The sequence below is a fragment of the Phoenix dactylifera genome, chromosome 9 (genome assembly GCF_051530095.1).
Source record: "Phoenix dactylifera cultivar Ajwa chromosome 9, Ajwa_hap1_PhDact_Kaust_v1.1, whole genome shotgun sequence".
NCBI lineage: Eukaryota > Viridiplantae > Streptophyta > Magnoliopsida > Arecales > Arecaceae > Phoenix > Phoenix dactylifera.
Genome location: NC_143198.1, coordinates 21,018,514 through 21,090,602, shown reverse-complemented (window position 1 = coordinate 21,090,602; position 72,089 = coordinate 21,018,514). Strand labels below are relative to the sequence as shown.

Below are 72,089 nucleotides of genomic sequence, written 5' to 3'. Positions count from 1 at the left end.
CGGGCTGGGCTTGGAAACTTTTAAAAATGGCCCGGCCCAACCCGTGTTTTATATATAAAACACCATATATATATAAAGGTAAGTCTTAACTCTTTAAGTTAAGACTTAAGACTTAAGAAACCCTAAACCCCCCCTTTCCTCGCTAAGAGCTTGAGAGCCGCTCCCCTTTCCGCCGGTTTCCCTGTAGTCGCCGCCTCGTCTCGATGCCGTCGCCTCTTCAACAACCGACCAGTGGCTCTTCGCGTCCTCCTCCACCGGCCAGCAACTCTTCGCGGCTCCGGTCACCGACTCACCGGTAAGACTTGGTTTTTATTTTTTTCAGATTAGTGAGCCTTTTTCTCCTCCTCCTCCTCTTCGAGCTCGGTTCCGGATGGATTTCGCCCGAGCTCGGAAATAGAGGCTTTCACTCCTCTTCCTCTCCAAGGCTTGATAGGCTTATGTCAATGACAAGCGAAAGTTCACCTATTCCTGTGGCGGATAATGAGCACGAGGATTGTTATGTCAAGGATAGTAAAGCAAAATCAAAGGTGTGGATGCACATGGTCAAGCTTCCAACAGAAGATAAGGACATATTAAAAGCACAATGCAAGTATTGCAAGGAGATTTTTTCAACTGCTTCTAAGAATGGTACTTCTCATATATGGCGCCACTTAAAAAGATGTTCTAAACGTTTTCATCATAACATAAGGAATTACACTATTTTAACTGAAACCACAACTTCTGGAAGCACACCATATGCTTAACACTAACTAGTCGAAAATTTCTTATGACCGACCTACCCTGGAGATCAAGTTTCATTCGAGGTAGATATGAAAGTCCGATAAGGTAAGTTGGGAAGTCGGTCGTAAACTTCCTCCTTCCCTCTCCTCTTCCTCCGAACTCTCGACAGAATAGAAAAGAGGGCCACAGACGTGTAGACACCTCAACAAACTCATGTGGACACTCCTCAGCTCGAGGATATCAGTCTGCTTATGTTTTCGGCTATTTAAGAATGACTTAATTTGTCAATGTACTTATTGAAGACTCTGTGTACCCCCAGGGTAAGTATGCTGTCCCAGTTTTGCATTCGAAAAATCCTAAGTTTGATCCGGAAGAAATTTGTAGAGCCATTTGTATGTTTATTGTTGCTGGTGCACATCCATTTACAACTTGTGAGGAACCTTGTTTTAAATATATGGTATATGTTATGTGTCCTCAATACAAAACCATGAGCATGCATACTATTAGGAGAGATGCATTGAAATATTACATGGATGAAATGAATGTTGTGAAAGAGGAGTTTGTGAGGCCCAATAGACCCACATCGGAAAGACTCGTTTCAGAGCCTGGGCATATGAGGCGGGTGTCTTCTAATCCTGCAGACACGTTTTGGGTGGAAAACAAAACCGAGGAGGGGTGAAGGACGCTTGCGTGAAGCTCCAGAACCGAACAATATCTGGCAGGGGAGCTCCGTGTTTTCCCCTCATGTGGCCCCCACGTGGGCACTGGGTGCCTCACATGCTCCGCGGAGGCGGGGGCGTGACATTTGGTATCAGAGCTGAGGATGGCCCTTGTCCGATATTGGGAAGGGTGTGAGGCCCAATAGTCCCACATCGGAAAGACTCGTTCTATAGCCTGGGCATATGAGGTGGGTGTCTCCTAATCCTGTAGACGCGTTTTGGGAGAAAAACAAAACCGGGGAGGGATGAAGGATGCTTGCGTGAAGCCCCGGAACCGGACAATATCTGGCAGGGGAGCCCCGCGGTCCCCCCTCATGTGGCCGCCACGTGGGCACTGGGTGCCTCACATACTCCGCAGAAGCGGGGGCATGATATTTGGTATCAGAGCCAAGGACGGCTTTTGTCCGATGGTGGAAAGGGTGTGAGGCCCAATAGTCCCACATCGGAAAGACTCGTTCTAGAGCCTGGGCATATAAGGCGGGTGTCTCCTAATTCTGCAGACGCGTTTTGGGAGGAAAACAAAACCGGGAAGGGGTGAAGGACGCTTGCGTGAAGCTCCGGAACCGGACAATATCTGGCAGGGGAGCCCCGTGGTCCCTCCTCATGTGGTCCCCATGTGGGCACTAGGTGCCTCGCGTGCCCCGAGGAGGTGGGGGCGTGACATTTGGTACCAGAGCCGAGACAGCTCTTGTTCGATGGTGGGAATGGTGTGAGGCCCAATAGTCCCACATCGGAAAGACTCGTTCTAGAGCCTGGGCATATGAGGCAGGTGTCTCCTAATCATGCAGATGCATTTATGGAGGAAAACAAAACCGGGGAGGGATGAAGGACGCTTGCGTGAAGCCTCAGAACCGGACAATATTTGGCAGGGGAGCCCTGCGGTCCCTCCTCATGTGGCCCCCATGTGGGCACTGGGTGCCTCACGTGCCCCGAGGGGGCGGGGGCGTGACAGAGTTAGCACAAGCACCAGGGAGAATCTGTTTGACTTCTGATAATTGAAAAAATGATAACACACAAGATTAATATATTTGCATCACAGCACATTGGATGGACAATAGTTGGAAGTTGCAAAAAAGAATAATTAGATTTGCAGCGTTAACCCCCCCCCCCCTGATGGGCTTTCTATTACTGATGAGGTCGCTTTATGCTTGGCTCAATGAAAAATTGATAGTAAGGTTTTTACCTTGACATTGGATAATGCATCTTATAATAATACCATGGCTACTTCTCTCAAGATTCGTCTTCTTGCAAATAAATCTCTCTTGCATGGTGTTAATTTTTTCCAAATTCGTTGTTGCTGCCATATTATAAATCTTATTGTGCAAGCTGGTCTGAATCTCATTGATGGTGTTGTTTGTAAGATTAGAAATGTGGCCAAGCATTTGAAAAATTCAATTCCAAAGAAGAAGAAGTTTTATGAAATTGCTGAAAAAAGTTTTCATTGGAATACTAGAAAAAGATTGCGTTCTGATTGTTGTATTAGATGTAATTCTACTTTTTTAATGCTGGACCGTGTTCTTTATTTTAAGGCTGTTTTAGATCACTGGGGACATCGTGATAGAGAATTTAGAATCTTTGCACTTTCTGAAGAAGAGTGGGAAAAAGTTGCTATTCTTCATAAGTTTTTGAAAGTGTTTTATGATGTGACTAATCAGTTTTCTGCTAGTAAGCATCCAACAGCGAACATTTATTTTAGGAGGGTGTGGGAGATTCATAGAAAATTGATAGAGACTGCTAATGGCCCATATGATTTTATGGTTGATATGGTTAGAGAGATGCAAGTTAAATTTAACAAGTATTGGTTTGAGTATAGTTTGATCTTATTGATCCTTAGTGATTATTTAAATATTTTTTTAAGTCCTGTTGCCCTACTCGTTTGTTTGTTTTGTTGGCAGCATCTCTACTTCAGAAAGACAAAAGATTAGATAATGCTCAACAGGATAAGTCAACTTTGTCTCTCTCTCTCTCTTACTGTCATCCATGCATTTAATTTAGCGGGAATTAAATAGAGAAAGCAAAGAACTGATTAATTTAAACATTCATACATGTTGTCTAGATATAATATCAAAAAAATCCATGATAGAGCAGTGGACAAATTAGATACCAGGACACATTAAACTCCAGTTCTTATGTTAAAATCTTTTAGACACTATTATTTAGTGGGTAAATATCACGAAAAAATTTATGAACTTAACCTACCCATATTTTTATGCTTCTCTATATGAATAAATTATTTTTCCATGATTAACATTTACTCATGAAATAGAGGAAAATTCTTACCTACCTATAAGAATTGTAAGTTATTGTTTTCTCAAGTAGAAAAATAACCTTATTATTTTATTCCTAAAATATCCCTAACCTTATAATAATATAATAATATGACAAGATGATATAATATATGTTATATTATTATAATATAATATAATATAATATATAATGCAATAGTATTATCATATAATAATATGCTATTATATTATTATTCTAGTATAATATATTATTTTAATTATAATATGATATATTATTAAAATATCATTATATGATAATATATAATATAATATAATATAATATAATATTTATATAGTAAAGAATATTACGGAAAATATGGATAGTTTTGAGAAACTAATCCGGAAAATAGTAATATAAAAGAGTATAAGTAACAGAATCTGAAACTATTTTCCAATACATAAAAATATGAATAAATTATTTTTTATCTAAATTTAATTTAAAGAATATTTATTTAGAAAAATATAGATTTATGTGAGAGGAAACTATTTCACAAGACATCTGGCCCATGCTAATATATATATATATATATATATATATATATATATATATATATATATATAATATAATATAATATAATATTAAAATAAAGGCTTGCATCACAGGCGTGCAGCTGTTGGTGTTTCTAGATATACTCATGTTTCTAGCTATTGACTTTTGAATCATGACAAATCCACTTACTGAATATATATATATATATATATATATATATATATATATATATATATATATATATATATATATATATATATAATATTAAAATAAAGGTTTGCATCACAGGCATGCAGCTGTTGGTGTTTCTAGATATACTCATGTTTCTAGCTATTGACTTCTGAATCATGACAAATCCACTTACTGAAATTGGTTGCAGGGCACAATCATGGAGAGATCTGTGCAACATTTTTGCTGTTGCTTCTCTGTATTGAACCGGAGGCTCTCCATTGGCAGATCCCTCCGTTCGCCATCAATATAAGATATTTATTTTTGACTACTTCAGCCTGATGCCCGCCACTCCGTCATGGATTTTTTTTTAACATCATATATAGACAACCTGTACGATTGAAGTAGAAGGCAAGTCTGTAGAAAGCAACTTGCTTAATCTATTTTACTCCGGCTGAATGTGTGGATGACAATAAGACGGAAAGCAAGTCTATTTCCTAGAGAAAATCTCTCTCTCTCTCTCTCTCTCGCTCGCTCTCTCTTCTCCCCCAAATTTGATCGATATGGAGGCACTACTATCAGTTGGAGGATCCATCGCTTCCACCGTGCTGGACAACTTGGTCGGCCAGGTGACCTCCGATGCCATCCAGCAGTTCGCGCGGCACTCGGGGCTTCAGGATGACCTCAAGAGGCTGCGCACTACCTTGCTACGGACACGCTTCATCCTTACAAGCGCCGAGAAGAGGCGCACCAAAGACGACAACCTTGCCCAAATCCTCCAAGAATTCAAAGACGCCGCCTACGATGCCGAAGACTTGCTGGACGAATTCGAATACCAACTCCTGCAGCAAAAGGCTGAAAGCCAAGAGAATCAGAGAGGTAACTTCTTATCTTCTTCTCTTACACTTGCCAGAAATGTGTTCCATCAAGACGGTGATGCTATGGCTAAAGTGAGGGAGGTTATGGGGAGGTTAGATAGCATTGCTGATGATATGGAAAAAATCATCAGACTCCTGGATATAGATGATGAAGGGAAAGAATATCAGAGATCGGCGAGACGAGAGACGAGCTCATTCTTAACTGAAACCGAAGTGTTCGGGCGAGAAAAAGAAAAAGAAAAGGTGATAAAGCTGCTATTAAAGTCGGGATATGCAACTGAACCCGGTGATGATCGTGTCCGTGTTTGTTTAAAGAGACAAAAGAAAGACAGTATTTCTGTTTTGCCAGTGGTCGGTATTGGAGGGATCGGAAAAACTACGCTTGCTCAGCTCATTTACAATGATCAGAAGGTGAATGGTTATTTTGATTTAAAGATTTGGGTTTGCGTGTCTGATAATTTTGATGTGAAAAGGCTAACTAAAGAGATAATAGAGTCTGTTACCCGGGAGAGACTCTGTGATCACCAAAATTTGAATTGTCTCCAAGAGATCCTCAAGGAGAAGATAATGTCAAAGAGATTCCTGCTCGTCCTTGATGACATCTGGAATGATGGCCACAACGAATGGGATCGTCTGTTTGCGCCATTAAGGTCCGGGCTGCAGGAAAGCAAGATTTTGGTAACAACTAGATCTCAAAAGGTTGCAGAGATGATGGGCACAATGGAGGCAGTCTTCTTAGAGGGTTTAGCAAATGATGCCTATTGGGAATTTTTCAGTAGACATGCATTTGGTTCTCAGAATCCCAAAGAATATCCTGAGTTGGAAGCTATTGGTAGGAAGATTGCTGACAGGCTGAAGGGATCTCCACTTGCAGCAAAGACACTAGGAGGCCTATTGAATTTAGACTGGGATGAGAGGCACTGGAGAACCATCATGAACAGTGAAATATGGGAACTAAAACAACGTGAAGATGACATTATACCAGTCCTACAGTTGAGCTATCAGTACCTGCCTGGATATCTGAAGCAGTGTGTTGCATATTGTTCTATATTTCCTAAAGATTACGCATACACAAAAGACGGGCTAGTCCAAGTCTGGATGGCACAAGGCTTTATTGTACCTCAAGAAAATGTGCGGATTGAAGAGGTAGGGATTGAGTTCTTCCATGATTTGTTTGACAGATCTTTCTTTCAGCATAAATGGGAGGATGTATATGTGATGCATGATTTGATACACGATCTGGTTCAATCTGTCTCAGTCGATGAACATCTAAGAATAGAAGATGGCAAGTGGCAAGAAATCCCTAGCAGGCTTCGACACCTATCAATATGTGCTGAGAATCTGGAGCCAAGTACGCTAATGGACTTTGCCAATTATAAGAATCTACGCACCCTTGTCTTTGAGAATTTGTATGATGCAAACTTTGATTCTATGCTTGATTGCTTGTTCAGAGTGTCAACAAAGATCCGTGTGTTGAAATTAGAGAATTGTGGGATCAAAGAATTGCCTGAAAGTATTGGCAATTTAAAACATCTTCGATACCTTGATATCTCTATCAACAAAATTCGAAGGTTGCCTGAATCACTGTGTAACCTTTACAATCTTCAGGTGTTAAATATATCTGGCTGCCCAATTGAAAATTTTCCTACACGCATGACCAACCTAGTTAAATTAAGGCAGCTTAAAGCAGATGAGGAGACAATTTGTATGTTGGCTGATATCAGCAAGTTAACATATCTCCAAGAGTTGCGGGTATTCAAAGTTGTAAAGCAGAGAGGGCACAAGATTGAAGAATTAAAGGACATGATACAGCTTCATGGAAGAATTTGCATTAAAAATCTTGAGAGCATCGAAAGTGAGGAAGAGGCCAGTCAGGCTAAGCTGAATAATAAACAGTACCTTGATGAATTGGCCTTGGTATGGAATATTGATAGAAGCACCAGCTCAGGGAACCATGTTGAGGTACTTGAAGGCCTCAAACCACATTCCAATCTCCGAAGGCTGGAAATCAGAAACTATGGCGGTGTCCGATTTCCAAGTTGGCTGGAGCCACAATCGCTCAAAAATTTGAAAGCTATTTGCCTAGAAAATATCCAAAGCTGCGGGCAACTTCCATCTCTTGGACAGCTGCCATCCCTCGAGATTCTGCGCATCAAAAATATGCATGAGGTGAAGCAAGTTGGTCATGAATTCTATGGCTCTCCAGAGGTCAAAGGATTCCTATTACTGAAAGAGCTGAAGATTTCAGACATGTTGGAATGGGAAGAATGGTTCAGCGCAGAAGGTATCCAAGTATTTCCTCGACTGCTTAAGCTCCATATCCAGAACTGTCCCAAGCTAAGGGGTTTACCCTGCCTCCCTCCCTCGCTCAGAGAATTATACCTTTGGAATGTGGGAATAAATATGCTCCCAGAATCAAGGGACGGAGACCATGGTTTTACCGATGAGAGCAGTATGACACAGCACAGCAGAAACAGCAGCAGGACCTCTTCAATTACTCACATGCGTATCTGCCGGTGTCCAAACCTGGTAAATCTGGAGCGATGGCTGTCGTCACACCACCTGCCAGCTATCAGGGACTTGACGATTGCTGACTGTCAAAAGGTTGTGCGGTTGCCAATGGAAAGGTTTAAAGACTTTCTCTCCCTCGAGAATTTGAGAATCAAGGACTGTCCCTTGCTCCCGTCCCCAGTGCAATTGATCCTTCCCTCTTCTATCCGATGGCTTGCATTGGATTCATGTGGTCATCTGGATGAGTCACTACCCGGCTGCCTGCACAATCTCACCTCTCTTACCTCATTGAAGTTAAACCGCTGCCCACACATAACATCTCTTCCAGGAGAAGTGCTCGGCCACATGATTGCTCTCAGAAATTTGACTATTCGGGACTGCGGAGAACTGAGGTCGCTAGGGGACTTTCGAGCTCTCAAATCATTTGAAAATTTGACGGTAAGTGGATGTCCTCGGCTCACGGTATTGGCTAATGAGGAAGAGCAGGGCGAGGGTTTTGCACGTCTTCGCTTCCTGCACATCGACGACACTGCCCTGGTCAAGGTGCTGTTCTCCACAATCACCCCGCCCTCACTTGAAATACTCCAAATCTGGGGCTCAACTGAACTCATATTATTCGCTGGAGAGGAGCAATTATGGTTGCAAGGACTGAAATCTCTCAGATGGGTATTTCTTGTAAATTGCAACAATCTTCAGTCCCTGCCAACAGAGTTGCATAGCCTTTCCACCCTCCGACGTTTGACGATATCAAATTGCCGTGAGATCCGCTCGCTGCCAGAGAAGGGCCTGCCTTCATCCCTAGAAGATTTACATTTCAATAATTGTCATCCGGTGTTGACAGAGCAATTGCAAAGGCACAGGAAAATGATGAAAAAGTCGCATGATGTGGTTTGGTAGCCTACTGAGACAGGTACAGCCCATCACACCGCCCTCTTTATCGACTTTCTGTTTCCTATTTTGTAGGGAAAACTGCATTATTTAGAGCACCGAAGAATATTTCTATTTACTGGATTTTTTTTTGAAAAAGTATTTACTGAAAAATGTTTCAGGGTCTCCGTCCATTGCTGCCGCACCAGCTCTCCACGTTACTCTTTTTGTGCAAACAGATGGCCGTTACTCTTTTGTACTTAGCCAGCGGTAGCAAATGGATTGCTTCTTAAAAAGCTTAAAATGGATTGTTTGTATTTATGATGAACTGCAGTGCTTGTAAATGTATGTAGATTAATGATTTACAGCAGAAGTGAGTGAGAATGTTCCATCTCCACGAGTACGCATTTTTATTGATGAAAAACGAGTCTTTTTTGAGACTGAGACTTATCTTGAACTGTATCTATCATATGGTTTATATTAATAAACATAATGTCTATGGTAGGCTTAGCCCTCCTTTCTCTCAAAAACAACAACAATAACAGTTCGAGTAGCCCCCGGTTTAGCCTCTTGGTGGACATACCTGCAAACTGTTTAAATATTAATTTCATCAAGATTGGTGAGAGGTCAGGCTATTGAGGAGGACTGCCAAGAGCAAGAATTATACAGACCACAAATTGAAGACGGTCATAGGCTGGATTGAACAACTAAATTGGGAGGTTGGTTCAGCATATTGCATGCAAATATTGGTGGAAGGTTGCATGGTGCTTTTTTAGAAGGTACATAAAAAGACAAAATATAAAAATTGGTGGAAGGTTGTACTGTGCTCTTTCAGAAAGTACATAAAAAGGGCAAAATATTGGAAAAACAGATACAGGTTTTGTTGAACATATAAGCCTCAATTATATATTATGCAAGAGCTTGGATGAGGTTGCCAAGTGCCCAACTGCCAACAGCCCATAATTCTCCTATAAATACCTCCTTCTAGTAAAACTTATCGTAAATTATAGAAAAATTTGCACGATTACATTCTTGCAAAATCGACCCTTTTAAAATATTATTTTCATTTGCATCCACTGTACATAATCTTGGAAACTTTTACCCTCCATTTAATTGGCCCGACTAGATCAATACGAACTAATTTAGTTCTCGAGAAGAATTTCTCCTCACTCGAATATTTTTCTATGAAACTAATGCTCACTTATATGATACATGAAAAAGTGGCTTTGCATGTTTGGTTGACCATAAAAAATTGACATATTCTAGAGTGACTTATATTTGGTTAGGCAAAGTATATGTAGTGGTGCAAAATGCCTATTATACCTTTTATAAAAAGAAAAAAAACTTACGCTATTCTCACTAAAAGCTTAAAGGAACTTTTGGAAAAAAAAAATTATATCTTAATTCTCAGCTGGTGGAAATTGGACTTTTCCATAGCCTATGTTGATTTTTCTTTCTAATGAAATGCGAAAATTTTATTTCCAGGGTGGAAGGTACTTTCTTATCTCTCTCCTCTAAAAACTCCAACCAAATATTAAGCATCTCTTTATTTTCCCATTAACCATAGTCTCCTTCGCCCCCTCTTCCTCTTCCCATTGCCTAAATGAGTTCTACACGACCTCTCTTGTGAGCTCCATAATTAAAGTGGTCATGCATTTGATGTTCCTTTGATTTTCTCCTGGCAGGTCTATACATACCTCTCTTCCCCACCACAAAGCCTTGTGTTCCCCACCCAATGATGGCCTCGCCCAAATTAGCTCGACAAATAAGAATTCTTAACGTTGGTGGAAGGTCAAAAATCCAGAAAGACGAATTGTTTTTCACCTCAAAAGAAAAGAAAGTGGATTCGTTATAACTCAACTATCAAAGTAAAAACTCGTCCATTCTCCTTCACTTCGTCCATCATGACATCTTTCGAAGCCCAACCTTCAGTGACCACCTTCTTCCCTCGGGGAGACAAGATACTTCTCTTGTTCCCTCAGTTTCAACCCATGCACTACTTCGCTATCACATTCTCTGCTTGCCTTCAACCCCTTTCTCCTGCTCTTCACCCTAAACTCTATCATGCTACAACCCCGACAGCGTCTATCACTCCGTCTATCTTGCTCACCAACTTCCTTTACAACCCAAACCTCTCCACGATCCTCATCCTATTCCACAACATTGTCCACCCCGACAACCTCGCCATCGTCGACTTCATTTGCCTTGCCCACCTCGACATGAAGAAGGGCGATTCGTCCACATCTCCGCCAATCCCAACTCTAGAGCCAATGTGAACAAAGAGGCCATGGACAACAAACGCGACATGAAGGGCTTCAACACCCTGCTCAACTCATGGAGCTAAAATCGAGCAATTTATGAAACCATCCCAAGAGATGTCATGTATCGATCCAGTTGAATGATAAAACACGAAGTAAAAGCATCCAGAAACACATACAAAAGACACGGACAAAAATGACACTCCTAAAATGGCATCTTATACGAATTTTTCCATAATTTATTGCAAAAATAATGTTAATCTCATTCTTCAATTTATGCATCAGGAGACAAAATAATAGACTATAAGTATCAACCGATACTCTGAAAATACAAAACAAGACGGGGAGAAAATTCCACTCACTCATCTTCTAGGTTGAAGAAATCAAGGAGATCTATAAATTACACCTTGGTCTATAATAAACATTAAAAGTTACAGAAAAAAGAAAAAAGTAAACATTTTATCTATCCACAATAGTAAATCATATAGATAATGAAATGAAATGCAAAAAAGAACTCACCTAGAAACAGACATCTGGCCTTGTCCAGAAGTTTTGTTTGCAGCTGAAAATGTTCATCTTAGACACTATCTCGAATGAGATTGAAACAGACAACTTTAACCAAAAAAAAAACAAAATTTTAGATCTATTAATGGGGCATTGCTACTATTACATATAAACAAGGATGGACAACTGAAATATATTGATTAATGAATAAACACACAGGAATTACAGAAATTTTTAACATATATACCTGCCTAGTCCTAAGCCATAAATTAAAGTGTTGTCAGCTACCTACTTGTTAGAGGGAACTGATATGCCGAGTTACATGAGTATGGTACTGATATATGATTCCAGACCATTCAACAGCCATTTTACGTCATCCTCAAATTAAAAAAAAAAAGTTGATTTATGTCAACCAGAAGACTGCAAATCAAATGGCTCTATAAACCGAGTAGACCTCCGTCTTCTCTTCCCCTCAGGAGTACACCTGATAACACTGCCCTTCCCAAGCTTAGGAGAGAACCTGCCCCTGATGCAATGATTTTAAAGGTGAGGTGGCTTCTGAGGTGGAAGAATTTGCTTTTATGCACCCTTTCCTCAAAGGGAAATTAGCTCTTTTCCTTGTTGAACAGTTCCCCATTTCTTCTCTTCTGGCACGGCAAAGGAGCTTCACATAGAAGGGATTTGCAGCAGTGTGACACACAAACTCATCACTTGCTGGAGCTATTTGTAGATCAACATTCCCATTGTTCACCTGAAATCAAAAGTTTGTGGTAAATACATAGAGTTTCTCAATTTCTGATCACAAGAACAAGTATGCCATATATGCTTGCAAGCAGAAAAAAGTAAATACCAGCTGCAGAAGTGCAGAAAATGTCCTTGCAACATCATGCATGGGTTGGCCCATCACAACATCGGTGAAGGACATGCTTCCTCCACTGTCCACTTCGAAGGAAAGCTTGTCCAAGATTCTCTCGCCATATAAGTGAATGTCAAAAGGAGGGTGTGTATCCTGTCAAAACAATTCCCAATCAATGAAAAAAATAAGGAAATCACAAATCTCACATAACCAGAAGAATTCTTTGGCTAATATAGATCAGGATTGGAAGAGAATGGAAGCAATCTCCTGCTACCCACTTGCTCTTCCAAGGTGTGTTCAATCCATTCTTTCCATGTTGAAACTCGTATGGCCAACTCTGTTTGCTTCTCTGTTTCAGCTATGCTAGCAAGAAGGGCATCCTGAATGAAGAGTGTAATACCCAGAAAAAAAAAAAAAAAAAGAGGGGTGGACGGGCCGGCCCGAAAAGACCGGGCCCATCCACCATATACGGGCACGATCGTTGGAGAAGAAACACAAGAAAAAAAAAGGAGGGGGGGGGGGGGGGGCAGCGGCGGCGTTGGAGGCGATCGCCGGGGGAGACCGAGCGCTGGAGCCGAGAACCGGCCGACCGTGGAGGAAGCTTTAAAGCTCTTCCTTCCTTCAAGAAGATCCCCACAAATCAAGTGAAGAAGCTTGGGGATCCGAGGGTCTTGCTCCTCTGATTTTCCGCCGGAAAGGTCGCCGGAACACCCCCACCGGACCGGGGTAAGCATGGTTCCTTCCTTTGTGTTTTATTTCCTGGATTTGGGGCGGCGTGGGTGAAGTTTTTGGCCGGTGAGATCGCCGGAGAAGAGTTCGAAACAGGGAACCCCTGTTTCGGCTTCTCTTTTTCGGATCTTGTAGCCGCCGCCAGCCGCCGGGTTGGCCGGATCCATGGAAGCTGGTTGAATCGGGACTGTGGGAGGTTTTGGTGAGGAATTTCTAGGGTTAACTGAAGATGGGAAGTGTGGATCCGAGGCTTTCTCCCTCGTGATCCCATCCCCTTTCCCTCTTCCTCTCGTCGGTTGGCCGCCGACCGGTGACGACAGTGAGAGCCACTGTGGCTGCCGTCGGGTGGGGGAGCCGAGCCACCATTAGAGTGGTCTGCCGTTGATGATGGAGGAGGGGGGAAGGGAGGAAAGAGGTCATGTCGGTTCTTGGGAGAAGAAGAGGAAGGGACCACCTCTTTTTCTCTCTCTTGGCCGGCCACCATCGCCGGCGACTGCAACAGTGGCGGCCGGCGATGGTTCGGCCAGTGGTGTTGTCGGGTTGGGGAAGGAGAGGGCACATCTATCATGGCTATTGGCCTTGGATCAAAAAGATTTGAGGGAGGGAGATGTATTCCCAACCATGAAGAGAGAGGAATCATCCCTTTATGTTGGTCTCTTCATCGGGACCGGCCATCGTCGCCGGCATGGCTGCGGCCACGGCTGGCGACGACATAGGCCGATGGTGCAAGGTGGGAGTCGGGCCACCCCGACTGCCCTAGATCTGGAGGGATTGAGATGTTTGGGGACCTGATGATGGACCCCATAGTAGATGTGAATTATGGTTTAGAATATTTAAATATTAAATAATTTAGTTTGTGATTTATAATTGATGTTGTAGGGGAAGAGTTAGCGGTGCCAGGAGGTTTTGATCAGGGGACTCGGCACCCCAGCTCGTAGGTTGTGATCCAGATCTGTATTTGAGTCAGTCTACAATTTCAGTAAGAATCCTTGTACGCCAATCCTACATGATATAAATATTTTTACATTATATATGTTTGATATGCTATGTAACAACCCAGGACCTCACCTAAAATGGCTAGCCGGAAGGTATTATTTGGGTTCCTTGATCCTGTATAAGTACCCAAGATCTACCCAGCGAATAACCGATGTGGGACTAAACACACGCCTGCACGGATCTTCACATACTCCCCTCGTTCAAGCCCTGACGTCCTCCTCAGGCTAAGGGTTTATATCTATTCAAATCTAATCACAAACACCACGACTGACCCGTGGTCAGCCCCAATGGATCCGTGCTGCAGTGTCCCCTCGTCTACATAGGTTATGGGCCGGATCCGCTCTGATACCATTTGTAACAACCCAGGATCTTATCCAAAATGGCTAGCCGGAAGTTATTATTTGGGTTCCTTAATCTTGTATAAGTATCCAAGATCTACCCAGCGAATAACCGATGTGGAACTAAACACATGCCCGCACGGATCCTCACATAACAAATAAAGATTAATAGTCCCTCCAAGCTTTGAATAGCTTTCAACTTGTTCCCTTCATTCTGATTTCTTATGTGGGCACGTCGATCAACTATGTTTTAGCAAATATAATCTTGGAAGATTCGTTAACCATACAAATTGATGGTTATCATCACAATATACCTTCCAAAGACCACTAATTCTTTTTGAGGAGACCAAGGACCATTAATTCAAAGCTTCATTTGTGTCATATGAGCCATCAACAATGTAACTTCAGAAGTTGCATGAACAATTGCTCGGTACTCAAACTTTCAGGTCATTAGGTCCTCCCTTTGAAGGCACAGTAACCTCTAGTTGATATTCTATCAATTCAAGTTTTCTCTCGCGGTTTCCCGCACAGAGATCCTACATAAATCATCCATAAAAAAAAGGCATTGTTCACATCTAAAATGGAGCCCATATAAGGATGATAACTCAAACAAAGTAGAGCTTTTTCAGCAAAGAAAAGTAGTAAAAATATTTCACGCCATGTATTCATATAGAATCTTCTGCTTCTAGGCAAGTTTTCAGACTTCCCACAAAATTCTAAGATAAATCTAGCAATGCATATCCAAACCAACAGCTTGCTTTTCTTGTTTCATTGAAATGGAGGATTTAATAACTCTTCTTGCATCATTGTCTTCTACCCTTCCAACGGAAAGCATCAAGAAAAGATTTTGGGGTAAAAGAGTACAATGCAAGAACAAATTGACACCAGTTAGTTGATTTATGGAATGAAACAAATGAGGCATGCAAGTTTATTTGCCTTTATGCTGAGCATTAGGAACATAAAAATCTTTGGACCGATTGAACCATAAGTCAATTATGGAGTTAATTAGCAAGAAAATTTTTAATACCACAGAGTTTCCTTCCAAATCAATAAGGGAACATTTGTTTAATGATTTTTGGATATTAGAGAAACAGATGATCTACCAGCCATATGTCAACCCTTGAATCCACTATTCATATTGCCATATGGGAATAAGGTCAGCCTGGTTGGAATAATCAATATATTCCAAGAAGATTAAGTAGGGGGAAGTCTTATTAAACTAGCTCGTATTGGACCAGTAGAGGACAAATCAAAGTTTGTTGAACCATGCCAAACCGCTTAGTTCGTGGCGTACCGAACCGGACCGGTCAATTGCCGGCATGGTCATTACCTCAGTTCAAATCAGAGGGAGTGGAAGAAGAAGGAGAGAGAGAGAAAGAGGACAAGAGATAGAAAGGAGGGAGGGGTAGAGAGAGGTTGAGATAGAGAAGGAAGCCCGCAAGAGGAAAAGACCAACGAGGGCTCCCCCGTTTCAAAACGAAATAAAGGAGCCCTTAGTTGATTTGCCAGTTTCGAAATGAAGGCAGCAACTGGTTGGAGCTAACAAACCAATTGCCAATTTTATTTCAAAAACAGGAAATTGAAAAGGGCCCTGTTGTTTTGTTTCAAAACAAGGGAGGCCTCATCAGCCTCTCTCTGCACCTCCCTCTCTATATCCCTCCCTCCCTCTTCTCTATTTTCCTCTCTCCTTCTCCCTCTCCCCCTCCCTCTCTAGCTCTCCTTTGTTGGTACATCCTATAACAACACGATATGAATGCATACTGTACCGTGCCAATTGCTGACCAATACAGGTCCGAGTACTGGTTTGGCGAACCTAGCATCAAATCATCTCATTCATCAACAAATGCAATCAATAAACGCATTTTGCAAATGGTTATTAGCAAGGTTCGCCGTACCGATTTCACCGACGTACCGATGGGCATCGGTACCGATACGGTTCTGACACAGTACCAAACCGATACTGTACCGGCAAAGACCAAAAGAAAAAAAAATCCCACGCGGATGCGCGCGCGTCCGCGTTAAATGCCACTCGGTGGCATTGAATATCCCGCATGGGGCAGCTCGCCCGCGCGGGGCGCGCTGCACCGCGCTTGGGCCGGTACGAACCGGCCTGGTTCGCACCGGTATCGGCTTGTACCGGTGGGAACCGGCACCGGTACAAAAGAGGTTGGAACCGAAATCCAACGCCGTACCTCAACATACCATGGTTATTAGAATGTAAAGCTACAATAGCACTTGCTATCCCATATATGCTGTGATGCACCTTTAGAATCAAGTATGGTCAAGAAATGAAGATTGGATGGCATATTAGAAATTATAATGCAACTCGTGTCCACAATACAGCATGCGCATGCAGATAGAAAGATAGATAACTAGATAGATATTTTTGTCTTTTACCAAATGTGAGTGGTACAAATCTTCAAGGGTTGCATGAGAATCTAGATCATCCTGTGATAGACCTTCAACACGATCAAATGTCACAGCATCATCATTTTGCTGCATATGATTATCGCATACATCATATAAAGCATAAGCTTAATAATTGATAAAGCATCAAGCAGAAAGCGGAGCTGCTATATGCAAACCTTCCCATGGCAAAATTGTACTTCAGTGTCCATATTGCACATAGTATTTAGCAGATCATGTTCTGCTTGATCAGAATCGATAGGGTGATTTTCTCCTCCATTATCATCATTTTCATACTCAAAACCACCAAAGCTGTCATATGTTTCTTGTTCTCCAAAAGTAAGTGATCTTCTTAGCTGCAATATGAAACTCGATCATAACTTAAGGAAGAGTGAAGATAGGAAAAGATCAGTTAAATGAAAATTTTAAGAAACTTCCTGCAAAAACCTTTTCAAATAGGGGTGGTGACTGAGGTGCAGGCAGCCTTTCCTGTAAACGAGATTTTACTTCAAATGCTTCTGCAAACTCTTGGCTGATAACACCATCCAAGTTTGCAATAGGAAACTGAGAAGTTAAAGTATTTCTCCTGACATTACGAATCGCCTGCCTTCTAAAACCCTTAACTATTCAAGACAGGAGAAAAAGAATATCATTATATAACAGAAAAATAAAAAAGAAAGATATCTTGGTGGGAAAAAAAAGAAACTAACATACCTTTTCTGAATGGTTTTATTTTCAAGTTCCCAGGCTCATGAGGATTTAGAGGCTTCCATGGATCATTATTATCATCATCAGAAATCAGAATCATCCATAACATTTGAACATCCTAAATTTGGTTCCTCTACACGGCACATCAGGATGATCAGGGTCAACATGCAGTCCAGACCAATGATTATCATCGTTATTTCAAATGCACAGTTGCCCTCTGTATTTTGATTTAGATTGATGCCTTGGTTCTTCCCAATACTTGATCTATAAGCAGTTGCCTGAGAACATCCCGATGGAGAAGTTAGAATACTGTGGCGAGATTTGGACCTGACCAAGCTGCCTCTATGGGGTGCAATGTTTTCTTCACCAACAACATTTGTTTTTAAAGAATCATAGATAGCTCCCGCATCACAGGGGTCCAGCAGAAGAAAATCTCCAACAAAATCACAGGTTGCAAACTATGGGAAAACATGATTAAACAACAGCATCAGAAAATAAGACAAAATTGTTCAAGTAATGGCAAAATTCACATGGTTAACATAATATTACCAGATATGATTCTAATTCGCTAGGATCACAACTAGTATCTAAACAATCTCCTTCTAGTACAAGCAAATTGGCAGGAGGCTTCAGAAAATACTTTGAAGTGTCATCTTTATTGAACCTGTAAGAGCCACATTTTGAGCCGGGCCGGCCCGCTAACCACAGCACCGGCCCGACCCATGTGAAGGGGAGGGAGACTCCCGAACGGTGTCTTCTCCCTCCCCTGCATCAATCCCTTCCCGAATCCACCGCAAGAGGAGAAAAGAAAAAAAAAAGGAAAAAAAGGGGAATCAAATCTTACCTAAATTGAACCAATCCTCTTCTATAAAAGACCCCTTTTCCCTCTTCCTAGGGCAGTGTTGGGGGAAAAACATGTCGCCACGCTTGCCCGAGCAGACCCGCCGAGCAGGGGCCGGTCGAGCAGGTCCCCTCCGAGCGGGGGCCGACCGAGCAGATCCCCTCCGACTGTAGACAGTCGAGCAGACCCCCTTCGACCTGGAAGCACCCGAACAGCTCTACCAACCCAAAAATGCCCAACCTGCGCACTGAGGTCACATCCCCCCGCAGCGCGACCGAAAGACTACGTGTTGCTTTCATCAACAATTAATGTGTATGGGTCCTGCAGGTATCCTGTTCACTCAACCATCAAAGCGTATGGCACTTGCAGGCCCTCAGCCTACTCAACAATTAAAGCGTATGACTTCCGTTGCCTACGGACATCAAGCCTCTTACGGCAACCTGCTTGATTATGAATGATGGCACGACTCCACGACGACTCAAGAGCTTTGGCCTAATCTCCAACAGTAACAACATTGATTCACACAATCGAGCATTAATTTCTACTGCATGCCCAATTGTACGACAGATCGTTTGCCCCGTCACATCACAGGTAACCCAACCCCCTCTATAACAGGGGAATTTCTCCATCTTAGGGGGGGGGATTGAGATTCTGACTATTGATTTCTACCTTCGCTCATATACTTGCCCCTTCTGACTTAAGCATCGGAGGGCCAGCGCCGGAAAAGTCAGGCCACCGGCTTCTTGCAGGTCCCCCGGAGGACCCCGCACATCGCCGGATCGCCGCCGTTTGCCAAGCCCTCCCGGAGCTCCTCCTCCTCAGCCGACGGCCGCCCCCGGGTCCAATTTCCAGCAATAGTTGGCGCTAGAGGAAGGGACCGAGTCGCGACCATGAAGTTGAGAAGCAAGGGAGCTTCTAATGCCTCCCGACGTCCTCCACCTAGCCCTGGACACTCTGTCCAAAACTCACCCCCTCCGGCCGATTCGACTTTCCAAGTTCGACCGGAACAGTTTGATGCTCTGGTGCAGCAAGTTCAGGCCTTGGCCGCTGTTGTCCAAGGCCTGCAGCCTAGGGGCGTCCCGACAGCACCGTTCCCTCAAGCTCCGGTTCAGCCGACACCCCTGTAAGTGAAGTGCCCCCCCAAGGCCAAGATCTCCACGCCCAGGCATCCCCCTGGAGAGAACCCCCGGTGAGGGGTCCTGGTGACTGGCCGCAACCATCAGAAGCCGAGTCAGTCCCAGGGCCACCTATGCCAGAGCGGACCACCGCGGCGATCCCCCAGAGCGATGAGCTCGACAAGAAGGTCGAGAAGCTGGAGCGCCAGATCGAGGCGCTCCACGGCAGAAGGATGGGATGCGATGGCGACTTCGAGTTTACCACGAGGTCCCCCTTCTCCCAACAAATCGAGGATGAGCCGGTCCCGCTGAGGTTTAAGATGCCCCAGATGGAGCCTTACAACGGCAAGACCGACCCCCTCGACCACCTGGAAAGCTATCGGGCCTTAATAACCCTGCAGGGAAACTCGGAGGCCATGCTTTGCAAAGCCTTTCCAGCAACACTCCGGGGAGCAGCTCGGCTTTGGTTTACCGGGCTGAAGCTTAGTACCGTCTCTTCTTTTGAGCATCTCGGTAGGCAATTCCCCACCAATTTCACTGCTAGCCGACCCCAGCGGCGGACCTCAGACTCCCTTCTTGACATAAGACAAAAGGAGGGAGAATCCCTCAGGGAATATTTGGACCGCTTCACCATCGCAACATGGGAGGTCCGGGAGCTTGACCAGTCAATTGCCATGTTGGCACTGAAGACTGGGGTCCGGTCTTACAGATTTCTCTTCTCCATCGAGAAGAATTTTCCTGTTGACCTCACTGAGATGCTGGTTCGGGCGCGGAAGTATGCGAAAGCCGAGGAAGTCATCGCTTCTAGACGGAGCGGGGCCGAGCAGACCTCCAAAAAGCAGAAAAGGCATCGTGAGGAGCACGACCGTCCCAGAAGCCCGTCTCCGCGCCGTGACAAGAACCCGCCCCGTCTGAAGAGTCCACCCCGGTTGCAGGGACCGCTTCGACCAAGGTCTTCACCTCGGCCGAGATCTCCACCGCGGTCCCGCATACCCAACGGGAGGTACGAAAACTACACTCCCCTTACTGCTCCTCGGACTGAGATTCTCATGGAGATCGAGGGCCCAAATTATTTCCGGCCTCCGCCCCCGAGGCGGGATCCCGGGGCCTGGCGCAATCCCCGGAAGTACTGCCGCTTCCACCGAGACCACTGCCATGATACGGAAAACTGCTTCCAGCTCCGGAACGAGATCGAGGCACTCATCCGCCGAGGAGTGCTCAACCGGTTCGTACGGACCAGCGTGAAGAGTAAAGGCCAGCGGAGGATACCGCACAGCCCGAAGATCCAAATGCCACCAGACCCATCGCCGGCACCATTAACACCATCCGAGGCGGAACCTTGGTCGGAGGAGCTGCAGAGGAAGGAACCACCCCGAAGCGCCTGCGCGCCTCCGAAACTATCTCGTTCTCGGATGAGGACTTGGAGGGAGTTGAAACCCCCCATGACGATGCTGTGGTCATCTCTATGGTTGTGAACAAGTTTGATGTAAAACGTGTCCTAGTTGATAATGGAAGCTCGGCGAATGTTTTGTATTTTGATGCCTATTATAGAATGGGGATGATAGAGAAGCAATTACGGAGGATGAACGCCCCGCTGGTCGGATTTACTGGGAACTCGGTTCCGGTGGAGGGCGAGATTGATCTCCTGGTCACGGTCGGGCTCGCTTCCCGAGAAAGTACCGTGAGGATGGATTTCCTCGTAGTGCGTCTGCCCTCGGCCTATAACGCCATCCTCGGACGACCAGGGCTCAACGCTCTTCGAGCCGTGGTCTCAACCTGCCACCTGCTTATGCGGTTCCCCACCAGCCAAGGAGTCGGCGAAGTTCGTGGAGACCAGGCGGTGGCAAGGCGATGCTACATGGCGACCCACGAGGCGAAGCAACCAGCCAAAGTATCGGTTCCGACACCAGATGGCAAGCTCTTGGACGAAACTTTAGAGGCACGGGTCGGCCCTCAGAAGAAGTGGGTAGAGTCTGGTGAGCTGCTCATCCAAATCCCTTTACGAGAAAATTTTTCCGAGCTAACCGTGCAGATCGGCTCCAACCTTGATGCTCGCGAGAGAGATCGCCTTATCAGCTTCCTGCGGAACAACATGAACGTCTTCGCCTGGTCGTCCGCCGATATGCCGGGGATAGATCCGGAGGTCGCGATCCACCGACTCCAAGTGAAGCCAACCTGTAAGCCTGTGCGACAGAAGAAGCGAAGTGCTGCTCCAGAGCGACAACGAGCAGCGGCCGAGGAAGTCGACAAGTTCCTCGAGGTCGGCTTCATCCGGGAGATGTCTTATCCGGAGTGGCTCGCCAATGTGGTCCTTGTCAGAAAGGCTAGCGGAAAGTGGCGCATGTGTGTGGACTACACCGACCTGAACAAGGCCTGCCCAAAAGATAGCTTCCCACTCCCTAGCATCGACCAGCTTGCGGATTCCACCTCGGGACACGAACTACTGTCTTTCATGGACGCATTCTCAGGATACAACTAGATCCGGATGGCGCCAGAGGATGAAGAGAAGACAGCCTTCATCACCGACGGGGGCACCTACTGCTACAAAGTTATGCCTTTCGGCCTAAAGAATGCTGGAGCGACCTATCAGCGGCTAGTCAGCCAAATTTTTAAAGATCAAATAGGTCGAAACATGGAGGTCTATGTTGATGACATGTTGGTGAAAAGCCGAATGGCGCAAGATCATGTGACCGACCTCAACGAGGCACTCTCTACACTCCGAAGGTACCGGATGAAGCTCAATCTTGCCAAATGTGCGTTCGGAGTCACCTCGGGCAAGTTTCTTGGCTTTGTAATTACACAGCGGAGAATCGAGGCCAATCCCGAGAAGATTCGAGCGCTCCAAGAGATGACGCCCCCGAGGACAGTCAAAGAAGTGCAACAGCTTACAGGCCGAGTTGCAGCTCTTGAAAGTTTCGTCTTCCGATCGGCCGAGCGCTGCCTTCCATTCTTTGCGGCTCTCAAGAAGCCAAAGAACTTTTTGTGGTCGGCAGAGTGTCAGCAAGCCTTCAAAGAGCTCAAGTGCCTTCTCGCCTCTCCTCCATTGCTTACAAAGCCTCAGCAGGGCGAGCTCCTCTACCTATACTTAGCCGTTTCTCCCATAGCAGTGAGCTCGGTCCTGGTTCGAGAGGAGAGCAAGCTTCAAAAGCCGGTATACTACACCAGCCGGGTTTTGAGGGATGCTGAGACCCGATACTCCAAGCTGGAAAAGACCGTCTTCACCCTAGTCGTCTCAGCTCGAAGGCTCCGGCCTTATTTTCAAGCTCACACGGTGGCCATGTTGACCGACCAGCCAATAAAGCAGATCCTGCAGCGATCAGATCGCGCTGGTCGAGTTACAAAGTGGGCCATCGAGCTCGGAGAGTTCGACCTCGAGTACCGACCCATACCGGCGATCAAAGCGCAGGCACTCGCCGATTTTATAGTCGAGTGCACTGTGCCAGACGAGGCCGAGCTCGAACCCGCGCTAGCGGAGTAGACCCCGAGGTCGATGTGGACTCTGCATGTCGATGGTTCTTCGAACTCGGAGGGTAGCGGAGCGGGCCTCATTCTCACCAGTCCAGATAGAGTGGTCGCCGAGCAGGCTTTACACCTCGAGTTTTCCGCCTCTAACAATATGGCGGAATACGAAGCGCTCATAGCCGGGCTTAAGCTGGCTAGAGAGCTGAAGGTCGAGAACTTGAAGGCTTTTAGCGACTCCCAATTGGTTGTAAGCCAAATTTTGGAGGACTTCGAAGCAAGAGAACCGACAATGCAAAAATATCTCCAGAAGGTGCGGCACCTCACTTCAACTCTGGTTCCTTCCACATCCAACATATTGCTAGGTCGGAGAATCTCAGCGCCGACCAATTATCAAAATTGGCGTCCTCCCGCATGAGCGAGCTCCCAAAAGCGGCGGCACTGGAGTACCTCCAGATCCCCAGCTTGACGTTGAGCCAAGCTGGATGGATGAGCTTGTTAGCTACCTACAGAATGGAGTTCTCCCCAACGATGAGCGTGAGGCTCGTCGAGTCAAGCGCCTAGCCTCGAGATACATACTGTATGAAGGCAAGCTCTACAGGAGATCTTTTACCTCTCCCTTCCTCAGATGTCTCCGCCCGTCGGAGGCGGATTACGCAATGGCATCTGCGGAAACCATTTGGGAAGCCGAGCACTGGCATGCAAAATCTTGCGCCAAGGATACTATTGGCCGACACTCCAGAAGGATGCACTGGATTTTGTTCAGAGATGCAACCGGTGCCAGAGGAATGCCAACATCCAGCGCCGACTCTCAGCCCCCTTGACTTCAATCAGCTCCCCCTAGCCATTCGCTCAATGGGAAATTGATATCCTGGGACCGTTCCCCTTGGCGATTGGGCAGAGAAAATTTCTGATCGTCTCCATTGATTACTTCACGAAGTGGGTCGAAGCCGAGCTAGTGGCCCGGATCACCGAGCAGAAGATGCGGGACTTTATTTGGAAGTTCATAATCTGTAGATTCGGGCTCCCCCACATCCTCATATCAGATAACGGCCGCCAGTTCGACAACGCTCATTTTAGAGAATTCTGCTCGGAGCTCAGCATCGACCACCGTTTTACCTCGGTCGCACATCCTCTGGCAAATGGAGAAACCGAGGTAACAAATCGTACTATTTTGCAGGAACTTAAAACTAGGCTCGATCAGTCCAAAGGGCAGTGGGTCGAAGACCTATACAACGTCTTGTGGGCTTATCAGACCACATTCCGCGCACCCACCGGCGAGACTCCCTTCAACTTAACGTACGGAACGGAGGCCGTTATCCCGTTGGAAATCGGACTCCCTTCTCCAAGGGTAGAATGTTATGATGCCGACTCCAGTGCTACGCAACTCAGGAACAACCTGGACCTCATCAAGAAGACGAGGGAAGCTGCCCGGATCCGCATGGCGAGATACCAGCAAAAGATGGCGCAATACTACAACGCCAGGGTCAAACTCAAATCCTTCAAAGTGGGAGACCTCGTCCTTAGAAGAGCTGAAGCCTCCCAGCCGACCGAGCAAGGGAAGTTGGCCCCGAATTGGGAAGGATCCTATCGGGTCACGCGCATCCAAAGACCCGGAGCGTACAAGCTGGAATCCCTCGAAGGGACCCCCATTCCACGAAGTTGGAGCTCCGAAAACCTCCGGGTGTATCATCAATAGGACCCCAAGGGGTTCTCTGTTCTGAGCATAAGTCTTATCTTCCTCATAGTAATTTTTGCTATTCTTTATTTATGATCGCGTTTCTCGTAATAGGAAGTTTCGTGATTTTTAGACAACCTGATATGCGATCCTGCTAGGATGCTATAATTAATGTCAGACGACGCTAGACGCCTCGGCCAGAAGTCCGAGATGCAGCTATCGGGCTCGGCTCGATCTCCATCAGCTAATCGAGCTCGGCTCGATCTCCATCGACCATCGAGCTCGGCTCGATCTCCATCGACCATCGAGCTCGGCTCGATCTCCATCGACCATCGAGCTCCATCGACCACCGAGCTCGGCTCGATCTCCATCGACCACCGAGCTCGGCTCGATCTCCATCGACCACCGAGCTCGGCTCGATCTCCATCGACCACCGAGCTCGGCTCGATCTCCATCGACCACCAAGCTCGGCTCGATCTCCATCAATCGTCGAGCTCGGTCTCCATCGTCTATCGAGCTCGGCTCGATCTCCATCAACCACCGAGCTCGGCTCGATCTCCATCAACCACCGAGCTCGGTTCGATCCTCATCGATTATCGAAGCTTGGTTCCGATGTCAGATACCTCGATCGAGATCTGGGCGTCTTGAAGCCTGCGACAGCTTCATGTATGAGCTCAAAGGGTTACGACCCCATGCTTCGGATTAAGCTTGAGGTCGTCCTCTACGACGAGCTGAGGTACCACTAAGAACAATTCGCGGCACGGGGCATATAACCCCGAGAAGGTACATTCTGATCGGCGTCTGCCTTATTCGATATGCACATTCCATTCATTCTTATGTTGGATATGTAAATAAAAATCCCGGCCAATATCGGGGTCCTCCGCCGAGCCGATTACGAGCTGAAATCTCATCGAACCCGCCCACACGAACCCTAGTTCGGTTTTCCTGCAGCTCGGCAAAATTTAATCCAGAGCTCGGGGGATTCCCCGCAGTTGGCGCCCCGCAGTTGGGGCTCCGAGCTTCTATGACCGCGAATCTGCGGCTCAAGCTTAAGAGCTTGGCAAGCTCGGGCATTTTTTCGATCTAGAGTGCCTTAGCAGCTCAGAAACCCGAGCAGCAGAGCCTCGGAGACGTTAGCTAAAAAGTGAACTATAAAAGAATTGAACAAAGCTGAAAAGGAGTATTTTCATTCAAAAGCCCGGAGGCCAAGTACAAAATTAAGGTTCGGCCGTGCAATAGATAAGAACCGACCACTTGTTACAAAAAAGAAAAGAGGAAATACAAAAAGCCTTAAGAGGCAGGTGCCGTGGCACCTTCAGCCGAGATCTCTCCGGGCTCAACTTCGACGACCTCGATGGCTTCAACCGTCGGATCTCCTTTGGTAGTGGCCCCGACCTCGCTGCCTTCGGTGCTTTCGGGAGTGACCTCGGGGATAGCCGTGACACCCTCAGGAGCGGTTCCCCGAGCAGCTTCTTCCGGGGCAGGCTCCGGAGCTGCCTCTCTGGCCGATTCGCCCGACCCTGCCCCGAGGCCTTCGACTTCAGCTCCGGGCTGAAGTAGATTGGGATCGAAATCGGGGCAGAGCTGGCGCAGTTGATTGCGGAAGTCGTTGAACCCTTGGATAAGGTCGTTCACGGCTTCCTCCTCGAGCAGCTCTTGAAACTCTTCCGATTCTCGGAAGAGCCAGACGACATCCTGAGCCCGTTCTTGAGCCTCTTTTTCCCGAGCTTCGAGCTGTTCGACCCTCCGCTCTACTTCTTTTACTCTCTGCTCACGGATTGCGAGCAGAGATTGCGCCTTCGCCAGGCGAGCCCTAGTGGACCGCAGCTCTGACCTGGTCAGGGCATGGGCGGCCTTCTCCTCATCGAGCGCCATGGATAGGAGCTTGACTTCGTCCTCGGTGGCCCCCACTCTAAGCAAAAGCTCCTTCTTGTGGAGCTCGAGCTCCACCAGCCTTCTGTCGGCCTCTTCTAGTGCCCGTGAACTCCGACAAGCTCGTTCTTTGTAATCTGCCTCGAGTGCGATCAGTGTCTCGATTTCGTGGAGGTGCTACAACCAAGACAGAAATTAGGCCGATGATAAAATTATGATATAAAACCTAAAAGCATAAGGAATAAATAAATAACGAAGACCTACCCGAATAGCAGAGAGGCGAGTTGACTCCAAAAAATTATTCAGGCTCATGGCCTGAATTATTGCCCTGTCGGCTGGAAGGAGCGCAACGCGGTAGATCTGCCGCGCCGTCTCAACATTCTCGAGGGCTGAGTCGCCCTCGCACACCGTCCATTCCGGAGCGTAGGGCTGCCTCTCTTGTTGGCCCTCGTCCTTCGGTGGGTCGGAGAGGCTGGGCCTTGTCGCCTTCGGCGAGGGCGGCCTCACAGCCCCTCGGCTGCTGCCCGGCTCGGATGCCGGGCATTCGAGTCGGACGGGCGGCCGAGGGGGGACTTGCGAGATTGGCGCCGGGCATGCAAGCGCCGTAGTGGCTCCAGCCGAGCTCCCGGGCTCGGAACTCGAGCCTCCCCTCCGAGCAGCTTCGGAGGACCCAATCCGGAGAGCGCTTCTCTCGGCGGCCCGTCAGCCGAGACCTTTGCCTTCTTCTTGGGCTCGAGCGGTTCTCCTCCGAGCTCGGCAGCACTCTTTCGGAACCGAGCGTACAAAGCTTCACTCTTGGTTACCATCTTCGTAATATCTGCAAGGACGAGCAAGATAACTTCGCAAAATGTTGAGAAAAAAAAAAGAAGGAAACCTTTCTATTACTGCCCTTACCCTGAGGACGCGCCGAGCTCAGACCGACATTGACTAGAGCGTCCTCACTCACGAGGCCGCTCAGAAGGATGCCATCCTCGAGGCCGCGAACGACGTTAAGAATTCCCTGCTCGCGCGAGGAAAGCCTGGGGAGTTTGTTGGCGGTTCTGAGCCGGCTCTGCCTCCACCTAGGGTCGAACCCCCACGTCCGCTCGGAACCCAAAAAGAAAAACTTTTTCTTCCAATCATGAATGGACGACGGAGCGCCCTGGAAGAGCGGCCGACCCGCCCGAAGGGCGATATAGAGCCACTCCCCGTCTCCCGGATTGGACTTCAATATGAAGAGCCGCCGAAAGACGTTCACGGAAGACGGGATCTCGTATGCCATGCACAGGGACAAGAACCCGATAATCGTCCTCCATGCATTCGGAGCGACTTGCGCCGGGACAAGTTGGTACTCCCCGAGCAACTCATTCACGAACCCATGGAGGGAAAACCGTAGGCTGGCCTAGAGTGCCTCTAAGTACACTCCGATCCGGCCTACCGGGGGGTTCGTTACCCGATCTCCCAACCCAGCGGGTTCCAAACGGAACCCTCACCGAGGAAAAAACCACTCCTCGGCCATCTCAACCTCTAACTCACTCATCGTGGATCCGATTTCAGCCGGACCAAGACCCATTAGCAAAAAGAAAGAAGAAGAGGGGAGAAAAGAAGGGTTCCGAGCAATAAAAAGGGGGGACACCTGTGGGAGTTCGCCGGAAGTAATGGAAGATCGGCTGCTTCGGACTGGAAAGGAGATAGGAAGAGGATGAAGACAATGAGAGAAATCAGAGACGACCAAGAAGGGATTTATATATAGACCCCTCTGACGGCCCAGATCTGCGAAGCGGAGCGCTGCTCCCCGCACAGATCATGACACGTGTCAACCCCGAGAATTAATGCGCTGCATTCTATTCGGGCTGACGCTTCGAATATGGAAGCGCCTCGTCGGATCGTGTGGTCTCATCATGAGCCCACGATGCGAGGACGCTTTGGAAAATGAAAGGGTACTCCTCTGATGAAACGTTTCCGAAAAAGGAGACGCCGCCCATTAAAGGCGCCTTAAAACGCGCGATAATTCAAAATCCCCCTAATCCACATTAACGCAACCAAAACTACTTTCCGCACTCGAATCTGCGAGCAGCTCGAGCTCGGAAGTCGGTGGGTAGTGTTGGGGGAAAAACATGTCGCATGCTTGCCCGAGCAGACCCGCCGAGCAGGGGCCGGTCGAGCAGATCCCCTCCGAGCGGGGGCCGACCGAGCAGATCCCCTCCGACTGTAGACGGTCGAGCAGACCCCCTTCGACCTGGAAGCACCCGAACAGCTCTACCAACCCAAAAACGCCCAACTTGCCCGCTGAGGTCACATTCCCCCGCAGCGCGACCGAAAGACTACGTGTTGCTTTCGTCAATAATTAATGTGTATGGGTCTTGCAGGTATCCTGTTCACTCAACCATCAAAGCGCATGGCACTTGCAGGCCCTCAGCCTACTCAACAATTAAAGCGTATGGCTCCCGTTGCCTACGGACATCAAGCCTCTTACGGCAAACCTGCTTGATTATGAATGATGGCACGACTCCACGACGACTCAAGAGCTTTGGCCTAATCTCCAATAGTAACAACATTGATTCACACAATCGAGCATTAATTTCTACTGCATGCCCAATTGTACGACAGACCGTTTGCCCCGTCACATCACAGGTAACCCAGCCCCCTCTATAAAAGGGAAATTTCTCCATTTTAGCAGGGGGCGGGAGATTGAGATTCTGACTATTAATTTCTACCTCCGCTCATACACTTGCCCCCTCTGACTTAAGCATCGGAGGGCCGGCGCCGGAAAAGTCCGGCCACCGGCTTCTTGCAGGTCCCCCGGAGGATGCCGCACATCGCCGGATCGCTGTCGTTCGCCAAGCCCTTCCGGAGCTCCTCCTCCTCAGCCGACGGCCGCCCCCGGGTCCAATTTCCAGCAACAGGCATCAATCGAGAGCTCTTTCAAAGAGAGAGAGAGAGAGAGAGAGAGAGAGAGAGAGATCCGTGAGAAGCTTGGATTGTTCGCCGTCGGGCCGGCTGGAGGAGTTCGCCGGAGGTTAGGTAAGGTCCCCCTCCTCCTTCTCTTCGTCTTTAGGCCACTGTTTTTCTTGGGAATCCGGCCGGCAAGCCGCTGGATCGATGTGAACCGAACTCCCCTGTTTTGGTTTGCTTTTCCTCTTCCGTTCCGGCCGGCCGTCGCCGGCCGTGGCACACCGCCGGCACCGCCATGGACCGACGACCATGGGGTGTCGCCGGCTATGGCCACCTGCTGCCAAGCACTCTCCCCCTTCCCATTAGGAAGAAGGAAGGAAGAGAGGGAGAGAGAGAGAGAACCAACGCTCTCTCTTCCCTGTTATTTTATCCCCTCTTTCTAGTCTCTCTCTTATTGCTATGTTCCCTCTCTCTAAACTTAGATATGGAGAGGTCATTATTTTTTAGGACCTTAGGTAGTCCTAAGATGCTAGATTTTAGAGGATCCTTTAGAGGATCAAACAGGGGTCTTGGATTGTCATATATCTTGAGTAATTTTTTTTAATATTGACTTGGTTCTGTAGGGAAACAATTTATTGGACGAGAGGACACTGAGCAGAGTCCTGCGCATTCCGGTTCATAGATCGCCGGGAGGGTGGGTGAATAGTTTGTCTGAGTTTTTCAACAAAGGGTAAGAATCCTTATACGCCAATCCTACATGATATAAATATTTTTGCACTATATATGTTTGATATGCCATGATCCAGACAAAGCAAAATAGTTTTATATTTAATTATATTTTGATCGTGTTGGCTTATGATTGGTAGTATGATGGATGCATGTATGTGTATAACTTATACTTGCATAATTGAATTTATGGATGTGGTGGTATGGACTAACCATGTTATAGTGATTGCCCTGTCACAGGCCGGAAACGTGACCATGGTCAATCTAGGTCGGAAATAAAGTGGAAAAAAGGGATTGATGTGTGTTTGCGAATTAATTAAATGAACAGGAATTTTAGGCTTATCTCATTATTATTGATTGCCCCATCACGGCTGGAAATGTGATACTATCGATTGCCCCATCACAGGCTGGAAATGTGATACTAACGATTGCCCCATCACAGGCTGGAAATGTGATACTATCGATTGCCCCGTCACAGGCTGGAAATGTGATACTATCGATTGCCCCATCATGGGCCAGAAACGTAACTGGGATGTAGCCCAAAGTCGGAAAGATAATTGATCCGGATCCAGTTAATAGAGAATGGAAAGAAAAAGCATTGAAAACATTAATTGAAGATTTTGAGAATCGTATGACGTATCACACTTGAGTGGCTGGATTTTTGTTGACATTTGACTTGCATATTTATACTGATTATTCGAGCTTTTGATAGCCGGTATATGATTTTATGATATGTGCATTGATTTGTCGTGGTTTTCAAAATTCATATTATTATTGTGTTGGTATGGATGTGTAGGAATTCTTACTGGGCTGTAAGGCTCACCCCCTCTTCTTTTTTTTATCAGAGTTGCAGGATGCATAAACATGGATGGGTTGGGTGCGGAGCGCGAGTATCAAAGTCATTAGCTAGTTAATTAGTGTATCTTTCTTTAATGTTGATGAACATTCGAAGATCTTGTAATTGAACCAGATTGATTATTTGGACATGTTGGATTTCTCAATTTGAATTAATTAATTAGTTGTGGATTTATTAGATTTTTTTTGTTTATCTTAGGCCTTGCATGATCTTTAGGGCACTGCCCTAGGGCTCATGCGGCCGGTCACGTACCGGACCCGAATGCTGGGTTCGGGGCGTGACAGAGCCCACCATCCAAACAATTATTTGCTTCAACTGCTTGTATAAATCAATCAGTTGCTAAGTAAGTTTGATAGACCATGCTTAGAATAGAAAGTTCCAGATAACAAAATTTCATTACCAGGCACATCATCTAACCCCAAAAGTGTTTCATGCTCTTCATTGACACCTGCACCAGATTCACTTCCATCAGCCTGAATGGAAATTTTTTCCTGTTGATCTTGCCTGTTAACAAAAACTTCTGATATATATTATATAATAATATCACCATGCAAGAGAACAATCAAGAAAGATAGCTTCTTAAAACAAAATAACTTCTGGAACCTAAAGATTACATCAGACCGTCATTGAGGCAGATTCAACCAATAAATGAGGATAATAAAGAATAGGACCAACAGAATCAAAAAGAGAGTTGTTAATATGCATTGCAGGTTAAGGATACAATTACAAATAGCATAAGTTACATGATCACGCTTTTATAATGTAGCTAGTTACAATTTTTAATATGTTGAAGTCATATAATCTAAGACATTGTAAGCATGACGACCAGCTTCTTGATGGATATGTGATTTAGTCCATAAAAGATAGACCCACAACCAAGTTCTGGCCACAGCAGGCTTAGCCGAGCATATCTGGGTTTTGGGATAGCCGGATCGAATGTTCAGCCCAAAGTTTGCACAAAAAGAACAAAAAACAAAAAAGAGTAGACTTTAAGCTGGGCCAACTCACACTCCTAATGATATGAGGGACAGGAAAAAATGATATTCGTGCCATCAATTACTACTGAGAAATTGAAAGCCTTAAACAGCAATTCATGGATGCTGAAGTTATATATTGTGAAAAATTTACTGTTTGATACAAAACTAAAGCAGAAGTTAATAACATAATGCATCAATTGGCAGATACAAGAGGGAAATAAGATAATATTAGTTGATATCTCTGCCCTCAGTGTGAATCTTGCACTGACCAAACTCAACACTGTCTAATGTGTTTTGATTTATGGTTATGAGAATTTAGCAAGTACAATACATCTGTGGCAGAAAGGCCAGCGAAGAGACAACACTGGGTTTCGAGACATAACATAAACATATGACAAAAAGGTTACGGATCTAGATTTTAATTTTTATCATTAATTGTATGAAGCAATGAGGAATAAAAGAATAAATCATTTTTAGTATAAGTAATTTGGATAACTTGAGGGTTGAAGTACCATTACCAATACCTATATTGGTAAAGGTACCCACTTAAAAATGGTATGCCAAGTACCATTTCCAATACCTATCTATATTGGTAAAAATATGTACCTAAACATAGTATGCCGCTTGGCACGGACCCAGCAAAAATGAGATGATGTATCATATATCTGTACATCATCATGGAATGTATGGGTAGTGATCCCTTATAGGTACAATATGGTACAACTGATATTGACCAATAAGCACTAGTAATCAACGTATGTCGTCTCGACATAGGACCCATACCGATGCCATGCTATCACTATATCGGCACGGTACACCTCCCGTATCATAGACCGATATTGAACTAGCACGGTACGTTCTGTACCACCTGATATGGTATGGTACGGTACGGTACGGCGTACCATGCTAGTAATTAAATTCTTGAATAACTAGCATGATCTCTTGGGCTAAATATTCTAACATTTCGAAACATTCAAAAGATGGATAGGAAATAAAAAAAAATATGTATTCTCCAAAATAAGGTTCGCGGTCTCGGTACCAGACCCGTATCGGTGCCACATTAGCACCGTGTCGATACGGTACGGTACAGATTTTTTTTTTGCGTATTAAGAGTCGGTACGCCACTCATATCGGGTACCGATAAAGAATTGGTACAGTATGGTATGCTCCATACCACCCGGTTCAGACCGATACGGCGTACCATGCTCCAAAACAACAAACTTCAAGAAAAAGTGACAAACAAGCAGTGGTAGTAGCTGATAAGCATCATCTTCTCTTTAACTAAACATCTCAAAAATTTTGAAAATGATGTTAAAAAAAAAACATGAAACATTAATGTCGACAAATCTTCCTCCTTTTACAATAACAAATATGCAAGAAAATTTCTTAACATCCAAAAATAAAAAAGAAAACAGAAACCAAATGACACTAGACTAGTTGGGGGTGGCCTGCTTATGCATAGACAGGCCTGGGGGTGAGAGAAATCAATAAAATAGAGAGACGACAGTAGTGAAGAAACTAGAAAGGGAGTTGAGGGAGGGATGAGGAAAGAAACAACTTTCTTTTTTAACAACAAACTCACATACAATACATGATTGAAGGCTATCTTTTAGCTTACCTAAATTTCATATATATATATATATATATATATAGCCGACTTTGTTAACCAACTAATCAAATATATTTTAAGAAAACTTAGGGCTCAAGTAACTTGTAGGCAAAGTAACTTAGGGCTCAATTGGTGCTTGGTTCCGATGTTGACCCATAGACACATGTTAAGCTATGCGCAATACTTTTTTAACCTTTGTTAAACACTACACCGTGAAAGGAGGGTGCATTCATTCATAACTTACTCTTATCAAAGGATTTTATAAAAAACCCACGATGGAAGTTGTAACTGGAAGGCTAGAATGTGATTATGTGAGACTAAGTTTATGGGATACTATGCAAATAACACCTTGGACTCTAAAATATGGAAGTCTTACTTGATGAAATTATTATCCAGCTGGGAGCTTTTTGCAAATACCTTTACTGATAAGACAGGAAACTAAGGTGAAAACATGGATCAAATGTCTTAGGAGAACATGAGAATTTAGATTGTTATAGAATAGCTTTTTCGTCATAACAACAGTCATAATTCATTTGACTTCTTCATCCTGGCCAAATTGAAAAGCAAATAAATGCTGCAGACCTGTCAGCAAAACAGCACGCAATATGTCTCACTGAGCGAGGATAAAACAGCTTGAACAAAAGACCTATGTACAAGCTCATAAGCGGAAAAAAAAGAAGTCCAGATGATATACTATCATTAATCTAAAAACTTGCAGGACAAGTTCCAGCAAGTTCTAATTAACATATCAAGTTGTCGGATATAGAATTCAAGGAATAGATCTTAGTCTAATTTATCTTCGTTGAAATTTCCATATAAATGCCAATCTGTGTATGATTCCTAACATCTCCAAATTGACACATCAAGCTGGGGGGAATAGAAAGCACAGGGCAAATGTCAGGTCTAGATTGTCTTCGCAGAAACTTCTATGCAGATGCACACTTGTATATGGCATCATTTTAGCCTCAGCGGAAAAGGTGTATGGGACACCTTAGATAAATGAATAAGATGGTTTGGTGGGGGCAACACAAACAGCAGATAAGGCACCCACATAGAAATATTCGTGGACCAGCTAAAATAGAGCTTTGCCTGCTCGGATAAGACACTGCCTAAACTGCATAAAATTAACATCATTAGGTTAATGGTATTTGTACTGCGGCATAAAGACAGTGAATGCATGTGCAATCCAGTACCTACCAAGGACTTAAAACAAAATAGCATGTATCACTGGGCCACTTCTTGGAGGCAAATTTTAATGTCAAAGGACCTACAAAAGACTAGTTCAAGCAATGATCTGTCTACAATTTTTTCACTAACATAAAGGAAAACAGAAAGGTCCAACCACATTTACTTCTGTAATAGTAACTACCAATTCAAGCTGGAATTTATAAAGGGCCAAATAGTTAATCATTTTTCCTTTTTATTCATAATAAGAACAATAGCAAAAAGAACTAACTTACACAGGAACGGTGAATAGTAACAAGATAAAATTTATGTAAATTGAAGATATTAAGCAAAATAACAAAACTAAACAATATCAATGCTCTCACAGTATTTGATGGGACTAAATCAATTTGCAAAAAAAGTGTTCAATTCCCAGTCATTAGTCAATCATCTCTCTACATGCTCCCATCCTTCTACTTTCATTAATTGCTAAGCAACTCAAACAGAAAATCAAAAGCATGTTATAGGCTATAATGATGTTTCAATAGTCCTCCATTTTATAACCCAAAAAAGTAGTAACACGGGTGAATCAAATAGTTACAGTGAGATGCAAACTGCTAGCAGCAGGCATTCACCATGTATGAATTCAGTTTTCCCCATGGATCCATTTAATCCATCTTGCTGTGCTTATCTTTATCTTAACAACTAGTACACCATCTAAATCTCCATAACCTTTAATATATCCCGGTACAGTCACTCAATTTCCCTAAATTAGAATAATATGATGCATGATCAAAGGCCCATCGACACAATCTCCTAATGCCAATCGGGAAGCCTATATGGCCTTTAAGGACCCGTTTGTTTTGCGGAAAAAAATTTTCCTCACTGGAATATTTTTTTCTAGAAAGCTAATGCCTAGGTATATGATGCCTGAGAAAGTGGTTTTTGCATATTTGGTTGATTATTGAAAAGTGGAGCATTCAAAATACAGTTCCAATACAATCAATTCAATGCACATTTTTCTTTGTTTATCACAAAATAAAGTGAAGCCTATTACATTGTGTATCACATTTACAGTCATATGACACACTGTATCCACACATGAACAAACTCATTTCCGCTTTCTTTGAACCAATATGCATTGAATTGTTCAATAGACAAAGAAATATTCAGATCTATACATCACACTAATCGTTCAAGAAATCTATTCACAAGACATTAGAAGGAATAACATTATGTTCAGATCCATATATGGAAATGATAATATTCACGTTCACAAGACATTTAGATTATGTTCAGAGCTTTCAGAACCTCTCAATCACAATCAGAACCATGTTCAGAACTCATTTGCATTCAAAAGATATTTAGAATCCCTAGCAATCTCTTAGACCATGCTCAGAACCCCTAGCAACCTCTCAACAGTAACAATCACTGGCTTCTTTCAGAACCATGTGCAGTGAAGTCTTGAGTTGGTACAGTGTTGTCTTGACTTGATAGGATGTCTGGGTGACCACCTGGTGCTGACTTGTCGCAATACCATTTCTCATGTGACCACCTCTTCCAACACTAAGCTTGGATCTCCTTTCTATCTCAAGTTCCTACAAAACAAAGTGAAAGCTTGTTTGTGATAGTTTAATAATTAACAAGCTGATACATAATGTTTAGGTCCCACCTGATACACAATGCCAAACCAATTGCTATTTTCAACATACATGGGACCAGAATTGTTAGTAATTCCACCTATAACCTGCCACATGGCACACTTGCATAAATAACAAATAAATAACAGGATACATAACAAATAAGCATCTTATAAATCACAAATAAAGAACATAACCTCTGACATACATCTACATCCCTGTCTTCTCTCTTCTTGCTCTTCCAATTTTTTAGGTCAAGTCTTCTTCGCTTCTTTCAGGTCTTATAGTTTTGCCTAGACTGCATACGGTTTGAGCACCTCATAGAATGATACCTCAGTCTAACCCCAGCCTATTTTTTAGGTCTCTCGGACCTCTCTTTCTACTCTTTTTAGAACTTCCAGGTTGCTTCTTTACTGCAGGACTTTCAAGAGGTTCAAAATTTGTTTTCACCTATTATTCCTCACTAGGAAAAGGATATATCATAGGCTCATAAGCCTTTATATAGTCCTCCTTCCTATAATAATAGCTGATGTACATCTCAATTCTCAGGCTGCTGCTTTGATGCATATATTGCAGCAATTGCATGCTTACAACGGATTCCAGTGAGTTCCCACATGTAGCAACCACAAGACCAATAGTTTAAGTCGACGCAAAAAAAAACCTATTGCCACAACTCACTTGGGACACCAAATTTTCAGTATATGTAGGCAAACATATAATTTAGGCTGTTTGCTCCTCTTCAAGCCTCTTCTTTGGAGTGATTTTCCATTAAATGTTCTTACTCCCATCTCTTTTCATGAAACCTCTGCATAAGGACGTTTTTAATCTACTTTACCATTGTGAGGATTGGCTTTTCCCTTGCCTCCAATATACAAGAATTAAAATACTTTCATAGGTTGTTCACTAATAGATCTACTTTGCTCCTTAGGCTGAATGTGTATCTTGCTCAAGTCTCCTTATGTCAGCCACATAATCATAAGCTGACTCAGATTTCATTTGCAGCTTCTCTATAACCTTGTTAAAATCAAATTCTATGTATGCATATGCTGCCTCCTACAGGTCATCTTCTCTGCATTGAACCGGAGGCTCTTCATTGGCAGATCTCTCCTACAGGTCATCTTCTCTGTATAAGATATTTATTTTTGACTACTTCAGCTTGATGCCCGCCACAGTGTCATGGATTTTTTTTAACATCCTATATAGACAACCTGTACGATTGATTAAACTAGTCACTTCCTTGCTTAATCTATTTTACTTCGGCTGAATGTGTGGATGACAATAAGAGGGAGAAAAAAAGTTGATTGGTCCTGTTGAACATTATCTGATGTCCTGTCTTTCTAAAATAGAGATTATTCTGTCATCGAAATAAACTACAAACAAGTAGGACAACAGGACCAAAAAAATGCACAAATCGTCAAAAGGGATCTACCCATTGTCAAACCTACCGGAAGCTCTCCACTAACTTCTCAATAATTGAGGCGAAGCACACCAGCGATCAACTTCCCAATAATTGAGGCCAAGCACACCAACCATCTCTCTCTCTCTCTCTCTCTCTCTTCTGTAGGAGGTGCTCTTGTCCACCGATCGATATGGAGGCACTGCGATCAGTTGGAGGATCCATCGCTTCCGCCGTACTGGACAACTTGGCCGGCCTGGTGATCTCCGATGCCATCCAGCAGTTCGGGCGGCGCTCGGGGCTTCAGGATGACCTCGTGAGGCTGCAAGCTACCCTTTTACGGACACGCTTGATCCTTGGCATCGCGGAGAAGAAGCGCATCAAAGATCACAACCTTTCCCAAATCCTCCAAATACTCAAAGACGCTGCCTACGATGCCGAAGACTTACTGGACGAATTCGAATACCAAGTCCTGCAGCAAAAGGTTGAAAGCCAAGAGAATCAGAGAGGTACCTTCTTATCTTCTTCTCTTACACTTGCCAGAAATGTGTTCAATCATGACTGTGATGCTGAGGCTAAAGTGGGGAAGGTTTTGGGGAGGTTAGAGAGCATTGCTGATGAGATGAAAACAGTCATTGGACTCCTGAATTTAGATGATGAAGGAAAAAAATATCAGGGATCGGCGAGACGAGAGACGAGCTCATTCTTAACTGAACCCGAAGTGTTTGGAAGAGAAAAAGAAAAAGAAAAGGTGATAAAACTGCTGTTAAAGTCGGGAGATGCAACTGAACCCGGTGACGATCTTGTCCGTGTTTGTTCAAAAAGACAAAAGAAAGATAGTATTTCTGTTTTGCCAGTGGTTGGTATCGGAGGGATAGGAAAAACTACTCTTGCTCAACTCATTTACAATGATCAGGAGGTGAATGGTTATTTTGAGCTAAAGATTTGGGTTTGCGTGTCTGATAATTTTGATGTGAAAAGGCTAACTAAAGAGATAATAGAGTATGTTACCCAGAAGAGAATCTATGATCACCAAAATTTGAATCGTCTCCAAGAGATCCTTAAGGAGAAGATAATGTCAAAGAGATTCCTGCTTGTCCTTGATGACATCTGGAATGATGACCGCAACGAATGGGATCGTCTGTGTGCTCCATTAAGGTCCGGGCTGCAGGGAAGCAAGATCTTGGTAACAACTAGATCTCAAAAGGTAGCAAAGATGATGGGCACAATGGAGGCAGTCTTCTTAGAGGGTTTACCAAATGATGCCTATTGGAAATTTTTCAGTAGACTTGCATTTGGTTCTCAGAACCCCAAAGAACATCTTGAGTTGGAAGCTATTGGTAGGAAGATTGCTGACAGGCTGAAGGGATCTCCACTTGCAGCAAAGACGCTAGGAGGCCTATTGAATTTAGACTTGGATGAGAGGCACTGGAGAACCATCATGAACAGTGAAATATGGGAACTAAAACAACGTGAAGATGACATCATGCTGGTCCTACAGTTGAGCTATCAGTACCTGCCTGGATATCTGAAGCAGTGTGTTGCATATTGTTCTATATTTCCTAAAGATTACGCATACACAAAAGACGAGCTAGTCCAAGTTTGGATGGCACAAGGCTTCATTGTACCTCAAGGAAATGTGCGGATTGAAGAGGTAGGGAGTGAGTTCTTCCATGATTTGCTTGACAGATCTTTCTTTCAGCATAAATGGGAGGATGGATATGTGATGCATGATTTGATACATGATCTGGTTCAATCTGTCTCAGTAGATGAACATCTAAGAATAGAAGATGGCAAGTGGCAGGAAATCCCCAACAGGCTTCGACACCTATCAATAAATACTCCGAATCTGGAGTTGAGTAACTTTGCCAATTATAAGAATCTACGCACCCTTGTCTTCTTCAAGGGTTTGTATGATACAAACTTTTGTTCTGTGCTTGATTTCTTGTTCAGAGTGTCACCAAAGATCCGTGTGTTGAAATTAAGGAATTGTGGGATCAAAGAGTTGCCTGAAAGTATTGGCAATTTAAAACATCTTCGATACCTTGATATCTCTTTCACCGATATTCGAAGGTTGCCTAAATCACTATGTAACCTTTACAATCTTCAGGTGTTAAATATATCTGGCTGCCCAATTGAAAACTTTCCTACACGCATGACCAACCTAGTTAAATTGAGGCAGCTTAACGCAGATGAGGAGACAATTTGCAAGTTGGCTGATATTGGCAAGTTAACGTCTCTCCAAGAGTTGCGGGTATTCAAAGTTGTAAAGCAGAGAGGGCACAAGATTGAAGAATTAAAGGACATGATACAGCTTCGTGGAAGAATTTGCATTAAAAATCTTGAGAGCATCGAAAGTGAGGAAGAGGCCAGTCAGGCTAAGCTGAATAATAAACAGTACCTTGATGAATTGGCCTTGGTATGGAATATTGATAGAAGCACCAGCTCAGGGAACCATGTTGAGGTACTTGAAGGCCTCAAACCACATTCCAATCTCCGAAGGCTGGAAATCAGAAACTATGGTGGTGTCCGATTTCCAAGTTGGCTGGAGCCACAATCGCTCAAAAATTTGAAAGCTATTTGCCTAGAAAATATCCAAAGGTGCGGGCAACTTCCATCTCTTGGACAGCTGCCATCCCTCGAGATTCTGCGCATCAAAAATATGCATGGGGTGAAGCAAGTTGGTCATGAATTCTATGGCTCTCCAGAGGTCCAAGGATTCTTGTTGCTGAAAGAGCTGGAGATTTCAGACATGCCGGAATGGGAAGAATGGTTCAGAATTGAAGGTATCCAGATGTTTCCTCGACTGCTTAAACTCCGTATCCTGAACTGTCCCATGCTAAGGGGTTTACCATGCCACCCTCCCTCGCTCAAAGAATTGTCCCTAGAGAATGTGGGAATAAATATGCTCCCAGAATCATGGGACGCAGACCACGGTTTTATTGATGGGAGCAGTATGACACGGTGCAGCAGCAGCAGCAGTAGGACCTCTTCAATTTCTGACATGCATATCCGCCGGTGTCCAAACCTGGTAAATCTGGAACAATGGCTGTTGTCACACCACATGCCGGCTATCAGGGACTTGAGTATTTTTGACTGTCAGAAGGTTGTGCGGTTGCCAATGGAGAGGTTTAAAGACTTTCTCTCCCTCATCTTCTTGGAAATCAGGGACTGTCCCTTGCTCCCGTCCCCAGTGCAATTGATCCTTCCCTCTTCTATCCGATGGCTTACATTGGATTCATGTGGTCATCTGGATGAGTCACTACCCGGCTGCCTGCACAACCTCACCTCTCTCACCAATTTGCAGTTGATCCGCTGCCCACACATAACATCTCTTCCGGGAGAAGTGCTCGGTCACATGATTGCTCTCACAATTTTGAATATTCGGGACTGCGGAGAACTGAGGTCCCTAGGGGACTTACGAGCTCTCAGATCTCTTGAACATTTGACGATACGAAGATGTCCTCGGCTCACGGTATTGGCAAATGAGGAAGAGCAGGGCGAGGATTCGGCACGTCTTCGCGTCCTGGGCATCGACGACACTGCTCTGGTCAAAGTGCTATTCTCCACAATCACCCAGCCCTCACTTGAAATGCTCGAAATCATTGACTCAACTGAACGCATATTGTTCGCTGGAGAGGAGCAAAAATTATGGTTGCAAGGACTCAAATCTCTTAGATACCTACGCCTTGTAAATTGCAACAATCTTGAGTCCCTGCCAACAGAGTTGCATAGCCTTTCCACCCTCCGACAATTGCAGATAAAAAATTGCCCTGAGATCCGCTCGCTGCCAGAAAAGGGCCTGCCTTCATCCCTACAAGTTTTAAATTTCCATCGTTGTCATCCGGTGTTGACAGAGCAATTGCGAAGGCACAGGGAAATGATGAAAAAGTCGCATAATGTGATTTCGTAGCCTACTGAGACAGGTACAGCCCATCACACCATCCTCTTTACCGACTTTCTGTTTCCTATTTTGTAGGAAAAACTGCATTATTTAGAGCAAAGAAGAATGTTTCTATTTACTGGATTTTTTTTTGAAAAAGTATTTACTGAAAAATGTTTCAGGGTCTCCGTCCATTGCTGCCGCACAGCTCTCCATGTTACTCTTTTTGTGCAAACAGATGGCCGTTACTCTTTTGTACTTAGCCAGCAATAGCAAATGGATTGCTCCTTAAAAAGCAAAAAATGGATTGTTTGTATTTATGATAAATTGCAGTGCTTGTAAATATATGTAGACTGATGATTTACAGCGGAAAGTGCGAGAGAATAAGTACGCATTTTTCAAAAAGTATTTACTGGAAAATGTTTCCAGGTCTCCGTCCACTGCTGCCGCACCAACTCTCCACGTTACACCGATTCTGTCGCGACATGTGCCTGGAATATATTTTTGTGCAAACAAATAGCCGTTACTCTTTTGTACTTGGCCAGCGATAGCAAATGGATTGCTTCTTAAAAAGCAAAAAATGAATTGTTTGTATTTATGATAAACTACAGTGCTTGTAAATATATGTAGACTGATGATTTACAGCAGAAAGTGCGTGAGAATAAGTACGCATTTTTATTGATGAAAGTGAGCCCTTTTTGAAACTGAGACTTATCTTGTACTGTATCTATTATATGGTTTATATTAATAAACATAATGGCCACGGTAGGCTTAGCCCTGCTTTCTCCCAAAAACAACAACAATAACGGTTCGAGTAGCCCCCCTGGTTTAGCCTCTTGGTGGACATACCTGCAAACTGTTTAAATATTAATTTCATCAAGATTGGTCAGAGGTCAGGCTATGAAGGAGGACTGCCTCTATTTCATAAGCCAATCTTGCACACTGGCCTCATTTGCACACTATTATATGCAAACAAAAGGTGCAAGGAGGAGGAGGAGAAGAAGAAAAACAAAAGAAGCACCACTAGGACTTCTAGTGCCCAACATATGCTGTTTGGTCAAAGACAACATTTGCATCAACAACATAACCAGGCTCCAAATTTGTGATCAACCTCATAGGCAACGATGCCGCAAAAGGGGCAAACAAGTATCAGATAAAGTAGCTGGGAACAATTTTGGCAGTGGCCACATCAAGAACTGTGCAAACGAAATCATGCTCACATTCTTTCAGCAAATCTAGGCATCACAGGAGGCTGCTCACATTATTGCATCGCTCGGGAGCAAGAATTATACAGACCACAAATTGAAGACGGTCATAGGCCAGATTGAACAACTAAATTGGGAGATTTGTTCAGCATATTGCATGCAAATATTGGTGGAAAGTTGCACGGTGCTCTTTCAGAAACTACATTAAAAGAAAAGAGCAAAATATAAATATTGGTGGAAGGTTGTATGGTGCTCTTTCAGAAAGTAAATAAAAAAAGACAAAATATTGGGAGATACAGGTTTTGTTCGAACATATAAGCCTCAACTATGTATTATGCAAGAGCTTGGATGAGGTTGCACTACCTATAATTCTCCTATAAATACCTCATTCTAGTAAAAATTATCATAAATTATGAAAAAATTTGCATGATTACATTCATGCAAGGCCGACACTTTTTAAAGTATTATTTTTGTTTGCATCCATTGTACGTAATTTTGGAAACCTTTACCCCTCCAATAATTGGCCTGATTGGATCAAGACGAACTCATTTAATTTGTGGAAAGAAGTTCTCCTCACTGAAATATTTTTTCAATAAAACTAATGCTTAGTTATATGATACTTGAAAAAGTAGCTTTTGCATGTTTAGTTGACCAACAATAAAATGACATATTCTAGAGTGACTTATGTTTGGTTAAACATGTACTTTCTTGAGAAAGCTGTGCAAAGTACTTGTAGTTGTGTAAAATACTTGTTATACCTTTAATAATAATAATAATAAAAAACATACCCTATTCTTTCTAAAAAGCTTAAGGGTAGTTTTGCAAAAAAAAAAAAATCCTAATTCTCAGCTGGTGGGAATTGGACTTTCCCGTAGCCCTCATAGTTTTTTCTTTCTAATAAAATGTGGAAATCTTATTCCCATGGGAGAAGCTATTTTCTCATCTCTTTTGTTTAAAAACTCCAACCAAACATAAAGTATTTCTCCATTTTTCTATTGACCATAGTTTTTCCCTCCTATCCTAGGAACTAAATGAGTCCAACATGGCCTCTCCTGTGGACTCCATAATTAAAGTGGTCGTGCATTTGATGTTCCTCTGATTTCCTCTTGGCAGGTCTATGCATACCCCCTTCCCCACCACAAAGCCTTCGTTTCCCACCCAATGATGGCCTCACCCAAATTTGCTCGATAAATTAGAATTCTTAACGTTGGTGGAAGGTCAAAAATCCTGAAAGATGAATTGCTTTTCACCTCAAATGAAAACAAAGTGGATTCGTTATAACTTGTCCATGCTCCTTCACCTCGTCCATCATGACATATTTCGCAGCCCAACCTTCGGTGATAACCTTCTTCCCTCGAGGAGACAAGATATCGCTCGTTGTTCGCTCAGTTTCAACCCATGCACTGCATCACTATCACATTTCCTGCTTGGTTTCGACTCCTTTCTCCTACTCTCCACCTGGCCTTACCCACCTCCACATAAAGAAGGGAGACTCCTTTCTAGAGCCAATGTGAACGAAAAGGCCACGGACATCAGACACGACATAAAGGGCTTCGACACCTTGCTCAACTCATGGAGCTAAAATCAAGCGATTTATGAACCCCACGCAAGAGATATCATGCATCGATCCAGTTGAATGATAAAACACGATGTAAAAGCATCCAGAAACATGTACAAAAAACATGGAGAAAAATGGCACTCCAAAAATGGCATCTTGTACGAATTTTTCCATAATTTATTGCAAAAGTAATGTTAATCTCATTCTTCAATTTATGCATCAAGAGACAAAATAATAGACTATAGGTATCAACCGATACTTTGCAAATACAAAACAAGAAGGGGAGAAAATTCCACTCACTCATCTTCTATGTTGAAGAAATCAAGGAGATCTATAAATTACACCTTGGTCTATTATAAACACTAGAAGTTACAGAAAAAAGAAAAAAGTAAACATTTTATCTATCCACACTAGTAAATCATATAGATAATGAAATAAAATGCAAAAAAGAACTCACCTAGAAACAAACATCTGGCCTTGTCCAGAAGTTTTGTTTGCAGCTGAAAATGTTCATCTTAGACACTATCTCAAATGAGATTGAAACAGACAACTTTAACAAAAAAAAAAAAAAAAAAAATAGATTTATTAATGGGGCATTGCTGCTATTACATATAAACAAGGATGGACAACTGAAATATATTGATTAATGAATAACCATACAGGAATTACAGAAATTTTTAACATATATACCTGCCTAGTCCTAAGCCATAAATTAAAGTGTTGTCACCTACCTACTTGTTAGAGGGAACTGATATGCGAGTTACATGAGTATGGTACTGACATATGATTCCAGACCATTCAACAGCCATTTTACATCATCCTCAAATTAAAAAAGAAAAAGTTGATTTATGTCAACCAGAAGACTGCAAATCAAATGGATCTATAAACCAAGTAGACCTCCATCTTCTCTTGCCCTCAGGAGTACACCTGATAACACTGCCCTTCCCAAGCTTAGGAGAGAACCTGCCATAAAGGTGAGGTGGCTTCTGAGGTGGAAGAACTTGCTTTTATGCACCCTTTCCTCAAAGGGAAATCAACTCTTTTCCTTGTTGAACAGTTCCCCATTTCTTCTCTTCTGGCACGGCGAAGGAGCTTCACATAGAAGGGATTTGCAGCAGTGTGACACACAAACTCATCACTTGCTGGAGCTCTTTGTAGATCAACATTCCCATTGTTCACCTGAAATCAAGAGTTTGTGTTAAATACATAGAGTTTCTCAATTTTTGATCACAAGAACAAGTATGTCATATGAATTCACCTAATACGTTCACACTATAAACACCGAAGCCACCGCCACAAGTAGAAGTTTCCTTAACAATCCTTCATTTGATGCACAGATCATCATCTGCCTAACCAATTCCCGGCCAGAGGAAATTCAAGAGCTCCTTAATAGTTGATAAACCCTGCTGAAAGGCAACATAATACAAGGCAATCCATGTCATCCTCAAACCTGAGAACTGGCATCTAGAAGCCAGAGTTTAACTCATCTTCAATAAGCAATGGACTGATGTAGCTCCATCCATGGCCATTCCCACAAAGCACCATAACTTTATATCAGGAAAATTGGGTGAGAGACCCTTTTACCGTTGCAGTCATGCAGTGACATCATGGTTTGACTTTAACCTATTATCAAAGCTTAACGCCGAGTTCATTCATGCATAAGTTACCCTATAAAAATTAGATATGCAACAGTCTCTCGAAGAAAAGAAAAGACGCATAAAAGGTTCAAAGGATATGGATAAATGAAATGCATGCCAGATGGAGCAACATGCAAAAAATGCACAATAGAGGAGAGAGAAAGGAGAGGGAAGAAAACCATGGACGATGACCTGACTTATGAGGCTATGCACTCCTTTATTTCCTTGAATGGTGTCCTTCAGTTACCCATTATACCATGATTGGCCTGATTTGATAAGGTCCCAAGTAGTGGTTAAAGTGTAATCTACATAAATTATGGTAAAACCAACTAATAACAAATAAAGATTAATAGTCCCTCCAAGCTTTGAATAGCTTTCAACTGGTTCCCTTCATTCTGATTTCTTATGTGGGCACATCGATCAACTATGTTTTAGCAAATATAAGCCTGGAAGATTCGTTAACCATACAAATTGTGGGTTATCATCACAATATACCTTCCAAAGACCACTAATTGTTTTTGAGGAGACCAAGGACCATTAATTCAAAGCTTCATTTCTTTCATATGAGCCATCAACAATGTAACTTCAGAAGTTGCATGAACAATTGCTCCGTACTCAAACTTTCAGGTCATTAGGTCCTCCCTTTGAAGGCACAATAACCTCTAGTTGATATTCTATCTATTCAAGTTTTCTCTCGCGGTTTCCCGCACAGAGATCCTACATAAATCATCCATAAAAAAAGGCATTGTTCACATCTAAAATGGAGCCCATAGAAGGATGATAACTCTAACAAAGTAGAGCTTTTTCAGCAAAGAAAAGTAGTAAAAATACTTCATGCCATGTATTTACATAGAATCTTCTGCTTCTAGGCAAGTTTTCAGACTTCCCACAAAATTCTAAGATAAATCTAGCAATGCATATCCAAACCAACAGCTTGCTTTTCTTGTTTCATTGAAATGGAGGGTTTAATAACTCTTCTTGCATCATTGTCTTCTACCCTTCCAACGAAAAGGCATCAAGAAAAGATTTTGGGGTAAAAGAGTACAATGCAAGAACAAATTGACACCAGTTAGTTGATTTATGGAATGAAACAAATGAGGCATGCAAGTTTATTTGCCTTTATGCTGAGCATTAGGAACATAAAAATCTTTGGACCGATTGAACCAGATGTCAATTATGGAGTTAATTAGCAAGAAAATTTTCAATACCACAGAGTTTCCTTCCAAAACAATAAGGGAACATTTGTTTAATGATTTTTGGATATTAGAGAAACAGATGATCTACCAGCCATATGTCAACCCTTGAATCCACTATTCATATTGCATATGGGAATAAGGTCAGCCTGGTTGGAATAATCAATATATTCCAAGAAGATTAAGTAGGGGGAAGTCTTATTAAACTAGCTCAGATTGGACCAGTAGAGAACAAATCAAAGTTTGTTGAACCATGCCAAACCGCTTAGTTCGTGGCATATCAAACCGGACCGGTCAATTGCCGGCATGGTCATTACCTTGGTTCAAATCAGAGGGAGTGGAAGGGGAGAGAGAGAGAGAGAGAGAGAGAGAGAGAGAGAGGAGGACAAGAGATAGAAAGAAGGGGGGAGGGGTAGAGAGAGGTTGAGAGAGAGAAGGAAGCCCGCGAGAGGAAAAGACCAACGAGGGCTCCCCTGTTTCAAAACGAAATAAAGGAGCCCTTTGTTGATTTGCCAGTTTCGAAATGAAGTCGGCAACTGGTTGGAGCCGACAAACCAATTGCCGATTTTATTTCAAACCAGCAAATTAAAATGGGCCCCGTTGTTTTGTTTCAAAATAGGGGAGACCTCATCAGCCTCTCTCTGCACCTCCCTCTCTCTCTCTCTCTCCCTCCCTTCCTCCCTCTCCCTCCCTCTCTCTCTTCTCTATTTTCCTCTCTCTCCTTCTCCCTCCCCCCTTCCCTCTCTAGCTCTCCTTTGTTGGTACATCCTATAACAACACGATATGAACGCATACTGTACCGTGCCAATCGCTAACCAATACAGGTCCGGGTACCGTGCCAAATCATCTTATTCATCAACAAATGCAATCAATAAACGCATTTTGCAAATGCTTATTAGCAAGGTTTGCCATATTGATTGTACCAACGTGCCGATGGGCGTCGGTACCAGTATGATTCCGGTACAGTACCGAACCGATACTATACCGGCAAAGACCAAAAGAAAAAAAAATCCCGCGCAGATGCATGCGCATCCGTGTTAAATGCCACTCGGTGGCGTTGAATATCCCGCACAGGGCAGCTTGCCCATGCGGGGTGCCTGCGCTTGGGCCGGTGCGAACCGGCACCGGTACGGAAGAGGTTGGAACCGAAATCAAATGTCGTACCGGACCGGGGCCTGTCGGCACCGGTTCGGTACAGGCGGAACCGACCGGAACTTCAGCATACCATGGTTATTAGAATGTAAAGCTACAATAGCACTTGCTATCACATATATATTGTGATGCACCTTTAGAATCAATTATGGTCAAGAAATGAAGATTGGATGACATATTAGAAATTATAATGCAACTCATGTCCACGGTACAGCATGCACAAGCAGATAGAAAGATAGATAACTAGATAGATATTTTTGTCTTTTACTAAATGTGAGTGGCACAAATCTTCAAGGATTGCATGAGAATCTAGATCATCCTGTGATAGACCTTCAACACGATCAAATGTCACAGCATCATCATTTTGCTGCATATGATTATCACATACATCATATAAAGCATAAGCTTAATAATTGATAAAGCATCAAGCAGAAAGCGGAGCTGCTATATGCAAACCTTCCCATGGCAAAATTGTACTTCAGTGTCCATATTGCACATAGTATTTAGCAGATCATGTTCTGCTTGATCAGAATCGATAGGGTGATTTTCTCCTCCATTATCATCATTTTCATACTCAAAACCACCAAAGCTGTCATATGTTTCTTGTTCTCCAAAAGTAAGTGATCTTCTTAGCTGCAATATGAAACTCGATCATAACTTAATGAAGAGTGAAGATAGGAAAGGATCAGTTAAAATGAAAAATTTAAGAAACTTCCTGCAAAAACCTTTTCAAATAGGGGTGGTGACTGAGGCGCATGTAGCCTTTCCTGCAGACGAGATTTTACTTCAAATGCATCTGCAAACTCTCGGCTGATAACACCATCCAAGTTTACAATCGGAAACTGAGAAGTTAAAGTATTTCTCTTGACATTACGAATCACCTGCCTTCTAAAACCCTTAACTATTCAAGTCAGGAGAAAAGGAATATCATTATATAACAGAAAAATAAAAAGGAAAGATATCTTGGCGGGGAAAAAAAAGAAATGAACATACCTTTTCTGAATGGTTTTATTTTCTAGTTCCCAGGCTCATGAGGATTTAGAGGCTTCCATGGATCATTATTATCATCATCAGAATCATCCATTTCATTTGAACATCCCAAACTTGGCTCCTCTACAGGGCACACATCGCCATCAGGATGATCAGGGTCAACATGCAGTCCAGACCAATGATTATCATTGTTAACTTCAAATGCATAGTTGTTCGCTGTATTTTGATTTAGGTTGATGCCTTGGTTCTTCCCAATACTTGATCTATAAGCAGTTGCCCGAGAACTCCCCAATGGAGAAGTTAGAATACTGTGGCGAGATTTAGACCTGATCAAGCTGCCTCTATGGGGTGCAATGTTTTCTTTACCAGCAGCATTTGTTTTTAAAGAATCATAGACAGCTCCCGCATCACAGGGGTCCAGCAGAAGAAAATCTCCATAAAAATCACAGGTTGCTAACTATGGGAAAACATGATCAAACAACAGCATCAGAAAATAAGACAAAATTGTTCAAGTAATGGCTAACATAATATTACCAGATATGATTCTAATTCGCTAGCATCACAAGTGGTATCTAAACAATCTCCTTCTAGTACAAGCAAATTGGCAGGAGGCTTCAGAAAATACTTTGAACTGTCACCTCCGCGCAATGTGAACTACAAAGTCAAAAATTTCATACTTATTGAAATTATTTTCAATTATTGAACCCACCATCCAAACAATTATTTTCTTCAACTGCTTGTGTAAATCAATCAGTTGCTAAGTAAGTTTGATGGACCATACTTAGAAAAGAAAGTTCCAGATAACAAAATTTCATTACTAGGCACATCATCTAACCCCCAAAATATTTCATTCTCTTCATTGACACCTGCACCAGATTCACTTCCATCAGGCTGAATGGAAGCTTTTTCCTGTTCATCTAGCCTGTTAACAAAAACTTCTGATATAGATTATACAATAAAATCACTATGCAAGAGAACAATCAAGAAAGATAGCTTCTTAAAACAAAATAACTTCTGGAACCTAAAGATCACATCAGACTGTCATTGAGGCAGATTCAACCAATAAATGAGAATAATAAAGAATAGGACCAACAGAAGCAAAAAAGAGAGTAGTTAATATGCATTGCAGGTTAAGGATACAAATAGCAAAAGATACATGATCACGCTTTTATAATGTAGGTAATTACAATTTTTAATATGTTGAAGTCATATAACCTAAGACATTGTAAGCATGGCGACCAGCTACTTGATGGATATGTGATTTAGTCCATAAAAGATAGACCCACAACCAATTTTTGGCCACAGCAGTCTACAATTAGCCTAGCATATCTGGGTTTTGGGATAAGCCGGATCGAATGATCAGCCCAAAATTTGCACAAAAAAAACAAAAAACAAAAAAGAGTAGACTTTAAGCTGGACCGACTCACACTCCTAATGATATGAAGGACAGGAAAAAATGATATCCATGCCATCAATTGCTGCTGAGAAATTGAAAGCCTTAAACAGCAACTGATGGATGTTGAGGTTATGTATGTGAAAAATTTACTGTTTGATACAAAACTAAAGATGAAGTTAATAACATAATACATCAACTGGCAGATACAAGAGTGAAATCAGATAATATAAGTTGATATCTCTGCCCCTAGTGTGAATCTTGCACTGACCAAACTCAACACTGTCTAATGTGTTTTGATTTATGGTTATGAGAATTTAGAAAGTACAACACATCAGTGGCAGAAAGGCTAGTGGAGAGACAACACAGGTTTCGAGACATAACATAAACATATAACAAAAAGGTTACGGATCAAAATTTTAATTTTTATCATTAATTGTATGAAGTGGAAGAACCAGATATTTGCGCAATGAGAAATAAAAGAATATACCATTTTTAATATAAGTAATTTGGATAACTTGAGGGTTGAAGTACCATTACCAATACCTATATTGGTAAAAGTATGCACCTAAAAATGGTATGCCATGTACCATTACCAATACCTATCTATATTGGTAAAATTATGTACCTAAACATGGTATGCCGCTTGGCATGGACCCAGCAAAACTGAGATGATGTATCATATAAATGTACAGCATCATGGAATGTATGCGTGGTGATCCCTTACAAGTACAGTATGGTAATACAGCTGATATTGACCAATAAGCACTAGTAATCAAGATACGTCGTCTCGACACCGGGCTCTATACCAATGCCACATTATCACTATATCGGTATGGTACGCCCCCCATATCATATACCGATATTGAACTAGTACGGTACGCTCTGTACCGCTTGATATGGTACGGTACGGCGTACCATGCTAGTAATTAAATCCTTGAATAACTAGCATGATATCTTGGGCTAAAGGCATCTTTAAGTTTTTGCAGAAGGCATGATGAGTGTACCTACTAAATATTTTAACATTTCGAAACATTCAAAAAAGAGCATGCATAGGAAATAAAAAAGATATGTATTCTCCAAAACAAGGTTTGCGGTCTCGATACCAGACCCGTACCAGTGCCACACTAGCACAGTGTCGGTACGATATGATACAGAATTTTTTTTACGTGCCGAGAGTCGATACGCCACTCATATCAGATACCAGTACCGAATTGGTACGGTACGGTACGCTCCGTACCGTCCGGTTCAGGCCAGTATGGCGTACTATGCTCCAAAACAACAATCTTCAAGAAAAAGTGACAAACTAGCAGTGGTGGTAGCAGATAATCATCGTCCTCTCTTTAACTAAACATCTCAAAAATTTGCAAATGAAGTTAAAAAAAACATGAAACATGAATGTTGACAACTCTTCCTCCTTTTACAATAACAAATATGCAAGAAAATTTCTTAAGATCCAAAAATAAAAAAGAAAATAGAAACCAAATGACACTAGATTAGTTGGGGGGATGGCCTGCTTATGCATAGACATGCCTAAAGGGTGAGAGAAATCAATAAAATAGAGAACAGAGAGTAGTGAAGAAACTAGGAAGGGAGTTGAAGGAGGGATAAGGAAAGAGACAACTTTCTTTTTTAACAACAAACTCACATATAATACGTGATTGAAGACTATCTTTAGCTTACCTATCTTTCATATATATATATATATATATATATATATATATATATATATATATATAGCCAACTTTGTTAACCAACTAATCATATATATTTTACGAAAACTTAGGGCTCAAGTAACTTGTAGGTAAAGTGACTTCATGGCCAAGTCAATAAAGGTCCAAGTTCCTTAAGGACTAAGTAAATTATGGGACGCTAAAAAAAATACTAAATAAATTCACACCTAATACACAAACAAATTTGGACTATATGATAGTTTTGATGTTTTAGTATGCTCCATTAACACTCCAAGTAATTGAATGAGGACTTGAATCATCTGATAAAATTGTGCCACGTGACCCGAGCCCTTAACTTCACCACCAGATTATACATGTAGTTTTTGCTTCTCTTCTGTCCCTTCTCTGTCATTTTAGTTCCTCCAAACCCAAACATGACCAGCTGCAACAATATTAAACAGATTTTATTGGCATTTATTCTTTAAAAGAAATTCTGATCTGCAGATTGAACTTTAAATCCCAATACGATGCAATCCAAGTGATTATGGCTTGACTATTTTGAAATAAACAGATACCCAAATGCAACAGGTTCGATCAGTAATCAATTGGTGCTTGGTTCCAATGTTGATGCATAGACACATGTTAAGCTATACACAATATTTTTTTAACCTTTGTTAAACACTACACTGTGAAAGGAGGGTGCATTCATAATTTATTCTTATCAAAGGTTTTTGTATAAAACCTACGATGGATGTTGTAACTGAAAGGCTAGTATGTAAGACTAAGTTTTTTTTTTTGGGTACAATGGTCGCTCACATTAATCTGGCGTGAGTGCAACCGAGCCAAGAAGCATAACGTGGCATAAAGGTGGGGCTACAGTATCAGCCCATGTCCATGAGACCTCTCCTGAATGATAGACAGCAAAGGAGGCAACCCAATCTACCACCATGTTCGCCTTCCGATACACATAAGTAGCCTGAAAGAAGTCAGTCTCTCGCCATCTGCTAATATTCTTGAGATGATCTTCGTCACCATGTCGCTCATCATGGATACAATCGATCACCGTAGCAGAGTCTCCTTCTAAAGTGATATCACCAACCCCTAGAACACTCCTCGCATAAGTGATGCCCTCCCATGCCGCCTCAAGCTTCGCTCCTATGACTATCGCGTCACAAGTGTGCCGCCCACCTGCGGCAATCAATCTGAAGTTGTGATCACGGAGCACAAACCCCGTCCCTCCTCTGTCTCCTCCTGCTAGCACACAACCGTCGAATTTCATCTTGAGGTGACCAGAGGATGGGGGTTCCCAAGCAACAAAGGTGACTCTGGGCGCTGTGACAGCGGTGTGGGAACTCTAGATGTCCCTAGCCCTTCCAGGTGAAATCGTCCTAGTAGGATTGATGATCTCGGCCGCATGACGAATAGCTTTGTCCACCACAACTCTCGAGAATGCCCTCCTACCCTCAAAGGTACAAGCATTTTGTCTAACCAAATATGGTAATCCAAGTAGGCATAGGTGATGCCCCACTCCACCGTCCCTAGTCTCCTCATAAATACCCTCAGATGATGTAATAAGTCCTCCACCGACCCCCATCCTTGCGGCAAAGGAAGTGCTACACTCCACGCCTGCATCACCCGAGGGCAGCTAAGAAGAACATGGCTAATAGTCTCCTCCGTGTCAGGGCAGGAAACACCTTAGATACTAAAATCTGAAAGTCTTACTTAATAAAATTATTATCTAGCCGGGAGCTTTATGCAAAAACCTTCACTGAGAAGACAGGAAACTAAGGTGAAAACATGGATCAAATGTCTTAGGAGTACATGAGAATTTAGATTATTATAGAATAGCTTTTTCGTCATAACTACAGTCATAATTCATTTGACTTCTTCATCCTGGCCAAATTGAAAAGCAAATAAATGCTGCAGACCAGTCAGCAAAAGAGCACGTAATATGTCTCACTGAGGGAGCATAAAACAGATTGAACAAAGGATCTACAAGCTCATCATTCTAAAAACTTGCAGGACAACTTCCAGCAAGTTCTAATTAACATATCAAGTTGTCGGATATAGAATTCAAGGTATAAATCTTAGTCTAATTTATCTTCATTGAAGTTTCTATATAAATGCCAATCTTTGTATGATTCCTAACATCTCCAAATTGACACATCAAGCTGGGGGGTATAGAAAGCGCAGGGCAAATGTCAGGTCAAGATTGTCTTCACAGAAATTTCTATGCAGATGCACACTTATATATGGCATCATTTTAGCCCCAGCAGCAAAGGTGTATGTGATACCTTAGGTAAATGAATAAGATGGTTTGGTGGGGGCAACACAAACAGCAGATAGGGCACCCACATAGAAATATTCGTGGACCAGCTAAAATAGAGCTTTGCCTGCTCGGATAAGACACTGCCTAAAATGCATAAAAACATCATTAGGTTAATGGTATTTGTGCTGCAGCATAAAGACAGTGAATGCATGTGCAATCCAGTACCTACCAAGGACTTAAAACAAAACAGCATGTATCACTGGGCCACTTCTTGGAGGCAAATTATAATGTCAAAGGACCTACAAAAGACTAGTTCAAGCAATGATCTGTCTACAATTTTTTCACTAACATAAGGAAAACAGAAAGGTCCAACCACATTTACTCCTGTAATAGTAACTACCAATTCAAACTGGAATTTATAAAGGGCAAAAAAGTTAATCATTTTTCCTTTTTATTCATAATAAGAACAATAGCAAAAAAGAACTAACTTAGACAGGAATGGTGAATAGTAACAAGATAAAATTTATGTAAATTGAAGATATTAAGAAAAATAACAAAACTAAACAATATCAATGCTCTCACAGTATTTGATGGGACTAAATCAATTTGCAAAAAAAGTGTTCAATTCCCAGTCCTTAGTCAATCATCTCTCTACATGCTCCCATCCTTCTACTTTCATTAATTGCTAAGCAACTCAAACAGAGAATCAAAAGCATGCTACAGGCCATAATGATGTTTCAATAGTCCTCCATTGGGTTACAAAAAAGTAGTTAGGACACCATTAGGAGATTGTGTCGATAGGAAAATCAAAAAAGTAGTAACATGGGTGATTCAAATAGTTACAGTGAGATGCAAACTGCTAACAGCAGGCATTCACCATGCATGAATTCAGTTTTCCCCGTGAATCCATTTAAACCATCTCGCTGTGCTTATCTTTATCTTAACAACTAGTACACCATCTAAATCTCCATAACCTTTAATATATCCCAGTAGTCACTCAATTTCCCTAAATTAGATTAACATGATGCATGATCAAAGGCCCATCGACACAATCTCCTAATGCCAATCGGGAAGCCTATATGGCCTTTAAGGACCCGTTTGTTTCGTGGAAAAAAAATTTTTCTCACTAGAATGTTTTTTCTAGGAAGCTAATGCCTAGGTATATGATGCCTGAAAAAGTGGTTTTTGCATATTTGGTTGATTATGGAAAAGTGGAACATTCAGAAGTAGCTTATGTTTGGTTGAACATCTACTTTTCTGGCAAAATTGTGTAAAATACCTATAATGTCCTTAATAAAGGAAAAGACCTTACCCCATAAAAGCTTAAGAAAACTTTTAGAAAAAAATTCCCCCAATTCCCTGTGAGTGCCCGATCCTTTTGGCCTTTTGATCGGGCAGGACCAGGCTGTGGTCCCGTGGACCATCACGTGCTTTTTCCCCAGGTGTATATTGGTTGGGCAAACGAGGCCAGGCAGCATCGCAAAAAGAAGGAAAAAAAAAAAAGAAAGTGCGAGAGAAAGGAAGAAACGCTAAACAAATATTTTGGACGTGGAATGCCCGTGCGTACAGGATGGCAAGTGCTGAGTTGCCATCTTGGCTGCCCACCGTAATCCCCAAAATCTTGAGCACGTGCAAGAACCATGGTGGTTGTGCGTGATTACCGAAAACAACCAAATTTCTTTCCCTCCCTTGAGCTAAACCATCACCTATCAGGCTTCTCTTCTTCTCCTTCTCTCTCCCTCTCCTTGCCTTCACTGTCGCTGGCACCCGTGACCAGGCCTCACCAGCACCTATGATCGAGTCGCTAACCAAAGACCTTCCACCTCTTTTGTTTCAAAGGTGAGTCACCGGATTCCATCCCTTCTCCAACCTATTTTGTTCATATCTCACCAAATATAAGCTAAGATTCATTTTTAGAAAAAGCTACTCAATGAACTCTACTCTTCCAACATGATCTGATATGTCCTTTATTCTGAAACTGGAACACTTGTAGCCTCTCATTTCTATGATTTTTGGGGTTCAGATTTTGGGCAACATGAGGTTTAGTAGGCTCTTTTCATGGGGATCATTTTATTGCTGACCAAATGTTTGATAGAATGCCTCAACCGGATGTTGTCTCAAAATTCAATAATAGTTGTTTTGTTATTCAAAAAAATAAATAAATCCCATCCCTTTCTTGATTCCTTCTCTTTCTATCTCTTTAGGGATGTTGATCTGCCAACGTTGGTCGGATCCTATTTCTAGATCAGCAGCCCAAACCCATCAAATCCCCCTATTTCACCTTCTCTGATTTTTGGTCCATCATGATCTTGACCTGTTTCCTTGAACCACCAGAGTTCTGGTGGCATCACCACAACTGACCACCCAAGATAAACAGCCTTGACATTTTGATCTATGTTTATTTCTCTAATATGGACACTAGACTCATTTTTCAAAGTGTAGATCAATATTGGGTCACCTGATTATAATAGCTATACAAATATTTGCCTATTTGTCTAATTATAATCTAGTTTGTTTCATAAAGCTGATTTTTGCATGTTTAAGTATATGGCTCAGGTAATTGGCTTGTTTTTGCCTTCGATCATGTGATATCTTATAGTTACATTGAAAAGCCGTTGTCTCTCACTTTCCCTTTTGATCTTGCCTAGTCATTTTTGATTATGTTGGATTGCATGTTAGATTCAATTGATGCTAAACATCAAACTACTTTGATTGTTGTGGGTCTGTGACTTGCCTTTATTTGACTATCTCTTCGTTGCTTTTGGTGCATGTGTTTTCCTTGAGTTTGATAGCGATGACATTCTAAATTCGATATATGCAGTAAAGTCATCTGTAGCCAGTAGAAATAGATGTTTCTTTCTCTAGTCCATGTTGTATATCCCACACAACTCATTTAAGCATGTTCAAAAATTCATGGTTCTGTCAAGGCACATATGATCTTAGAAAGAATATGGCTACATAAGTATCATCATCTAGCCCCAACTGATCGAGATCAACAACAATGATCATGTTGTCTCTACCAAGATCTGATCAAATTTGGGATGCCGAGCACCACCACCTGGCCAATCCTTCCTTCCTCCCCCTTCCGGTTTGGATATGAAGCTCAATCAAGTCCATTTCGATCCTCAAGTTTCTTTTAAATTTTAAATAGTTGAATATGAATTAATTTATATTCTTAAATGGTTTCTAATAGGTGTTGTCGATTTGTTGAATCGAACATAGCAATCTTTGGGCACACCAAGGTAAGTGACCTGGCACAAACTTTACTAATTTTCAAATTATTGGTCAATTTTAATTTATATGGACTATGAAAATATAAATCATATTGATATGATTGGCTTTGCAATTTGAGATCAAGCATATGAATGTTTTACGATCCATGTTTTTATAGCATTATCTCATAGATATTTATGTACGAATGATTTCCAAAATTATGAAAAAGTGTATTTTCTATAAAGGGGATACACATAGGGTCTAATTATGAATTATGAACTTTTATGAGAAAAGTTGATTTACGAAAAATAATTTCTGATAGTTTTATCATTAAAGATTATTTATGGATCACGAACTCTATAAAGCCATTTAGTATCTTATTCATGTATATTTAAGAAAATATAAAATATCTTATGAGCTCTCAGATTGCTATGACCGTCCTAGAAATGGGGGCTAATCAACACCCTAGAGCTAGCATCCAACGAAAACGGCCCTCTGGCAACGGGTTAAAATTGGTAACGAACACGAACTATGATATCTTGTCAATTACAAAAATAACCCTATCACAGGTTATAGTAACTGTAGCGCAAAAAATCTGAAAGCAAAATTTTAATTGATAGTATGAATAAATGGCAAATATTTGACAATTATGAAAAATTTAAATTGCATTTTTAGCTTTACGAACTTGCATGATTTGTGCGTACATGATTGGATTGCTACGATATAGTTTGTTATTATGCATACAAAATGTTTTATTTTACAGTAAAAGTTTACTTTCCAAATGATGCATTGAAACATATAAAATTTAGGCTTGATCCGGTAAGGTAGTGCATGATTACTTACTGACCTATGAAGCCACTCTTCTCGTTTTTCTTCTTTTACAGCCTGCTGGGAGCACAAAGGGATAATTGAGGTTTGGAGGTTGAAATAAGAAGCTCGGAAATATTTTAGTAGAAATCAAGTTGGTTAATATTTTTGATGAATTATGAATTTATTTGATATTGAATTTAGAAGCTTTGTACCTATATCTTCGTTATTTAATGGAGAAATTTTTGGACCTCTCCTATTATGTACTTTTTGATTGTGAATTTTTATGCAAATCATCTTTTGGGCTTTGTGTTATTGTGAGTGTTACCCCGCGGTAGCACGGCCACATCATATTCCGGATTTGGGGCATGACATTCCTAGCTAGTGAGAATTGAATTTTTCCATATCCCACATGAGTTTTTCTTTTTCATGAAATGTATGAATCTTATTCCTCTGAAAAAAGCTACTTTTTCATCTCTCTCCTTTGAAAATTCCATCCAAACATAAGGCATTTCTACATTTTTTCGTTGACCACACCTTCGTCCCTCCTCTTCCCGCAATCCAAACGAGTCCTAAATTCAAAAACTAATCATGAAATGTCATTCTTTCATCTTCATACATACATTTGCTGCCTTGTTTCCAAGCATTTAGATGTTTCTCTTCTCAAAACCTCAAAGGCGTGTTGAATATTAAATTCCAAAAATATAACAGAATTATAGCAGCTTTATGGACATGCTTGCTACTTTCTCTCAAGATATTCAATGATTTCACTTTACAAAACCCAGCAAGCCAATCAGACAAGTCATTCAACAAATAGTCACTAGGAAGCCATAGGTCAACCAGGTTAAAGTTCAACATAATGAAATAAATTAGAGTTTCAAAAATTTCAGAGTTTTTCAGTCTACATGGAAGATATCTCCAACTCATATTTAGTAAGATGGAATAAACTTTGAAAATAGGCCTCGGAATATCTAAGTAAACATTATCGCGCATTCATAAATGAGAAAGGGAAAAGAGCAATTAAAGAAAATCATAGCTATCACAGAGGTACTTGTCCACCCTAAGACATGAAAAACACATACTCCTAATATGCACCCACTGCATGACAATCATCTTGGCGGCAATCCTACCAAGAACACTAGTAGATATGTCCTCTTTTCCCCTTGTCATCAACATATCATGAAACAGTTTTATGAACATGGTGACATAAGCAAGCTTCTGACTTAAGCATCACGTTGCAGCTACTTCATTCTTTTCGATGCATGCCTAATTCAGCTTAATATCTGTAAATATGGTTGAAAGGGGTCATCCAGCACTTCTATAATAACTGAATGGATGTTTAGAATAAAGGTAAAGCTCAAGTACATCGGTAATAATTGAAAAAAGGTTTAAGCTTCCAAGGCAAAGATAACAATGGGGAAAGACTCAAAAGAAACAACCGTTTAGGATAATAGAAAGACTGGCAGATATCCACAATTACAATCTGAGACTGCAGATCTACTGGAAGGTGGTAGAACTACTATTTGTGTTCTTAAGAGCATGAACAAGATGGAGGATAAGATTTGTGAAGGAAGAACTGGGTGATATCTTGTCATGAACAAAATTAAGCTTCCAAATTCTACATATATTGAATGGCTTGATAAGTTCCATCTGCAACATCCAAATTCCACCATTTTTAATTTGACAACCCTTAGCCACAATCCTACCATCCCCTCAAAAAAAGGATTTATTTTTTTTTAAAAAAACACCAGTATCCATGTTGTTATCACTACATTCCAAACACAAATTTCTGGCTCACTTGCATTGTTAAATGTAAATAGTTGAACTTGATGCAATGCAAACCTAATTCAGATATCTCAGTGCAAAAACTAGTAATGCACATACATCCAGGTAAAGATCACTCTCCATACATATTCATTTCCTTGTACAGCATGTTTGTGTACCTCTAGATACCAGAATAATTTTCAACTACAATTTATATATCGCCAAGGGGACTAAAGGGGGAAGGCATGGTAAAGAGGGAATGCCCAAGTACAACAAAGAAGACTACCCGGCCTCTGAATTTTTTTCTCTCTGTAGGGCACCATTCCCCTTTTGCTTCCCGGAAAGAGTTCTTGTTATTTTTGATACAAGATTTTCCGAGATGGAAAAAAGAAGCACAAGTTAAAATCTGAAGAAATTGCATTTTTCCAATGCAAATTTTCTAGCCACATAAATAACAAATAGCAAGGTGAAATTTTCTAATGGGGCATGCATGAAGCACCATTCCTTTCCGGGGTGATCTCGTGGTATATCCTTCCTTAGCATTGTTACAGGCCCTTAATATCATTATCTCAAACATATTCTTAATCACTGAAATTCACCACCCTACCACTAATGCCATGCTAACACACTTTAACCTAATGCAGTCCAAAATTCTAATTTTAGTTTCCTCACTTCGCCTAATAACCTTTTATACGCTACAATTTCTCTCCAAACTAACTGCACCTAATGCGAGTCAATATCTAAATTTCTTTCTCTGTCAGATCTAGTAACCTTCTCTTAAACCAACCTGTCATGAGAACATTTTACAATAAAAGAACACTCTTTCCACCAAAAGCAAGACAAGAGAGAAATTGCACACAATAGTTAGTCATGTTTTAAGGGGGAAAAACAAATTCCAAATTATCAGAGCACAAGGTACTCAGCATCAAGCAATGCAAAGGGAAAGCATCACAATCCGCACCTCTTCTGTCAAAGAAACTCCAAGGCATGCAAAACCAGAGAATACAAATACTCTACTTTCCGGCTATACACGTGAACCGAACCTTGAAGCGGCAGTGCAGCTACACCCAAGAATCCCCATTCAAAAAAAGAAAAAAATAAAGAAAAAAAATCACAACATAAACTAAAAAATGGAGAAATAACAACAAAAAAAGATAATTTTTGCTAGGGTTTCTGGACCGAACCTTCAGCAAAGTTCACGGAGTGGAGCACATGGTCCTGGTCGGACGAGATCTCGCCAGAACAAATCTTGAGCAAATACTCTTCAAGATTCTTGGCAAGATCGACTTCCCAATTGGACTGGAGGTCGCGACTGGGCTGAAGGATGTGGAATCTGGCTCCCCCGGCCTCGCTGGTCCCCTTAAACTCCTCTCTATCCATCTTCGAGGGGCGGAGGCCAGATATCCACCGGCCGCCCTAGCTCCTCCACCCCGTCCCAAAAACCCTAGACCCCCGAACGGAATCCGAGCAAGAACCGGCGGAGAGCTTCTTGGGACCAGAGATTAGGGTTTCGAAGGGCTTCGAGGTGAAACTCTAATGGAGGCGGGGGGGGGGGGGGGAGAGAGAGAGAGAGAGAGAGAGAGAGAGAGAGCAAGACGAAATCCTGGGGGGAGAGAACGCGAGACGAGTTCTTCGGGAAAGGAGGAGAGAGTTTTGGTTTGGAGAATTCCCGCTCGAACATCTGAGAGCGAGAGCTGCACCACGCGGCGTAGGGCGCCTTACACGCTTTGTCGGGTGTGCCGCGGTGGCCAGGACCGTGGGATGGAAATCCCAAGTGTGCGCTGGAAGGGATCATCTTTTGTTGGATGGATGTTGGGTCTGTTTTCTGAACGTTGAACTAACGGGCGGGCCGGGCCAGGTTCAGGTCGATATCAGCCCGTTATTATATCATTTTATCAACCCCCGAGCCCTAGCCTGCTATTTATCACGCCTCCGGCTTTCGGGCATTTCAAAAGTTGTTTATCATCTGGGCTTTGTTGGCTTCACTACCTAAAGCACTGTTTTTCAGCGGTCCCGTCCAGGGCCCAACAAAGCATTAGTAGCCAATTTTCTAAATTGCTAAATCAAATAAGTGCATTTAAATAGGAAAACAAAGGCAGCACAAGAAAAAGGCACCATTACTTGGAGCAATCGCCAGAAAGGGTAGCGATGATTGGTTGGTGGACTCCTTTCGCCGGTGGTCGGACTGGTGAGGAGACGAGACGAGACGAGAGGAGGCAATGGGGGCGGACTTCTTTTGCCACATGATGGAAAGATGAGAGAAGGCCCTCGCGAGGAGCTGATAGCCGGTAGGAGATTATCGAGTTGAGGGGTGGGGCCCTCATTGGTGGGCGATAGCTTGGCGGGGTTCGGGGGTTGTCAGGTTGAGGGAAGGAAGCAAGGAGGATGCACAAACCCATGACACTGTCGTCTCCTTTCCTTAGTCAAGCAATGAAATGAACCAAGCTCTAAGCCTCCAATGGGTTAGGGATGTAAATATTAGGGTTGTAAATCCATGAGGATACTTAAAAATTATTACATATATATAATATATATTTTGATTAAAATAATCAGGCTCAGATCGAGTTAATGTAAATCCGAATAAGTATCGATCTAGGGATGGGCTCAAATTTCAGGCCCTGTTTGTACCATTGGGTTAACAAATGAAGCCCAAGCCCATCCAAAACATGTCGAGCTCAGGCAGGTCGACGGGCCACTCGGTATTTGAGCAAATCTACTCCAACTGTTAGCAGCACTTTAAGAAGCGATTTTTTCAGAATTTAACCCCATATTTTGGTATAATTATCGAGAGATTATACTCTTAGAACTCATTTAGTTCGTGAAAAGAATTTTTCCTCACTGTATTTTTTTTTCTTAGGAGGCTGATGTCTGGGTATATGATGCCTAGAAAAATGATTTTTGCATAATTGGTTAATCATAGGAAAGTTGCACATTTTAAAGTAATTATATTTGGTTGAGCATCTATTTTCTTGAGAAAGTTATGTAAAATACCTGTTATACTTTTAATAAAAAAAAAGATTTTACCTCATTCTATCTAAAAGCTTAAAGATATTTTTGGAAAAAAATTATCCCAATTTTTAGCCGGTGGAAATTGAATTTTTTCATATCCTATATAAGTTTTTTTCCCCATGAAATGTAGTAATCTTATTGTTATAGAAAAGCTATTTTTTCATCTCTACCCTTTGAAAACTCTAATTAAATATAAAATATTTTTCTATTTTTTCGTAGACTATATTTTTCCTCTTCTCTTCCCACAAATCAAACGAGTCTTAAATTAATTAGCATCTTATCCCTACTTAAGAGAATGCTCGTTTTTCTTTTCCGGTGATGATTTTTTTTTTTATAAGTGACAATGGAGGGAAGACCCCTAATTAGCATTAATGAATTAGCATCGTGAAGCATGCTAAGGATGAAGCAAAGTAAATAGTGCAAAACTATTGAGTGATTTTTCTGAGTTTTTTTTAGTTATCATCTCTTCTTTTTTTTCTTTCATGTTTGGTGTAATATTAATGTCCTGATGGTTCACTTTTTGCTTTTCCCATTGACATAATCAGTTCCGTTGACCAGTGAAAATCTGCTTAAAGAAAAAAAAAAAGAGAGAGAGAGAGTCAAGATAAAATTCAAAAAAAAAAAAAAGAATTGTATATCACAGGTGGAGCTCAAACTGCTTGGAGTCTTTAAAATATATCAGCTAGATTTTCAACAATTAGTGCAGAAAGTGCTTGCATGCATTTTAGTATAGTTTGGATGATATGCCCACACATTGTACGCATACCTTCTTGCACGTATTGAAGTGTCCATCCATACCACCAAGGTAGCATTCCATCCAAAAGGTAAATATGTTAGATTTGAGTCCAAATTGAGCCAATTCAGATTGGACCACGTCAAGATGGACTTGAATATGAGATGACCTAATTGCATCGCACCCACCTTTACCTGAGCCAATGATGATCTGGCCTTAATTTGCTTTTGGACCATTTGAATGAACAGGAAAAGAAAAGCTGGAGGTACAGCCACGTTCAAACATTCACATCATGCATTTAAGCTCGACCTGCCATTTAGGTTGTGATTTGGCAACTCGTTAGGCTTGATTCTTTGGAACCATTGCATCTTAAGATGAGAGAAATTAGACACAAACAAACTAATTATCCTTTTCCAAGCTTAACCCCTCCATATTTTCTTACATTTCTGATTTCCCTTACCTACTGATGGGGATATCTAACCTTTCTTAACCACTAATGAAGTTCTGTAAACAAAGAAAGGACAAGTGATTGGCCACCTAATCCTTCCATGGTCCGCACAATTATATGCAGAATTCTGTGTTGGAGCACAAATAAGTGAATAACCCTTTCATCGTCCAAACAAGTCATTGTGTCCCATTGTTTTGTTACCTTAGCTCAATGATCTTTGGATGTCTGTGTCTCAAGATTACTATCACAATAAGCCAGCGTCATACCTAAAGCTCGACCAACTGGACCAATTACTTAAAGTAATCTCGATTTTGATTCGGATAGAATTGAAATTCAAGTCTAAAGAATAGAGAATTAAGCAGTAATAATGTTACATCACCTTTGGTAAAACCAAAAATTGAATGGAAATACATGAGAAGGTCAAGCCTGCATGATGATCTTATGACGGAATTATAAGTCGTTAAAGCCTGTTTCAACGAAACTTGATAAAAGTAAGGCCTTTCAGAATGATGCTTCTTATATGATTGGTCTGTTGTATCTCATTTGGGACTAACTCGCTAAATGGAGTTAGAAACACTAATTTGTCGATCACGAAAGTGATCCGTTATCATTCTAGTTGTCCTATTGAGAGAGCACCATATCAAGCATCATGCTACCGAACAGGGTGAAAGGTTAGATCCTTGTGATGTCAAGAGGAAGGAAATGATCTGCACAAAAACTGACGCAAGGGATCAAGATAATTACCGAGACTCATGGGGGCATGACTGATATCAGACAAACATTCAGATCAGAAGCTCATGCTTCCATTTTTTCTTTTCAATGAACAAAGATAAGCCAGAAAGAATTAATTTCGAGTTAATCAAGCAGAACCATTGTTGTTTCGAATCACCGATGAATTGGCCTTTGGATTCGAACAGCCTATCATTCTACATATAATTTAAGAACATGTTGCTCTTGGCTCCTAAATGCTATAAAATTGTGAAGTATACACTAAACTAATACTAGACCCATCAAACATATTGCAAGTAACATGCTCAAATGAGGGGACCATGAATGTTCTCCATCGCCATCTATTAAGAAACTCGCAAACCTCGCTGTCAAATGCCAACCACTGGTTTGCTAACAAAATAAATAGTGACACCAAATCACAGCTATGATAAGTCTTTCAGAAGATGGGGTGCAACCACCGAACTCTACTGGAGTCCGGAAAGCTTGCGGAAGGCGCTGCCAAGTTTTAGCACTTGTTGGTCTTTGTCATGTCCTCCAATGTACTCTGTTTTTTTTCTTCTTGAGTTCTACCAACCTATCTTCTTTTGGAGCTGGTCAACATCTTCTCTTGGCCTTTACTTGGCATGATCATGTGAAGAGTTTGAAAATTGCCATTTGTTTAGCTCACGGGAAGCCTATTTGTATGGCTTGACCTAGGGGCAAAATGATTTAGATATATGGTCATGTCCACTTATCTTCCATTTGCTGAAATTACAGATGGACAGCCAGAAAAAGCAGCTATTTTCAACTATCAGGGAAAAACACCTCATATCTTCGTAGCATTAAAATATTTTCAAATAGTTTTTGAATTCAACAATAAGCAATATTGATTGTGCCATAGTAGATGCGTCAAATGGGTGAACATATGCAATCGACAGATGCCTTGATAGATGCGTCGCATGATTGAACATAAAGTTTTTGAAATGAAAGTTACATGATTCAAGACTTCACATGAAATTTATTTTCTTGATTCTATGACATTCATCGATTGCACATATTGTATGGTATATGTTGCACACAAGAATCAAATCGATTGGGATAGCATTACTCGGTTAATTGTAAGGGCGCCTTTGCTAGAACAGATGTCTTCCAATTTGATACATGCGTGCAACATATGAAAGAAGATGGAGTGATTAGGAGCTATTTCTCAAATGAGGTTCTAGGAAAGAGCCTGATAGTGGTTCAGCCACATGATTTATTTTCAAAAGTAGTTGTAACAACCCAGGACATCACCCAAAATGGCTAGCCGGAAGGGCTAGCCGGAAGGTATTATTTGAGTTCCTTGATCTTGTATAAGTACCCAAGATCTATCCAGCGAATAACCGATGTGGGACTAAACACACGCCCGCACGGGTCCTCCCATACTATCCCCGTTCAAGCCCTGACGTCCTCGTCAGGTTAAGGGTTCAAATCTAATCCAAATACCACAATTGGCCTGTGGTCAGCCCCAATGAATCCGTACTGCAGTGTCCCCTAGTCCACATAGGTTATGGGACGGGTCCGCTCTGATACCATTTGTAACAACCCAAGACCTCACCCAAAATGGCTAGCCGGAAGGTATTATTTAGGTTCCTTGATCTTGTATAAGTACCCAAGATCTACCAAGCGAATAACCGATGTGGGATTAAACACATGCCCGTATGGATCCTCACATACTCCCCTCGTTCAAGCCCCGACGTCCTCGTCAGGCTAAGGGTTCATATCTATTCAAATCTAATCACAAACACCATGATTGGCCCGTGGTCAGCCCCAATGGATCCATGCTGCAGTGTCCCCTAGTCCACATAGGTTATAGGCCGGGTCCGCTCTGATACCATTTGTAACAATCCAGGACCTCATCCAAAATGGCTAGCCGGAAGGTATTATTTGGGTTCCTTGATCTCGTATAACTACCCAAGATCTATCCAGCGAATAACCGATGTGGGACTAAACACACGCCCACACGGATCCTCACATACTCTCCTTGTTCAAGCCCTGACGTCCTCGTCGGGCTAAGGGTTCAAATCCATTCAAATCTAATCACAAACACCACGATTGGTCCGTGGTCAACCCCAATGGATCCGTGCTGCAGTATCCCCTAGTCCACATAAGTTATGGGTTGGGTCCACTCTGATACCATTTGTAACAACTCAGGACCTCACCTAAAATGGCTAGCCGGAAGGTATTATTTGAATTCCTTGATCTTGTATAAGTACCCAAGATCTACCCAGCGAATAACCGATGTGGGACTAAACACACGCCCGCACAGGTCCTCACATACTCCCCCGTTCAAGCCCTGACATCTTTGTCAGGCTAAGGGTTCAAATCTAATCACAAACACCACGATTAGCCCATAGTCAGCCCCAATAGATCCGTGCTGCAGCGTTCCCTAGTTCACATAGGTTATGGGCCGGGTCCGCTCTGATACCTTTTGTAACAACCCAAGATCTCATCCAAAATAGCTAGCCGGAAGGTATTATTTGGGTTCCTTGATCCTATATAAGTACCCAAGATCTATCCAGCGAATAACCGATGTGGGACTAAACATACGCCCGCACGGGTCCTCACATACTCCCCTCGTTCAAGCTCTGACGTCCTCGTCAGGCTAAGAGTTCATATCTATTCAAATCTAATCACAAACACCACAATTGGCCCGTGGTCAACCCCAATGGATCCATGCTGCAGTGTCCCCTAGTCCATATAGGTTATGGGTCGGGTCCGCTCTGATACCATTTGTAACAACCCAGGACCTCACCCAAAATGGCTAGCCGGAAGGTATTATTTGAGTTCTTTGATCTTGTATAAGTACCCAAGATCTACCCAGCGGATAACCGATATGGGACTAAACACACGTCCGCATGGATCCTCACAGTAGTTTAGACACATTATTTACTTTTTGGAAGAAGTTTGAGACTATTTTGTGGCCTTGACATCAGCTAATTTGCTATGTGATTAGAGTAGCCTTGGAAGCACTAGTGGTATGTGCCAAAATATATTAAAGGGATATAATTGGAGTTATATGAATCTTCCTTCATTAGTTGATACTTTAAAGGGGTTTCTTGGAATGAAAGAACAAAAGATGATTGGTGAAGTTTTAAGTGTTGAATCACTTCTCAACGGTATGTTCTACGTCTAAAGATCTAATTCTAGATTAAACATTCATTTCGTGGAGACAAAATTTAAAGTATGCATCTATGTATGTATCTACATATATATATACATACATAAATACATGTGTTAGAATAATTTTAGAGATCATGTAACAACCTCCATCGTCAATAATATTTTTTTATTAGCATGATTCTATATCATCCTATATTATTTTTTTGTATAAAGGTTGTACACGAATATATATAACTCCTGAGATGTACCGAATATAATGGAACAAAGAAATAAAATTACTTTTCTCTCTCTATCGTTTCTCTTTTTTTGCAAATATTTTAACACGGTATCAAAGCCACCGATCACGTAACCTGCTGCCATCACCTCTTATGTCTTTGTTGTAGTTGTGGAGTGATTGGTTATACCCCTATTTGATTTTGATGAGCTCAAAGCATTTGAGTATATTTCATGTCATACTAATGAATTCAATCTAGTATCTCAAGCAAATATATGTGAATTTATATTTAAGAGCATCGAGCTTTTGTTCAAGGTCATTTGGCTAAGTACTGAACTCAATTAAGCCAAAGTCTGAAGCTCGAGTCGACTCCGGAAGATTACGAGTCGACTCCAAGTGTTTCAGAGGTTCCGACACAAGCCCGAGTCGACTCCGGTACACTACGAGTCGACTCCGACTGCGAACAGACAAAAAGACAGAAAGATGAATTTCAGACCCTGTCACCGAGTCGACTCCGACGATTACGAGTCGACTCCGAAGCTTACCGAGTTGACTCTCGACGGTTCCGAGTCGACTCCAAGGAGTAACAGACAGAAAGACAGAGAAGTGTTTTCTGGACCCTGTTACCGAGTCGACTCCAGAAGAATTCGAGTCGACTCCAACGTTTGGCGAGTCGACTCCTAAACAAGCAAGAGTCGACTCTCAGAGGAAAGCAGACTGAAAGGCAGAAAATCAAACAAAGTGACTCTGTGAACGAGTCGACTCCGAGAATATGAGAGTCGACCCCAAGTCAGCCGAGTCGACTCCAAGATGATCCGAGTCGACTCTAAGGCAGTTCAACTCCAAAGATAGAGGATCAGTTTTTGAGCTCTGAGAGCCGAGTCGACTCCAAGATGATCCGAGTCGACTCCAAGGCAGTTCAACTCCAAAGACAGAGGATCAGTTTTCGGGCTCTAAGAGCCGAGTCGACTCCGTCTCCAAAAGTGCCGAGTCATCTCCGGATATTGGCGAGTCGACTCGAGGTTTGGCCGAGTCGACTCCAGAACGGGACAGCACTTTAATTCAAATTCTGTACAGTGGGCGAGTCGTCTTTAGTAAAGCAAGAGTCGACTCCAGCAACAGCTGAGTCGACTCCAGATCGAGCGAGTCGACTCCGACCCCAACGGATACATTGTCAGGAGGTGCAGACTGTGCAGAATGGCCACAAATCAGTGTCTAACGGCTAGTTTTCAAATGTGACTGCTTAAATAGCCTAAGGAAACAGTAGTAGACACTAAAAGAGTTACTCTATTTGTGCATTAAGTGTTTTCCATCTACCAAGAGTCTATTGAGAGAAAAGACAAGTAAAAGAAGAAAGAAACGCATTCAATACATTCCTAGAAGTTTTCTTTTCTTCTCTTCTCTTCTTCTCCCAAAGCTTCCTCTCATTTCTTTCTTTTTTTCTTCTTCTTCTCTTCTCCTCTCTTTTCTTTGGCGGAACAGGGGACCCATACCCCCGCTCCCTTCCTTCTCCATCGGACTCAGGGGAGGCCGCGGTGGCCAGCCCCGTCGGCGGCAAGGGGTGGCGAAGCAAGTGCGACCACCCCCAACGGCTGGCGGCGACGCACAAGGCCGGCGGCGAGAGGACATGCCCAAACAGGGCTCTTCTGTTTTTGAGTAAAAATTCCGACGATAGCTGGCTCAAAGCCATGACAACTTGCATCACGGAAGGAAGAGATGAAAGTTAGAAGCCCTTACCTTAGCCTCCGACGAAGACCGGCGATTCTCTTCCTCTCCGGCGGCAATGGAAGAAACCCGTGTCGTGGCTTCTCTCTCTCTCTCTCTCTCTCTCTCTCTCTCTCTCTCTCTCTCCCCCTCTCCCCCTTGGGCGGTTGCACGAGGAAGAAGAGGGGACTCGGGGGGTTTGCGGCTCCTCTTCTGGTGGACTCAAAGGAGAAAGAGGAGAAGCCCTAAAACAGGGGCTCCTCCTTCTTCTTCGGGATGGAAAGAATCCATCCCGCTGACTCACGTGAACGCACATGAGGCCAAGTCTTGGGACTGGGCCGGTCAAGTGGACCGGGCCCAGTTCCAGGGTCTCACACCTCCAACATACAAGAATTAAAATAATCTCACGGGTTGTTCACTAATGGATCTACTTTGCTCCTTAGGCTGAATGTGTATCTTGCTCAAGTCTCCTTATGTCAGCAACATAATCACAAGCTGACTCAGATTTCATTTTCAGCTTCTCTACAACTTTGTTAGAATCAAATTCTATGCATGCATATGCTGCCCCCTACAGGTCATCTTCTCTGTATTGAACCGGAGGCTCTCCATTGGCAGATCCCTCCGTTCGTTTTGACTACTTCAGCTTGATGCCCGCCACAGTGTCATGGATTTTTTTTAACATCCTATGTGACAACCTGTACGATTGATTAAACTAGTCACTTCCTTGCTTAATCTATTTTACTTCGGCTGAATGTGTGGATGACAATAAGAGAGAGAGAAAAAGTTGATTGGTCCTGTTGAACATTATCTGATCTCCTGCCTTTCTAAAATAGAGATTATTTTGTCATCCACACGTCCCAGGAAAGCAATCTATTCCCTGGAGAAAAAATCTCTCTCTCTCTCCCTCTCCCTCCCCCACCGATCGATATGGAGGCACTGCTATCGGTTGGAGGATACATCGCTTCCGCCGTGCTGGACAACTTGGTCGGCCAGGTGAGCTCTGATGCCATCCAGCAGTTCGGGCGGGACTCGGGGCTTCAGGACGACCTCAGGAGGCTGCGAACTACCCTGCTACGGACACGCTTCATCCTTACGAGCGCCGAAAAGAGGCGCACCAAAGATGACAACCTTGCCCAAATCCTCCAAGAACTCAAAGACGCCGCCTACGATGCCGAAGACTTGCTGGACGAATTTGAATACCAAGTCCTGCAGCAAAAGGCTGAAAGCAAAGAGAATCAGAGAGGTAATTTCTTATCTTCTTCTCTTACACTTGCTAGAAATGTGTTCAATCGAGACGGCGATGCTGTGGCTAAAGTGAGGGAGGTTATGGGGAGGTTAGATAGCATTGCTGATGATATGGAAAAAATCATCAGGCTCCTGGCTTTAGATGATGAAGGGAAAGAATATCAGAGATCGGCGAGACGAGAGACGAGCTCGTTCTTAACTGAACCCGAAGTGTTTGGGCGAGAAAAAGAAAAATCAAAGCTGATAAAACTACTGTTAAATTCGGGAGATGCAACTGAACCTGATGATGATCTTGTCCGTGTTTGTTCAATGAGACAAAAGAAAGATAGTATTCCTGTTTTGCCAGTGGTCGGTATTGGAGGGATCGGAAAAACTACTCTTGCTCAGCACATTTACGATGATCCGGAGGTGAATGATTATTTTAAGCTAAAGATTTGGGTTTGCGTGTCTGATAATTTTGATGTGAAAAGGCTAACTAAAGAGATAATA

At 42.6% G+C, this 72,089-nt stretch overlaps 4 protein-coding genes, 1 long non-coding RNA gene and 1 pseudogene across 6 annotated transcripts in view; 4 read left to right on the top strand and 2 right to left on the bottom strand.

Annotated features, from left to right (window-relative positions):
- The first annotated feature begins 4,945 nt into the window (after positions 1-4,945).
- On the top strand, positions 4,946-9,076 carry LOC113460936 (putative disease resistance protein RGA3). The gene is made up of 2 exons (XM_026801459.4): positions 4,946-8,681; positions 8,821-9,076. The coding sequence occupies exon 1, from the start codon at positions 4,946-4,948 to the stop codon at positions 8,666-8,668; it is 3,723 nt and encodes a 1,240-aa protein (XP_026657260.4). The 3' UTR covers positions 8,669-8,681; positions 8,821-9,076.
- Positions 9,077-11,579: 2,503 nt separating this feature from the next.
- LOC103700187 (condensin-2 complex subunit H2-like) lies at positions 11,580-18,204 on the bottom strand (the record flags this gene model as incomplete). The annotated part of the gene is given in 10 exon segments (XM_089925643.1): positions 11,580-11,909; positions 11,911-12,151; positions 12,251-12,409; positions 12,535-12,875; positions 16,522-16,582; positions 16,717-16,815; positions 17,233-17,343; positions 17,387-17,531; positions 17,599-17,891; positions 17,983-18,204. Coding segments are annotated over 10 exon segments (1,773 nt in total), but the record flags the coding sequence as incomplete, so codon positions are not given.
- A 17,795-nt stretch (positions 18,205-35,999) lies between these two features.
- LOC120108372 (disease resistance protein RGA2-like) lies at positions 36,000-42,227 on the top strand. The gene is made up of 2 exons (XM_088704383.2): positions 36,000-41,566; positions 41,706-42,227. The coding sequence occupies exon 1, from the start codon at positions 37,834-37,836 to the stop codon at positions 41,551-41,553; it is 3,720 nt and encodes a 1,239-aa protein (XP_088560509.2). The 5' UTR covers positions 36,000-37,833; the 3' UTR covers positions 41,554-41,566; positions 41,706-42,227.
- Positions 42,228-44,898: 2,671 nt separating this feature from the next.
- LOC148702492 (condensin-2 complex subunit H2-like) lies at positions 44,899-61,930 on the bottom strand (annotated as a pseudogene). The gene is made up of 9 exons (XR_016396583.1): positions 61,562-61,930; positions 61,339-61,438; positions 50,084-50,180; positions 49,793-49,912; positions 49,262-49,715; positions 48,994-49,169; positions 48,725-48,901; positions 48,456-48,635; positions 44,899-45,465 (listed from the first exon to the last, which is right to left on the bottom strand). The product of XR_016396583.1 is annotated as a condensin-2 complex subunit H2-like (transcript).
- LOC120112430 (uncharacterized) lies at positions 55,655-58,928 on the top strand. Its single transcript, XR_016396453.1, has 2 exons — positions 55,655-57,835; positions 58,691-58,928. It is a non-coding gene; the product is annotated as an uncharacterized LOC120112430 (long non-coding RNA).
- Positions 61,931-71,214: 9,284 nt separating the features above from the next.
- Positions 71,215-72,089, top strand: part of LOC120110504 (putative disease resistance protein RGA3) — an 8,409-nt gene continuing 7,534 nt past the window's right edge. The window contains exon 1 of the mRNA XM_089925392.1: positions 71,215-72,089. This exon is cut by the window's right edge and continues 2,929 nt beyond it. Coding sequence (XP_089781518.1) covers positions 71,283-72,089 — 807 coding nt within the window. The 5' untranslated portion in view covers positions 71,215-71,282.

Excerpts from the sequence above, each read along its gene's own strand:
- LOC120108372 (XM_088704383.2), top strand. The coding sequence starts at position 37,834 with ATGGAGGCACTGCGATCAGTTGGAGGATCCATCGCTTCCGCCGTACTG.
- LOC113460936 (XM_026801459.4), top strand. The coding sequence starts at position 4,946 with ATGGAGGCACTACTATCAGTTGGAGGATCCATCGCTTCCACCGTGCTG.